Here is a 72,089-nt window from a genome sequence, read left to right on the forward strand (position 1 = left end):
CCTGATCTCTACACGTCGATGTCTTTCAAGATCATGAATTAATAGTAAACTATCATTGGTTTGGGTCTGACCAACATTTATATTGATGCAACACTACTTCATCTATGCCTAGCTCGTCCTAAACGGTGGTCTTGTCGGCTCTAGTTAGTCACAGCAGAACACTCTAGTACAGTAGGACTCCACTTATCCGAACCCAACGGGACCGAAGGTCGTTCGTATCTCTGAAATGTCCGGATGACTGAAACTTATGTTAAAATGCACCAAATTCAATAAGTGGTATACTTGTTCCATATAGACTCATAATAGACCGATAAATAACCTTAATTACTTGTGAAAATGCATCAAAATTGCAATCAAATAGCCAACTAAACTCATATAGCCTAGCCTAGACCTACAGTAGCCTATAATAAAATAACCGAATTTCCAATTGAGTGCGTGCTTTGATCAAATACAGTACTTTATTCTCAAATGAGGCGTAGGCTACGCTGCATCGATAGGCTACTGTATTTGTAGAACAAAATGGTATAGCCTAAAAACAACCCAACATTAGAACAATTACAGCAAATTATAATCAATAAATAAATAAATGAAATGACAGACAAGTTGTCGTGTCTTAGGCTATTGTAGCCTAAAAGAAAGTCTCTAAAACAACCGATGTAGGCTAATGTGGCCTAGGCTGTAGGCTATTATTTAACAAATACAGTAGGTTTAGTAGGCTAATCTACATGCTCACAACACGTCTGTGTTCCTGAAGTCCATTAACTGGGAACGAATAATGACTTGATGCTCATCTGCTTCAGGTTGCTGACGCGCTTTCTGGCTACCAAGGAATGCAGCTCTCGCGCAGCAGACTCGTTTGCGTCGGTCTACTATATGTAGACCCAGTGGCGATTTTAGCATGGCATTTCTGGAGGGGCAGTTTTATATTATGTCACCATCACAAGAACTAAAGGTAGCCAATTAGTCTACGGTAGGTAGCCTACATCAGAGCAGAGGCTACAACACACAAAGTTAACGACACATTAACACACGCAGAGTAGGCTAATTAGACCCATAAGAGAGCGCATGCCCGGTCCAGGGTTCTGAAAGCAACAAGTGACAAGTGTGCACCCATCAGACCTGGGCACTACGCATAACCTATTAGTACTCCACTTATATCACAGCCAAATAGTCTACTACAGTGAAGGCGCACTGTCCACATTAGTCCCCCTCACACATCGTCTCAAAAATGCACCGAAAAATGCCTGGGTTCAGTGAGTTCGCTAACTCGTCGTGACCACGCAAACCCATTTCACACTTCCCACAGAGTTTAATAAAAGTGATCAGCCTCCCCAGAACATACCGATTCTCCTCGGTCTGTTTGTTGTGCTCCGCGATGGAACGGCGAAACGCATCATCTAGCTGTGCCTGGACGTTGAGCTGCCCCAGTAAACCCAGCTTCATGGCACAGTTCAGATGGGACGTTGAGCTGCCCCAGTAAACCCAGCTTCATGGCACAGTTCAGATGGGACGTTGAGCTGCCCCAGTAAACCCAGCTTCATGGCACAGTTCAGATGGGACGTTGAGCTGCCCCAGTAAACCCAGCTTCATGGCACAGTTCAGATGGGACGTTGAGCTGCCCCAGTAAACCCAGCTTCATGGCACAGTTCAGATGGGACGTTGAGCTGCCCCAGTAAACCCAGCTTCATGGCACAGTTCAGATGGGACGTTGAGCTGCCCCAGTAAACCCAGCTTCATGGCACAGTTCAGATGGGACGTTGAGCTGCCCCAGTAAACCCAGCTTCATGGCACAGTTCAGATGGGACGTTGAGCTGCCCCAGTAAACCCAGCTTCATGGCACAGTTCAGATGGGACGTTGAGCTGCCCCAGTAAACCCAGCTTCATGGCACAGTTCAGATGGGACGTTGAGCTGCCCCAGTAAACCCAGCTTCATGGCACAGTTCAGATGGGACGTTGAGCTGCCCCAGTAAACCCAGCTTCATGGCACAGTTCAGATGGGACGTTGAGCTGCCCCAGTAAACCCAGCTTCATGGCACAGTTCAGATGGGACGCAGAGCTTTCATGCTTCGCTGTTCTTTCTGACAGATTTTTAATGTCTTTGAATCCAGACGATGCCCAAACAGTCTCCACCAAAAAGAATACAAGGGAAACAGAACAGCGCACTTTTCGAGGTGCTAGCAGTTAGCCACTTCTTTTTCTCAAACCATTCCTGTTTGAAGGTACGGGTTACCTTATCTCCAGCCTGAAGCAGCACCAATTCTTCTGGTCGTGTGGCCCTAAACGTTTTATTTCCAGTTTCTCTTCAAGTTTCAATGTAGGCCTACTAAACCGCACATTCAACAAATAATCTACACTATTCATTGTTGCACCTGAAAACACTTTTAATTTCTACAAAACTTTAGCTAGCAGCATTGGCTAACGTAGATCGACATCGACAATGACCCAGTAGTTCAACTTTGATCAACGTTGTTTTATTATTCCCTGGCTAAACCTGTTGCCAGGTAGATTTCGTAGGGGAAGAGACTTTTCTGCCCCTCCACCCAATTAAATCTGCGTGATATTTTTTCACATTACTCCCGACCACGCTCACATTGTCGCTATAGCAACAGTAGGGGAGAACGCTTCGGTGCCCCTCTGCCGAGTCAGAGCAGTCTGTGACACACTCATACAAAGGGATTTACTGCAAAACAGCACTATACATAGTGTCAGTCAGGTTTATTATATTTATACATGCTATTTTCATTTTCACCACTGAATCACTATTTTGTATTAATTATAAAATAGATTTTTCCGAAACACAGTTGTAGGCTAAGATGCATCTTGCACAACAGCGCCACCTGGTGGGGCACTGCCCCACCTGCCCCTAATGTAAAATCGCCACTGTGTAGACCTACATATGTAGGTCTACATATAGTTCTGTTTTTATTCACAGTAGGATACAGTAGGCCTACTGTAATGAAAATCCCACCAGTAACCAGATAGCAGGCAAAAAAAATAAAATAATAATTTAAGCCTGTCCGGTAGACCGGGAGGTTCGGATCTCTGAAGTTCGGATGAGTGGGGTCCTACTGTATAAGTAAAGGGCTTCAGATGTAATACCCTGCAATCACCTCTAGGTGACACTCCTGCTAAGGGCATTGGAGAGAGTCTCCAGACCGGAGGGGTTGAGTGTCACTGGCAGGAGGGGAATGACAGAAACATGTGGCCGGCCGGCTGCGGAGACTTTTAGCCCCGTTTCCAGCACCGACAACGGGGCCTGCCGTGTCTTGTGGTTGCGGTTCGGTCCAGCGGTCACCGTGTTAGCGCGTTAAAGAGGCTGAGGTCTCTGTGAAGGTTGCGTCTAGGGTTTCGGACAGCTCTGGTGGGCCAGTACCGGAACACTTTCAGATGTCGGTAGGACTCTTGATTGCTTGTGTATCGCCTGATCCTGGAGGAAAAAACTTTGGTTTCTCTTTTTCTTCTCAGTTTGAAAGCATCATCATGGCGTGACGGCCCACGGGCTGAAATGGGTGGTGCATGTTGTTTGTGTGAGTGTGTTTTTATGATAGTTTAGTGTGGAGGGGGGGGGGGGGGTTAAGAACATTTTGGGGAGACAGTCTAATCCAAACGTTGTGTGTGTGTGTGTGTGTGTGTGTGTGTGTTTGACTACTAAGGATGGACTGTTCCCATGTGAACAGGGAGAGCAACCAGTTGGTGGTCTTGACATTCCCCCACATAGTGCCCTAGCCTCCGTGTAGATCCGTGTGTGTGTGTACACTGTACATGTGTGTATGTACGTGTGTGTGTACATGTGTGTATTTATGTGCGTGTGTGTAATGTACCGCATGTGTTAACGGGCAGGTCTCAACATTCCAGGCTACCAGGGTGAGCCCAGCAGAAATACGAGCTATTGCCACACCGGACAGTGGTGTGTGTGCGTGTGTGTGTGTGTAGGCATGTGTGTGTGTGTGTGGGGGGGGGTACCAAGACAAGGGTGATTCACTACTGAACCTCGACCCCGTGTGACCCTCTGCTCTGAAGCCCCTCCTGACTCCTCCCCCTCTGTTTTTCGCGCTGACGTCACAGAGGCCGACCCAGCCCTGTGACCGGAGCGGGTCGGCCGGGTCACAGGAAGGGCCCTCCTTAGGACCGGTGACAACGGAAGGACAGGGGGAGTGGCCTCGATGCTCTGGCCTGCGCTTTTCCTTTTTGGAACGCCAAGTCTTTTGTTGTAAGTCTGCATCGTACGACCACGCAGCTGCATTCTTCTAAGATTCATGACCTCATGCCCTGCTTGGAGTGGACGGGTGTGTGTGTGTGTGTGTGTGTGTGTGTCAGTGTGTGTACAGTCATGATTTTAGGAGAAACAGATGGTCAGATGGCGGAAGGAGAATGTTCCTGAGCAGGAAACGGCGACAGGATGTGTGGCCTGGCCTGGTAGAGAGAAACACACACACACACACACAGAAAAATAACATCATCGTCATGTTATTTTTACAAATCTACTGTACTGTACCTCTCCAACTACACGCTCTGACATCTTTGCCTGCTCAGCATTGCGGCAGAAACATATGTAAACATATGAATGTTTTGGGTTCTCCCCCGCGGAACAGTTCTGTGGTGAGGTGTGGCCTCAGAGGAACGTGTCGAGCAGAACCGCGCCGGCCCGCTGCTGACGCTGCCCTGCTGAGTAGGGCTGCACACGCAAATCTGTCCGTCTAGATGTTGATCTACAGTTCTACACACGCTTTATGTGTGAGGGGAACTCGGCTTGTATTCCCAATGAGGTCAGTATGGTGTGGGCATGGGGGGTGGGGGGTATGTGTGTGTGTGTGTGTGTATGTCTGTGTGTGTGTGTGTGCGTGCACACACATGCTATCGTAGTTGTTGCCCCTGATCATAGCAAACAGAATGGCATCATGAATAAGCCGTACCAGGTTCAAGAGGTTGGTTGGCAGAGCTCACCAGGCCTCATGTGAGGAAGTGTGTTTCTCTGAAGACTCTGAGGGTTTCATCTGTTTATATTCACAACAGTGCCAGTGCCAAACCATAACATAGCCAATGCTGTGTGTGTGTGTGTGTGTGCGTGCGTGGGAGAAGGGGGATATGTGTGTATGAGTCTGCCGCTGCCCACAGCCTGTGACGGCATCTTTGTCACCGTGTGTGTATGCGCACGTGTTTGCGTGTGTACAGTATGTGTGGGTGTGTGCATATGTACATGCCTGTGTGCATTGTTGTGCAAATGTGTGTGCGTGAGTGAGTACTGTGTGTGTGTACACACCTGGCCAGACAGCCGGGAGGTGTCGTTAGGTCCCCCAGAATCTCCCACGGGACTGATCCCAGAACAGCTCCATCCCCAGAACCCATCTCTGTGTGACCCTCACGCAACCCAGACTGATACCCACGGAGGAGGACAACATGTCTCCCAGCCAGCCTAGCAGCTAGACTCTCCTACAGCTCCTCGCTCAACCCTGCGGTCTGCGGTTTGGAACGCCACCCGCTGAAATTCAATCTGAATGTTTCTGGTGAGATATAAAGCCATAACAAACCATGCGTCTCTGGGACGGAGATGAACTGTGACGGTAATGGAGGACGAGCGTTCCTTACAGTCCGCTGCACGGAGGGAAAGAGAGAGACAGACGGACTCTGGTTACACACAAGACTTTATAACACACACACACACATACATACATACAGTTCATACATACATACAAACACCAACTCTTGTATTGAGAGATTTAATTTATAGAGGGTTTTCACGGCCGGCCATGTTGGAGGTTTAAGCTTAGGTTTAGCAGGTGTAAGCTCAGGTTTAGGCTAACGACTAGATAGATAGGTAGATAGATAGGTCTATCTACCTGTCTATTGATCTATCTAGCTAGCTAGCTATCTACATTCAGTAGCTACATTCAGGCAGCGCTAGTTCGAAAAGGTTTTCATCTCAAAAATGTAAAAATAAACAGAGGAACACAGGGGAGCAACGCACTAACAAAGACAATGAACAGACAGAGCGCAAAGCAAACAGGAGGGCATATATACTCTGGGAGAACAATCAAAGAACAACGTACAGGTGTGCAACAAGACATAACGAGACACAGGTGCATACAATCACTCAGACAAGGACATGGAGAGATTCCAAACAAGACACCAACACAAGGACAGAGGGATCTAGGACACAAGGGAAGGGAACAGGGAACGAGACTGGGACTGGAAAAAGGACTGGGCTAGAAACTAAAGTGGGAACAGAACTAGGGGCTAGGAACTAGAGGGGTTTAAAGTGGGGGCTAGAACAGAGGGGTCTAAGCTAGAGGGACAGGACTGGAGAGGGTCTAGAGTGACGTGGGACTAGTGAGGAACTGGTGTCTAGAGCTGGGGCTGGGAGGACACACACCAACATAGAAGACAAGACAACAAACACAAGACCAAACACACAAGGAGGCAGAACTAAACCTGGTGACAACGTGCCTCAACATCTCTGGGGGGAGTGCAGGGGCAGTCGCTGGAAGTGGAGGTGCTCAGGGTAGGGTTGCAAATTTACCATGGGAAGTTATGCTCGGGAATTTGGTAAATTCTCTGCATATGAACAAACACTCAGCTACAGTAGCTGTTACTAAGTGGATAATATGTGAGATTGAGGCTCACCACCTCTGGTATGCCGTCAATCAGCAGATTGATCACAGGTTAGGTCCTCACTGTGCCCAGACACGATTGACAGTGATCATGTATATATATATATATATATATAGAGAGAGAGAGAGAGAGAGAGAAGGCGGGGAGAAAGAGAGAGAAAAAGACGGTGGGAGGGAGAGAGAGGAGAAAGAGAGAGGGAAAGAGAGAGAGGGGGGTGGAGGGAGAGAGAAAAAGAGAGAGGGGGAGGTAGATAGAGAGAGAGACTGTGCATGTCATGTGCAACAGATGTAAAGTGATTAGCTGATTGAGTTGCGGTGTGATTGTGTTACCCAGTGGTTATGTGCGATCTGGGCTTCGTCTCTGAACTGACAGTAACCACGGTGATATGGGACTGACGTCAATGATGTACAGATCTAACGTCTAAGGGTGAAACACTTATGTCCCTCAGTAAGTACACATTAACACTCACACACAGATACAAATACACACGCACATGCACACGCAATCACATACACCCGCTGTGCGCACACAGTACAAACACGTATGCACACACACGCAGACAACACAGACGCCATTGACACTGAGGCTGCAGCTCCGCACTCGTCCAGCAAGGCCTGGACCTTCTCTCACGGTGTTACAACTCATTCTGACCCCCCGTGAGAACTGCCATCTAGATGGTGCTCTGCCTTCTCACCATCCAGCTATGCAGCTCCAGAGATGGGAACTCTGAATCAATTTTCGCCTGAAATCACTTTTGTACTACAGTTCTTAATAACCATCTTATGTGCCTCACTATTAGCAGTGTGTCCTCCGCTAAGATCCCCTTAAAACATGCTCTCATTACATTACATTACAGTCATTTAGCAGACGCTTTTATCCCAAGCGACTAAATAGATGGATACTTTAATGAATAATGGGAAATTGTATGTTTCAGCAGTGGGAAAGAATTACAGCAGTTGGAAAAAGATACAGAGTAGTAAGTTTAAAAAAGAGGAAGAACAGAATCTATGCATACATATGTACATATGTACAGTATAGAATAGAATCAAAATAAAATATATGTACATACCTGTACATACATCCAGTCTGTATAAATAGATATGTCTAGGAGTACATATATATATATATATATATATATATATATATATATATACAGTACATGCACACCTCCACAACACTTGGAACGCACAGATGCCAGAACTAACAAGTGCATCTCCTTTCTAAACAAGTGACTTAGAGCATAATCTAGTCCTGAAGCCAAAGTAACACAGTAACAAAATAACAAAATATATATTTTTTTTAAATAGGTGACTCAAATACCCAGAAACTTGCTAGGCAACCCCTACAACCTCTTGCAATTTATATTTAACTTTACCAAATGAGTTAATGTGTGTTTAATTGACAGTTGTGAGAGCTTTATTTTCAAAGTTTTTAAGGTGTTGACCTCCTCTCCACCCTTCTTCTCCCCAATTGGCTGCTGAAGAGGGAGAGGCAGGAAGTGGTTGCGGGTGGGCTTCCCCTGCGGTGGGAAAGACAAACACCGGGATGGGAGGAGAAGCGACGGCTAGGAAGGAGGAATGCTAACGATTATTCCCTCTGGGGCCCGGTGCAACTCATTAACCAGCACCCGTTAGGGTTAGACACGGCCGACGCTGCTCTTTAACCCCTGAGGGGGTCTGCAGTTCCCCGGGAGTGTTCCGCTTTGAGCTGAGAGCTGAGAGACCGATCAGTTCCCTGAATAATTACATGTATAGTTCTTTGAAAGCACCCTGGTACTCTTTGACCTGTCCTGCAGTGATATTGCGCTAACGGCTTGTGTGTAATGTTGCGGGGGTGTGTGTGTATTTATGTCTGCGTATGTGTGTTTAAAAGTGTAACCTCTCCAGGAATGAGCAGGGGCCTTATCTCTCTCCCCGTGAGATTTCCAACCAAGACCGCCTGTCTGTGAGATAATCTCTCTCCTCTCTCCGTGCTGCTCCCAGCTCCCCTGGGACCGACTCATCCACATGCTACAGTCGGCTGCGTCACACCATCGGCGGTTTGGCTCTCCTCTATCTCAGGGCTGAGGTTATCTTTCCCCCTGCTTTGAAAAACATTCACTTTCATCAAACCCATGCCTTTTTCTTTAGCTAACTTCTCCTGTGCAGTATAATCTAGGGAATTTGTTTGGCCTTTCTGGTACTTTGTGGAGAATGAGATCAACAAAAACTCGGGCGAGCCAAGTTGAAAGAATGTGTTTTTTATAGAGTATAAAAGAGGGAAGGAAAACTCTTAAAGATCAAATGAAGTCCTCTGACTTCTGGCTGAACAAAGAGCGCGAGAGAAAGAAAGCAAGAGCCAACTGTTTCCTTAGCGATCCCCAGATTAAAACCGTATAAATGGCTGCTGTAAAACCTTGGAAACTGTGTGTGTGTGTGTGTGTGTGTGTGTGTGTGTGTGTGTGTGTGTGTGTGTGTGTGCGTGTGTGTGTGTGCATGTGTTTGTATGTGTGTTTGTGCATGTGTTTGTGTGTGTGTGTGTGTGTGTGGGTGGGTGTGTGTGTGAGCATTAACTACCGTGGCAGCGGCATTAATCAATACCACGCTGTCTGTGCCATTCTCAAGTGACTTTCATTAAGTTACATGCTGCTCTGGCATCAGAAGCCAATCGCTCAGCAAAATACCTGGGTCCTGTTTCCAATACAAACCCACGAGCCCACCCACTACTGTAAATCACATCGGACAAAAATAACGTACATTATTACATCATCTTTGACCTTAATCTAACCTCACAGAGAACCTACACTAACTTGACTCTGATGTTCTGGGACCTGGTTTTACTAGTGGGGATGTCGTAGTGTTAGGGAGTGGTTTTAGTGCAACATTGTTATTGTGAAGGTAGTGGGGTTAAAGTCTGTGTCGTTGCCGTAACCGTGGTTACTGTTTAACAGCTTCTCTGGTCTCTGTCAGTGTGAGAGGACAGGCAAGGACTTTCCGAACAATCACATATCAATATTCCCGATATCTCTTTCATTTTGAAGTGAATATGGAGTGAATGATATGTGAGACATTGACCAACCTTGTAGAGAGAGCAGAACACTGTGTATTTCTCACTTGTTTTTCTCAAGTGATTTCAAAGCGGGGAATCAGGACAGGAAAGTCAAGCTAATATTCATTAACTGTCCTTGTCTCCTCATATCCCTATCACTCAGTTAGCAACCGCTACCAAGCCCAAAGGTTGAATCTTTGGGACTGTCACAGGCGCTGGCCAAACCATCAACCTTCTGCTTGGGACCCCTGAACAACCAGACCCAGACCAGAGAGGGGCTGATGATCCTCTGTGTGTTCTGAGAGTCCCAGCTAGGGCTACTCGTCACAAGAGCTGCTCCCAAACAAACCTTTGCAACAGAACCATAACAGAGACGGAGTGTCTGTCCTATCTCGATCCTCGATTTCCAATGTTTACTTCCTGTCACTGAATAAACAACCACTTCCACAAACAATCACTTTCCCTTATCAGAAGCATCCATGCCTGCCCCCCCCCCCCCCTTCCTCTAATCAGTGAGTCATTGTGGTGTGTGTACCTGGATAGGAGGTAGTCGCACTGTTTAAACATCCAGGTGACTTAATGGATAATACTGCTTGATGTTTATGTTGTGATAAAGAGAAGATTCTAGCTGTGGTGTGTGTGTGTGTGTCTGTGTGTGTGTGTGTGTGTGTGTGTGTATGTGTGTTTTTATGTGTGTGTTTGTGTGTGTGTACGATGTGTGTGTGTGTGTGTGCGAATTCTCTCCCTCAGGGCTTAGACAGAAACAGCAGAGGCCCCTGGAGGCCCTCCAGCTGCTAAGGCCCCTATCTACCTACGTAGGTTCCTTGGACACAAACAAAGGCCCCACAGAGACAGGGGGCCAGTCTTTCTTTAGGGGCCTTCTAGACAATAAAGGCACTCAGGTAAGCAGCTTAAAGTCAATAACAGTGCAGGTCCATTCTGCACTCTTTCCAGCGCCAGGCGTGTCTAGACCTGCCCGTGACGACAACTCCCTTCAGCCGAGGCGTGTACAGTAAGCAGGCCCCAGCTGGCGCAGCTCTCTGAGTAGTGCTCCTTTCATGGTGTGACGGAAGTACAGTAGGATGCTGGTCTAAGATCAGTTTGCCATCGGTGAGGCTGTCGAAATAAATCAAGGCTGATCCACGAGAGATGATCTCAGAGCTGTTCATAAGAGCAGCTTCAAAGGAGAGACCTGATAAGGGGAGGTTCAAAGGGGGTGCGCTGTGATCTGGATCAGGGCGGGGGGGCGGGGGGGCATGCACTTTGTGTGTACTGTATGTGTGTGTTTATGTTCATGAGGTTTTTGTGCCCTATCAACCCAGACCATCTCCCCCGCCCTCAGAAACAGCTCCGTTGAGATAAGTTCCCCCGTGTGAATGACACACATTCATCTTTCAGAGAGAGTTCAGGAGTGGAACATGCTCCGGAAAGCAAACAAGGTGCCCAGAACTGAATAGACGCTGACAGAGCTAAGACTGAAGCTAGGCTTGGCAGGAGGCTGGGAGCTGCTGAAATGAATAGTGTTGATTTACGACTATTTTGTCAACAAAACTATGAGAGTTACAGTCAGTCAGTGTAAGATGCCAAAAGTCGGTGTAGGATGTTCTGAAGTTCTGAAGTACACAGATAGGTGATTATGATCATTTAAAAAAAAATTGTGGTAAAAGAGTTACATTAAGAGGTCACAGTTGAGGTGTAGACTGAGAAAATACTTTCTTTTTTTGGGGAGGGGGGGCAAAGAGGCACTGCAATCCACCAAAGTATTACTATCTTCTTTGATCTTGAGCAAAAAGGGCTGTCGGAGTGAGTTACTGTTCCTTAGAAGGATAGGTGATGATTACACACACACACACACACACACTGTGGACCAGCAGAACATTAGACCCAACGCCTCTGGGGGAAGAGAGACAGGTGATTAGGGCAGAGTTACTCTCTGAGGGCTATGAGGCAGAGTAACAGGTATCCCCCGCCATTGTGCATTAGATGATTACAGTGTGTGAGTGTGCGTGTGTGTGTGTGTGTGTGTGTGTGTGCGTGCGTGTGTGTGATATCTAACCTCAGCCCCCCCCCAGGTGTGAAGAGGATCCTCAGGGGAGTGTGTGTAACCCATAGCCCCCTGGAGAAGGAAGTGATACTGGGCTCAGCTACTCATCACTCTGCTGAGTGTCCATCCTCAACCATGGCTGAACTGTGTAGTTCACGTCGATGGCCAGATCCATTACTGTGTGAGCGTGGGGGGGGGGGGGGGGGGGTTGTTGTTGTGTTTTTGATTATATGTTACTGAAAATTATAAGGTAAGGCCGAATACAAGCTGACCTACTGTAGGTACACACACACACACACACACACACACACACACACACACACTCCTGTGCATTCTCACACTTATCTCCTTATTGCCGCCCTCTGCCCTCCAATTAAACACACCACACCCACCCAGACGAGACAACGACAGCTTTGCTCTGCATGTGTGTGTGTGTGTGTGTGTGTTTGTGTGTGTTTGTGAGAGCGTCTATTTTACTCCTCACCTCTGTCAAACTGGTCTTTGTTAGGGTGAACAGTAGGTAGTCCTGCTCGGCCCTCTGAGACATTCCACACCGCCTCACACCCACCCCCTCCCCCTCCTCTCCTGACCCGTTTAAACGGGCTGTGTACTCCGAGCGTTAGGGCGTCCCACTGCAATGGAATGTGGGTAATGTGTAGAGAGGGCTGTGGCTCGCAGCCAGGGTGACTCTGCTCTCCGGGCCGGGCGCTGCCCTCGGCGGCGGCTCACCTCTCTGGCCTGGCTGACCGCTCGCTGGCGTGTGTGTGTGTGTTTGTTTAGGGTAGGGGCCCCACTCAGGCCAGCGATTGTCTCAGGCCACTTCGGAGAGGAGAGGGTGGAGGAGGTGGGAGGTGTGCAGCCATGCAGACAGCGGGTTTTCCATGTGTGTGAGAGGTTCAGTCGAGACATTCTCCAGGCTGTTTTCACACGCTCCCCTTCACCTACTGTCCAGTCCTGTAGGAGCCGACCTGCTCCCCCCGCTGTCTTGACCTCAACCCCGACCCCCACAGAACACCGTACAACCAGGCCACGGTAACCCCTGGCAATCGTCCGAGCCATTCTTCCTCATACTCTAACTGACCCAAACCTGCTGATTCGGTTGTGTGTGTGTGTGTGTGTGTGTGTGTGTGTGTGTGTGTGCGTGCATGTGCGTGCGTGCGTGTGTGTTCTTAAGGAGTGGGCGCAGCAATGTACCTTCCTATTCCAGACAGGAGAAGAGCAGAGAGGGTCACAGACAAGTGGGAGAACAACAGCACAGAGATTGCCAGGACCAGGATTCGAACCGTCGTCTCCATGGGCATGCAATGTCCAGTACGTAGATTAGAGAGCCAGAGGCCTTATGGCTCAAACTACAATGGTGCAGTTCATTTATGTCTTTCCACCGAATGTCAGCGTGTGCTTTCTCAGCGTAGAACAGGACTGGCTGTCCTCCTCCGGACAGTAGAGAGGTTGAAGCTGCTGATCTCGGCTGTGGTGCGGTGGGGTTTTGCTCCTCCCCTTGCCCTGGCGGTCTATATTTAGACCCCCTTTCTCCGCTGCTGCGTCCCGGGTTTAAATTAAGCCTCGTTCCCTCCACAAACCTCCACTAAGCCTGCTGTTTGTGGGGTGTGGTGCAGGCTAGGCCTGATTTGGTGCACATGCAGCGCATGCGCTTGACCCTGCGGCTGGAACGGGTGGCTGGCACTGGATCGGCATTCTCGCGACTGGGTGGGCGAGGAGTGAGTGACCGTAGAATGACGATCAGCAGAAAACGGTGATCCACAAGGGACCAACCATGTGTATAATTCAATAAGGAAAAACCTCAAGGCAGCTGAAATCACAGTAAAGAAGTGAAGTACTGCTACATGCGCTTTTGATTGTGTCTGCTAAAGTTATTATTGCATTGCTCTCCCAGAGAGGCGGTAATGGATTCCATTTGTTGGCTGATATTGCAGACCTTAAAAATAACACCACATAGTAAAAACATGTAAAAAACAAAAACACAACAAAAACAACTATGACACATTTAATACCCATTAAAAGCCCTGGAGCCAGCCTCGCCCCCCACAACCAAACGTCTACAGTACAGTATTGTGCCTTTGTAACGCCCATACAAACCACGTGAACCCGCGTGAGTTACAGTGTGTCAAGCGAGATTATGTTATAACGCAACAAGCCTGGAGGTTTGTAACATGTTCCAATTTAGAATCCAACAATTTGATAGTCATTATAGCCAAAACCTAATATATAATATATAAGAGACCAGTGCCAGGCGGGTGGTTTTCCCCTGGGACAGAACCAAACCCAGCCCCGCGTGGCAAACAGAAACCACGCCAGATGGAATAAGGTTTTTCATTTAGGCATCTGGGGCATTTCTGTTTTAAACCCCAGTATTCCCTCGTCCGTGCCAAACGTTTACATAACCCGACCTGTCCCTGTGAAGGCTGAACCACAGATGGATCTGGAAACCCAGCGGCCGCTCCGCAGTTCAACCTGACTGGTTTGCGAGTTGTCCCGGTGACTGATGATGTCACCCCTAGCTACCTGATACAGGTCTGTGCATGTCGAGCTGTGTGAGTCTTTCCCACTGTTTAGGAAAGGACGGAATAGGACTCCATGACATCGGTTCTGACAGTCTGACTAGTGAATGAGACTGATGTGGCGGTTCTTGACATGAATGGAGGTAGAACTGGTTGGGCTGCATCCCCCAAACTGGACAGCTTTGTGGAAGAACTGTCTTTTCTTATTGTAAAACACACACGCACGCACGCACGCACACACACACACACACACACACACACACACACACACACACACACACACACACACACACACACTCCACCACCACCACCACCATCACCACCACCACAAAGGCCCACTGGAAATGTTAAAAGGTTGTTCCAAGTGCCTGCTGTTGCTGTTCAACCCACCCAAAAAGGCGTTTGTCAGTCTGTAGTATAGGCTATACAGTACCTCTGCTCTGTATTTTTAGTTTAGTTGGTTCTGGCTGGAGCTGGGAAAGCATGCTGCACGGGAGGAAACTGAGAAAGCTAGCTGTAGTGTGCTGCATGTTCATCGAGGTGAGTGACATGTCTGTTCCGGTGCAGCGTTCTTCTCCTCAGCAGGGTGAATACAGCCGTAGGGGCTGTGTGCATTCATATGGCATGTCATCAGGTGACACCTGGGTGTCACACAAACTAGGAGGAGGAGGAGAGGAGGAATTGAAAGAAACAGAGAAAGAACATCTATGCCAATTGTGTGCAATAAGCGGTGCTGTTAATTTCTCATGAATGATTTTAGCTACATTTTCATCATGACCTTGCTGTAGCTTATCCAATGCGGTGTTTCCATTGGCACTATTGCATTTGTCGGTCGGAAAAAGTTTCCAATTCATTTAAAACGGGAAAGTTTTACGTGTGTTCTCCTCTCCCAATGGTATAGCCTACTAAAGGTCGTGATCTCAGTTTTGTGTAAACTGCTCCCAGATAAACTTGGGGCATGAAATATTATTAGTCAACGCGGATTGGATGAATGAGTTCTCAGGGCGAACGCGGATTGGATGAATGAGTTCTCAGGGCGAACGCGGATTGGATGAATGAGTTCTCAGGGCGTGCTGGAGGGCGTGGCTTCAGTGCCGCTCGCGCTGTCAGTCGGAAGAAGCTGCGGCTCATTTACTAGTGCCGTCAACGATAGTTCAGCATGGCGTTATGTTGTTTAAACCGTTTTCTTTTTGTCGAAATTGGGTTTAACAATTTAATAGAAGGTGTAGCGAATTTGTAAATCATTTAGGTGTTGTATTTTAACATTAGCCGACTGTCGGAGAACTTAATAGTGCGGTGGTTGTTGTCGGTTTGACAGACTCGGACGGACAGGAGCGGTTAATTGTTGATTTCATTGATATCGCTTGTCTGACATAATTCGGTTCAGAGGGCAAGTTGCTGACCGTTCTAATTTCTTTTTTTTCAATCCGTGTTTGCTGTGTTTGATAGTCTTTCCATTACGTTTTTGATGTGACCAAGAGAGAAGAGAGAAGTTTTCTCCTCTAATGACGTGGACTAGCACCATGAGTAGTGGCTACAGTAGTTTAGAGGAAGACTCCGAAGAATATTTTTTCACCGCCAGAACTTCGTTTTTCAAGAAGCCATCGGGAAAACCAACTGAGTGCAAGGTAGGCTAGTCAACCTTTTTCTGTTTTCATGGGACTCCACATAGCTAACTATCTATTTGTAGGCTACTGTGTGATTTTGATCATACAGGGCTGCTGTTTTATTTGCATACAAGAACAATGAGGATATGTTAGTCCCCTTTTGACAGTTAGGCTAAGCTACTCGTCTTTTTTGATATGCATGTTGAACCCAATCAGCCTAAAGGTTGCACGTGATAAACATTGCCAATGCATCATACCAACACAAGAAATTCATAGGCCTATTTCATCAGGTGGTCTTCATATGACCTCCTATCCAAGGTAGCTGGAGCCCATAGAGTAGGTCAATTCAAGACACCCCCCTCAATCATCAATGCTGGCCTGTTCTTCCAGTCTCAAACTCCACAATACTAACAGAATTATTCTCTTCCCTCTGTCTGCCCTGCCCCTGTCCGAGGCAACATCCCTTCATTTGTGTGTGTGTGTGTGTGTGTGTGTGTGTGTGTGTGTGTGTGTGTGTGTGAGAGAGAGAGAGACATTACTGTTGGTCGTGGATGCAAATTCTACTGTCTGACCTCTAATATTTCCATAAATGCCCTTGCTTCAGTCGTCAATGCCCTATGGCAGGCTGTGTGTGAGTGGACAGTGTCAGAGAGAGAGCGCTCTGCGGGGACTTGCCCAGTAAGCATAATGCTCTGCCCACCCCCACTCTGCTGTCAATGGCGTTACTGTAGGGGAAATGTCAGGCAGAGGCTCTCTTGCTTGGGAACCCCTCTGGTCGACGGTCATCTAAGACCTCTGTGTTAGGGTCCATTCATCAGGGTCACCATGCAGACCAGCGCCATTTAACAATTTATTCCCTTGGAGGGGGACTATAGCGTACTATAATGTGAAATGTCACCAACGCTTTCTGACGAGCCCATAGGCAGAACCGAGTCGGGAGTGATGTCATATGTTTTTTCGCCTGCTCTGTCCTTGACTGATCCGCATGTTTTCGTTGACTGTGGCCCAGACAAGCCCTGTGCGTCTCTGGCAGTAAGTCACTCACCTGGCCTAGTTTGTGTGTGTGTGTGTTTGTGTGTTGGTTTATGAGTTAGTGTTGACAGCCTGGTCTGTAACACGCCTGTTAACGTCCTGATGTCTCTGCTACTTGCTCTGTTTGTCAACATAGAGAGACGGGAGAAAAACTGAGCTGAGCTCCCAGGAAACAGCTGTACACTCTCTCACACACACACACACACACACATACACACACACACACATACACACACACATCCATGACACACACACAGAGTTTCTGAGTGACAGTTCCTGCCTCTATAGACTACAGTAACTCACTGCCCACTCCCTCTGTGGGAGGACAGGGTCCTAATGCATCATCCTAATGTGTGTGTGTGTGTGTGTGTGTGTGTGTGTGTGTGTGTGTGCGTGCGCGCGTGCGTGCATGCACGTGCGCAGCCATTAGCCTAATCGTTACAGTGGAGCCCCTGGCTCAGTTTGTTGGGTGTATTCTGTTTGTGTGATGAATATCGGTTCAGACAGTTCAGACATTGCTGTTTCCCAGTATATAATGCAGTGCTAGTAGTCTGTTGTGTAGCAGAGATAGACCAGTGACAGAGACAGACAAACTGTCAGTTTTCCTCAGCTTACATGGCAGCCAGGCAGGAGCGGACTCTGTATGTGTGTGTGTGTGTGTGCTCGGTGTGTGTGTGTTTTCTCCGCCGTTCCAAAGTCAACAGCAGCAGCGTCTGTCCATTGGCAAAGTTAGAGAAATCAGTCCAGGAAATCAGAACGCAGGTCCAGGAATCTCTCTGGGCTGCTTCAGTAGTCTCAGCCTGGCCTGGCAGGTGCTGTGAGTATCTGGTATACAGTGTCTGACTGTTGCCTGAATATATGTGAGTCTGTACAGTGCTGTTTGTCAGGTTGCTGTGTGTCTTTCTGGCTTGTTAAGAATTTATATTGTATGATTTGGGTGGTTTCTTGTCCTTTCCTGGAGTGTTCTGTCCCCAGAAGAGAGTGAGAGGGATACAAGCCAGGCCTTACTGACGGTTGGAGGAAGATGGAATTCTATCTGTTGACCCCGATTTCACGGAAATCATGCTACCTGGCAACGACCTGTGTGCTACAAATAGCAGACAGATAGAGCAGTGTCTGGGACAAGTCTTCTTCTATAGCTCCTCTCACCCGCTTTTTTGGTACTGTAACTTCCAAGGAATATTAGATTACTGGTACTTGTACATCAGAAACTCCACGGTAAGCTGTGTCTCAGTATACCAAGTATGGTTTATGACATCACACACAGTGATACCCTACACCTATTGGCAAGGTTGGATTAGACCTCGATACTGTATGACGATGACATCACCACCTGCTGCCGGCAAGGTGTGCCGACCACACACAGAACCCTGAGCCGACCTCGCATTAGCGCCTGCATCCCCTCCCCCCCCGTCCCCCACCCCCCTCCTCCCTCTCGCCAGGTTCTTCCATCGCTATTGTGTTTCAGTTCCTGGCTGTTCTCAGTTATACATCCTGTTCTGTCCCCTGCCAACCCTCTTTGTTTTAAGATTAACGTCACCAGACGCCCGACCCGCCACTTTATTCGAACCATTTGGCGGACGCTCTCAATCTCGTCGTCACACATTCGGTAGACCTATCAGTCCATAAGGCCCTTCAGCAGCATTGGTCTTGGTCCATTTTTCTTCTCGTCATTTATTAGTCTGGGTTAGAAATGGAAAGTTGGAAAGGAGAGTAGAGGAGATAGCCAATCGGCAGAGCCAGCCCACCTGTCCGGTCCGAGTTTACACTCCAGCAGCCAGGGCTCTGTGACTCCTACTCCACTCCACGCTCTGCCAGCAGGGAGTCTGCTGTCTGTCTGAACACCTCAGTGAAGAATCTCTGAGACCGCGTATAGAACAGGGCTGCACATTCTCCACCCTGAAGCTCAGCTAGCCTTGGTTTCTCTTCACTTAGTCGATAAACTAATATATACTGGTATCTGGGCTAACGTCTTCCAGCGTGTGCTTGTTTTACTGTAGTCTATGACAGCTGTGGAAACTGGTGCTAGGGAATAGGTTTGGCTCTGAAGCTAGCTCATCGTGTTGTTACTGGAGAATGTCATTTCTGGAGAAGTGTTGTCTGAGGCTAGGGGGGGAGAGGGAATCTAGACATGCCCAGAGAGAAGTTCTGAGGTTCCTCCCCAAGGCCCTCCCTGTTTTAACACATCAGCGTAGTTCTAAAGTGATACAGACCGTGCTTGACGCCGAGTTGTGGAGTTGCTTTGTTTAAACTGAGAGATGCCACTGCATTCGTCTGTTTAAAAGTTGTGTGTGTGTGTGTGTGTGTGTGCGCTCACATGCTATCGTAGTTGTTGCCCCTGATCATAGCAAACAGAATGGCATCATGAATAAGCCGTACCAGGTTCAAGAGGTTGGTTGGCAGAGCTCACCAGGCCTCATCGTGTGAGGAAGTGTGTTTCTTTGAAGACTCTGAGGGTTTCATTTGTTTATATTCACAACAGTGCCAGTGCCAAACCATAACACAGCCAATGCTGTGTGTGTGTGTTTGTGCTACTCTTGCACTTGCTTTAGCACTAGATTATGCTCAATTCTTTAGAAAAGATATGCACTTGTGAGTTCTGGTGAGTAGTAGTACACTAACACTGACTGCATTAAATGCAAATATATAAGTCGCTTTGGATAAAAGCATTTGCTAAATGACTGTAATGTTAATGTAATGTGTGTGTGTGTGTGTGTGTGTGTGTGTGTGTGTGTGTGTGTGTGTGTGTGTGTCAGCAGGTATACACGTCGTGTGAGGGGTTGCAGTGTTTGTTAGCCCTGTGCTCTGTGCCATGCTGGCCTACTTCCCTGTCTCTGTTGTGAGTCGTGAGTCCTGTTCCCCCAGTGTGGAGAGATTATCAGCCATCCCTCTGTTTCCATAGGTCACTTCATCAGAGCTCTCTCTCTCTCTCTCTCTCTCTCTCTCTCTCTCTCTCTCTCTCTCTGTGTGCATTGTCAGAAGATCCACACTGACTCAGTGGGCTGATGGAAATCTCTGAGATTGAACTTGATAAACTACAGAAACTCATTCCTCTGTTCCAGTTCTAGACATGGCTCGTGTGTGTGTGTGTGTGTGTGTGTGTGTGTGTGTGTGTGTGTGTGTGTGTGTGTGTGCGCGCGCGCGCGTGTGTGTGTCTGTAGGCCTATTCTAAGCAAAGCAGATGTGTTGTGTCTGTTACTGCCATGCGTGCAGGGGTAGGGCTGATTGACTGAGGCCGTGCTTACAGTTCAGGGGGGCCCGTCTCAGAATGCGGCCTCCACGTCTGGAAGTCTTTTATAAGCGAAAGGCTTTTCCAAAGGAAACTCAGTTGAATTGTTCCTGCTGCTGCCAGCACCCGTTATCTGTCTCTATCAGCAGCTTGGCAACGCTTCATGCCTGGGACACACACACACACACACCAATCGTCAGGCTCCTGGAGGATAATATGATTACCCCTCATAGCAGCCACCTTCGTCATGGAGCAGATGGGGTGTTTGTTTAGGCTACATACTTGGCCGTGTGTATGTGAATGTATATACTGTGTGTGTGTGTGTGTGTGTGTGCGCGCGTGTGTGTGTGTGCGCGCGCACAGCCACATACGTCACTCTACATTAGCACGCAATTCACATGCGAGTCGCGCCATCTGCACCACCTCTACTGCTGCTTAGCAGCCCACCCCTCAGCCCGTCAGCCCCTCATACCCTCAGCCCCCCCCTCAGCCTCTCAGCCTCCTAGACTAGCGACTGTAAGGACAAGACACAGGTGGTGGATAGAGCTCAGAACCCCAGTCTCTTCAGAGTTAAACCCCCTCCATCTGTTTGTTTGAAAGGTCTTGGTTGATGACCCGTAATAGAGCTACCTGCAGTTAGTCCTGATTCCCCCCCCCCCCCCACACACACACACACTCCTCCCTCCAGACACTGAGAGGGGCAGCAGAGACCACCTGGTCTGCAGGTGTAGCCTATCACAGTGCACAGGTGAGCAGCTAGCTGGTTACAGGAGCTAGGTGGCTTAGTCATTCTGACCCCCCCCCCCCCCACACACACACACAGCTGTCATTTACCTTCTGAGGGAGGTGACTTCCGGAGACCTGTGATCTCATCTCACTGGAGTCAAAGATCATCAGGGGAAGGCATCTGACACCTCAAAATACCCACTCCTTTACATGTGGATGGAGGGGAGGAGGCCAAGGAAGGAAGCCATTTTCTGAAGCAATTTTAGACACTGGGCAGTTACTGAGGTCATGTAGAGCTGCTCTGTGCCTGCTCTGCCCTGCTCAGCTCTGCCCTGCCCTGCTCAGCTCTGTGTATGAGAGGGGTAATGGTGTGCAGATCCCTGGCCCTAGCTGCCACATGCTGCATCTGGGAGCAGTTAGACACGCCAGGCTGGGATCACTGCACCACCTCCACCGGAACAGCACAGACCCGCAGCACTGGGCTTTGATGTCCCTGAGGGAGACAGAGAGAGAGAGAGGTACAGACAGAGAGATGGCCTTGATAGAGAGTGAAGACAGGGGTCCAGGGTAAGAGAGCAAGGGGGTTCAGGGTAGTACTGTAATTAGCAGAGAGACAGAGAGGAAGAAAGAGAGAGAGAGAGAAAGAGAGGTCGAAAGAGAGAAAGTAAGTAGGCTTAGGCTAGGGGTGTAACAATATATCGTGCCACAATATATCGCGATACAGAAACGTCACAATACGTATCGTCAAGGTGAAAACAATATTGTGATATGTTTATTGTATATCAGTGAACGCTGGCTACACAACGCTGGTAACAAACACGTCTTTTGTCTCTAGGCCTATCCATGATATTACAACAGTTAATATCTGCCCTAGCCATGTAACAGGGTATCCTGGACGGATAGCAGCTCCAGTCAACACAAAGGCTACATGCCCGGGGCGTGGTTGGAGTCTATTCTGCAGGCCTGATGTGTTTACCCCAGCACTGCTGATAAGTCGCTCTCCTGCCTGTCAGCGCGCTGAATACCATTCGCCTAGACTGCGTGTTGTGATTGCGACATTGTTGTAACATTGTGACTCATCTGTTCCTGGTTCTGTCACATAAACCGCAGACTACAGAAGAAGAGAGAAGCGGTCAGTCAAAGTCACCCCGCCCCCATTCAGTGTCATCGCTGCAGGTGGTGTGATAGTGGGGGGTGCCTTTGTCTTCAGTGGCTAATCTAACTGGACACTCATTCGCCCGAGGCACCGTGTTCACCGGGGGTGGAGCGTTAGCCCCGACCAAGGAATGCTTTGGGGAAATAAGCACAATGAGTTGGCGCCCTGCTCGACACTGCGCGGCCAGAGTGCCAGAGTTCTATAGCTCCCATAGGCAGTCACGAGCCGCGCTCGTGATATCTAGTATCTGACGGCGCCTCCGCCTACGCACAGTACCGTCCTTGTGTTCCCCTCACCTGGTCTGAGCCTGCAGCCCTGAAGCAGGAAGCCACCCAGGACAGGAGCGACGCCTCTTAATCTCCGCGCTGACCGTACAAGGCCTTCATTGTAGCCTGCTACTGTACCTCTTATCTCGGTGCTGCTGACTTGTGCTTAACACTCAGTGATACAAACCTAAACAAAAATGACCTCAGAATGGCTTTCACACGCACACATACAGCACCATGACCTTGACACATGCTCAACCTGAGCAATGCACACGGGAAACTACAGTCATAGTTGTTCTTACTTGTTTTAATGGCTGGTTGAAATTAAGCAACACATTGAGCAACAGTTTTACTTGGTTTAGTGTAATAAATTAGCTCTCTTTCTGTGAGGAGGACAGTTGTAGAGATAGTACAGCCTGTCCCTGAACTACAGTACGGACACACAAACACACACAAGAGGACTCGCGCACACACACACACACACACACACACACACACACACACACACACACAGAAAGGCAAGGCTGGCCGGGTTAATCTTTGCCTCGGAGCTTGGCTAGGACTACTGTCAACAGTTCCTCTGTCTCCCTGACTCCACACCACTCTACCTGGCTACAGTTTCACCAGCAGTGCCCTTGCCCCGGCAGCTCCCCAAACTCAAGGTTGTTGTATTTGAAATGTGTTTAACAACACACAATTCACATAATTAGTGTGGTGACTTTGATCATCCACAGTGTTAAGAGTGTGTTGACCGGTAAGACTTTCCCATGCAGTGAAGTGTTTGATCTTGAGGGGGTGAGAAGGTCTCTTAAAGGGAGTTTCCACTGTAGCCTTGTTGAGGGAGTGGGTTTCATTACCATGACATCATCATTAGACTGTTCTGATGGACCTTGACCTGGGAGGAGCTCTCCTCGCTTCCCCCCCCCCCTCCTCTTCCCTCCTCCACCCCTCTCCTCTCTCTTTGTTGTGAGGATGATACTGTAGGAGTAGAGATCTACTGTAACAGTGATTCAGTCAGCTTTACTTCCTCTTGGAGTGAATCACTTAATGCTTGTGGTTTACAGTCACCCTACGGTCCCATTGATATGGGTGTGTGTGTGTGTGTGTTTTGTGTTTTTTTTGTGTGTGTGTGTGCTTACTCACAGGTATTGTGTTTCTATATCTGGCCCCAGACACACCTGCTTTTCATCTCTTCATTCACCTTTCTCATCCTTCATTATAGTGTTCTATAGAAACGGTTTCATTGTGTCTTCTAGTGTCATCATCAGTACGGTTTGAGGTCAAGCCTGTCTCTCCCATTGTGAACTGTAGGGAGTATCCAATAATGGTTTAGATTCAAGGCCCAAAGGCAAAAATGGTCTCCTTGGCCATCACTTCTCAGTGCTGTCTCATACAGAGGTATATAAAGCATTACCCAACATGGTGGTTGGTCACACTTTCTAGGTTTTAGGCTATATTTGCACAAGAGGGCATTAACAAACACAAAAGTATGTCTGTGTTCTTTAGTTTAGAAGAAGTAGGCGTGTTAAATTGATCATCATTCGATTTTCAACCGGTTGAGAATGTTCTCCTCGTAGTGCGTGACACAACGATAACCACTACCCTATCCACGCGTATCATTTCGCTAGCTGGCTAATGTTATCTAGTTTACTTGTGCAATAATAATATGACAACTTCATTTGTATAACACATTTCATACAAATAAATGCAGTTCAAAGTGCTCTACAACATATATTATCAATAAGTTTGGCTAGCTAGTTTGCGCTCATAAGGACATACTAGTTAACAAACTGCACTGTGCGGAAAGTGCGGGCACGGCCTGCCAATCATAGCTAATGACAATTCTTTATTACCACACCCAGTTTGGGTGAACTTATATCCTAGTGGGGAATTAAGACAAATTGCTTTAAAATTAGTTTTAAAATACATTTCAATTACTGAATAATTTAAAAGTACATTTCAATTACTGAATGTTGCCTAAAGACAGCTGGCAAGTGTCACGTTCAACCAGCGTGTTAATGCTTGAACTGTGTGAGTGAGTGGAGCCCCTCTGCCTGGCCTGGCCCAGAGACATCACTCTCTGGGCTCATTTCAACCTCACACTCAGCCCTGCCTCAACATGAGGGGGAGGAGAACGGGAACCGTCCTGTTCCTCCTCAGGCAGTATTGTTGCTCCACTCACCTAGAGAGGAAGTCGCGCGCGCGCGCACACACACACACACACACACACACACACACACACACACACACGCATCATTAGGTAATCATGGTAAAAGGCAGGGGCCACTGCTGGCTGTGTGAGGAAATGTGATGCAACGTGTTTCGGGCCTCTGGCCAGCCTACATGCAGCAGTAATGAATGTCTTTGTGTCTGAACACTGTGATTAGCCTCAATCTTACAGGTCCAGGCATAGCATGGTGTTGCTGCAATAGTTAGCCTACTGATGCCATGGCTTTATAGAGTGAAAATAACTTTGTTTTTGACAGTTGTGTGATCGTGTGTGTGGTTGTGTGATCGTGTGTGTGTTTCAGTTCTGTCACAAGCGCATACAGTACACACACACACACGCACCAAACTGTCCACCCCCCCCGGACCTCACTAAGCAGGAAGTTTACTCCAGTGGAACAATTTGAGGATTGGATTACTTTGGTTTCTGACAGGCATGATTGAGACCACAGCTGTAGCTTGCTGTGTGTGTGTGTGTATTGTGTGCACATCGGGCTGGCTCGGTAAATAGGCCTGGCCACTGGAATGTGTCCAGTCGTAGATGAATGCTTTCTGCTGTTTGTGCTCGAGGGGTCAAGAGCTGGGCTGTGGTACAGTGAATCCATATAGGATCAAATCCAGCACTTGGAGAGAGAGAGGGCAGTACATGTGTGTCTGCATGAGAGTGTGTGTCTGTCTGGACAAGAGTGTGTGTGTGTGTGTGTGTGTGTGCGTGTGTGTGTGTGTGTGTTGTGTGTGCGTGTTGTGTGTGATTTTTGCAGTATGTCCATTAGTGCAGGAATGTCCGTTGGGGAGGAAAGGTGTGGTTGTGGTAGACTTCCTCTGAGAGCTGAAGAGGAAGTCACACAGAGAAGGAGAGAGAGAGAGAGAGAGAAGAGAGAGAGAGAAGGGCTGACTGTGGTCAGGGATACTGAGAAGTCTTGACTGTCCTTCAGTACTGAAAAGGATCAACTCTTCTCATATCACACCTGTCTGGACACACACTGCACCTGCACTAGCTCCCCTACAGCCATACTGTACTGTACACTACTGTAGTTAAGCTTGTCTAGAGTTTTTCGTCTGCCTGCATTCCTTTTTAGCTTTGTTTAACTGAGAGTTGCGCCTGTCTGAAAGAACAACTGAGGGTGTGTGCGTGCATGTGTGTGTGTGTTTGTGCACGGGTGAAAATTAACTTTTTGGCTCACGGTGAGTCACCTGCCAAGGGGTATATATTTTGTGTGTGTGTGTGCATGTGTGTTTATCTCCGTTTCAGTCAGGGAAGATTTTTCTGACTGATTAAGGCCCCTGGATAGACCAGTCTGACCATACAACACTAGAATTCTACCGAAGCCCATGTCTTTGTAAGATCCACACACAAACACACACACACACCACTTCTCGTTAACTCGCCCCCACAGTCGGCGAAGCTCCAACCAGACTCCTTCTCCCTCCGTCTCTGTCTTTATCATAGAACTAGACTCCTCCTTCCCTAACTCCCTGCCTAGTACAGGCTGACTGGTGAACCACACCATACATCTGTCTCCCCAGCTGTCCCTTCCTGGGTCCAAGCTCATCTGGGCCGTAATCGGACTGGCACTTATTAACCTTGAAACCTCAGTGGCTTTATTGGGGGTGAGAGGGGGGTTTGGGAGAGAAGACCAGATGGGAGTTCAACTTGATACAAGAGAACACCCCCCCCCCCCCCCTCTCTCTCTCTCTCTCTCTCTCTCTCTCACTCACTCACTCACACACACACACACACACACACACACACACTCTCCTTCTCTCCAGGCCTCTCTCTTTCCCTCACTCTCTGGAACACTAGACACCTACGCACTAGGGCTGGATTTAAAAAAAAGTAGATTAATCGATTCTGAATCATTTCTGAATCAAATGATTCAGAATCGATTCATGAATCCCAAAATCGATCTTTTATTTAATGAATGAATGAATAAATGAAGGAATGAATAGTTCATTAATTCATTCAATGATTCATTCATTCATTCACTTTTGGAAATCAGTATTGATACCCAGCCCTAGTATCGATGTGTTGCATAACTTGGCAGTCATTAAGTCAATTAAGGTTACAGCAAAAAAAAGGTTTTAGTAACACTAACCGAATCGATATTGAATCGAATCGAATTGAATCGTGATAATTGATTCTGAACCTTGTGAATCGGAATCGAATCGATTCTTGAAATTCGAATCGATACCCAGCCCTACTACGCACGCGGTTCTCTCTCTCTGTCCTTGTCTGGGTGTCTCTCTACCTCAAGGACTGGTTATCCCAGACCAGAGGGAGGCCTGTTGGATCAGTGGGAGGCGGAGGCCTGGGCCGCTCTGCTTGTGGACCATTACCTCATCAGCCCTGCTGCTCAGTTTGTTTTGCCTCCGTTACGCTCTGCCTGGCTTTTCATCTTAACCCTCTCCTGTCCGCTCGGCCCGCACTTGACACGCACACACACACGCACACTAGCGCACACACACACACACACACACACACACACACACTCGCGCACACACACACACACGCCTGGCTTTCCATCTTAACCCTCTGCTGTCCACTTGGCCCGCAGTAGACACAGACACACACACACACACACACACACACACACACACACTACTGTCTTTCCCCTCATCTTCTACACACACAGACATAGGCTATTCAGACACTAGCCAACCAAACCTGCAGGCTCATCCAGTAGATCTGGTTAGAGAGGGGGGTTGGATCCCCAGCCATGACCCAGTGCCACTGACATTTTTGACTGATAGCCAGGTCTGTTTGATCTTCCTTTAACACACAAACACACCATCGCCATACAGACAGGCACACACGCCACACTCAACAGTAATCCCCCTCCATCTCACTGAGAGGCCTAGCTGTAATCAGCTGACCCGGGTGACCAGGGTTTAAGTGCTGGGAGGCTAACGCACCCCTCTGTGGAGGTATTAATAGACTGGCCTTGTCTTCTGGGCTCTGTTTAGTTTTATCTGGGAGCGTGACGTTCTTAAGTTTCTTTTTTGGAGGCGTGCACGAGTGCTCACGAGTTTGTGTTTGTGTGTGTGTGTGTGTGTGTGTGTGTGTGTGTGTGTGTGTGTGTGTGTGTGCGTGCGTGCCTGTGTGTGTGCATGTGTATGTGTCTGTGTGTGCACGCGTTCAACCCCAGAATAGCCTGTAATCCTGGTACTGTATGAGTCACCTTGGGGCCAGGCCAGATTTGAACCCAGGGCAAACACAGGTCATTTTTACTCCGCCGGCCCCTCCTCCTGCAGCACCAGCCCGGGTCCAGTCTGGCCCAGTCACTGCCACCAACCCACCAGCCCGGGTCCAGTCTGGCCCAGTCACTGCCACCAACCCACCAGCCCGGGTCCAGTCTGGCCCAGTCACTGCCACCAACCCACCAGCCCGGGTCCAGTCTGGCCCAGTCACTGCCACCAACCCACCAGCCCAGGTCCAGTCTGGCTCAGTCACTGCCACCAACCCACCAGCCCGGGTCCAGTCTGGCCCAGTCACTGCCACCAACCCACCAGCCCGGGTCCAGTCTGGCTCAGTCACTGCCACCAACCCACCAGCGAGTCCCTGTCTGACCCCTCAGCCCATCGCCCACTGTGGCATCAACCAGGGCCCCTTTTATATGCAGGGGGGTTGGGCTTGGGGGGTCCAGGGTTTCCATCAGTGTATTGCAAGCCCACTGGCCCTAAGCCTTTGGGAAAATGTGTTTTTTAAATGTATTTTTAACTCGCCACCGAGTCTTATGGCCAGATTTCTGGGGGAAACCCTGGGGTCCATTCACCAGGACCTCTTTTACAGTGGAGCCCTGCCTACAGCTAGCTAAGGCAGTCCCAGGCCAGAGAGCAGGCCTGCTCCCGTCTCTGGTGCTACGGTGAGCAGGCTGAGAAGGGTTAGCATGCCTTCAATGATGAGTCACGGTCCTCCAGGGTGTGTTGACATTAAAGAGAAACATTAGCTCTGTATTCCCCCGTAGAGGCTTGTCTCAGAGGTAAAGCTGGCTGTAGTGTGTGTGTTTGTGTGTGTGTGTGTGTGTGTGCGCGCGCACGTGCACTTGTGTCATTAAATACGTTGGCACGCAATCTCACACAGGCAGTGTGTCCAACGGTCCATATATGGGTGTGTGTATGTGTGTGTATGCGTGTGCGTGTGTGTGTGCGTGTGTGTGTGTGTGTGTGTGTGTGTGTGTATGTGTGTGTGTGTGTGTGTGTGCCTGCGCCTGCTAGCCCTGGAGTCTGAGCACAGAGTACCATAGGCTAGGTTTGTTTTTAGTAGGAGCCATGGAGAGCTGCAGTCCCATGCCCATGTAAGAACACGCACAGCACTCTTTGGGCCTGAGGCCTGCAGAGACACACACACACACACACACACACACACACACACACACAGGCCTAGCTGAGGATGACTTTGCCCTTGTCATCAGTACATAAAAATGTCATCTAGATGTAGTTTGCGGTGTGTGTGTGGGGGGGGGGGTGGAAGGGGGGGAGAGGCTCGGTTACAGTAAGTCACTGAAGATGAAACCAGCTACTCTATGAAGGGTCCGCCCCTCAGGCATTTCAGAGTTACTCATCTCTCCAGGCTTAGAGGAGGTATTTGATGTCATGCATATTTTCTCCATGGTGTCATCTACTACTCTGTGTCTGTCCACCAGTACACTCTACAGCACCTCACCCCCCGTGGGCCATGGGATGGGGTGTATTTGAGGAGGGAGACACATTCGCGTGTGCGTGTGCGTGTGTGTGTGTGTGTGTGTGTGTGTGTGTGTGTGTGTGTGTGTGTGTGTGTGTGTGTGTGTGTGTGTGTGTGTGTGTGTAGACTAGATGGCAAGTGTGCAGACGAACCACTCCAGGGCAACAAGGTAGTGTGAATGGGATCCCTATCGCTGTGCTGTCAGATGATGGTGACCAGTTAGCCCCACGGACAATTAGCATTCCCTATTTCGAATGCGCCCGTTCGTTAAATAAGAGAAAATAGCACAGAGCTTCTAAGCCGGATATTGGTGTGTCACTCTCTGTTATTGCCATTTACTAACTGCTTATCACTTTCTCTCTCAGGATGTGGAGAAGGACAGGGAAGTGCGGACGCACCTCAGCAGGGAGGAGATCAAGCTCAAGGTCGACCAGTACAACGCTTCCACCAAAAACCACCTCAAAATGACCCTGGTGCGTCAGTGTTGGAACCTCATCGCTTAACCCAACCTCTAACTCTGAAACACAAACCCTCCCCTGACCCACAGCCTCGAAACACAACCCTAACCTAAACATAACCCAACCTCTACCCCCCCAACTCCTAGATAACTGTACACAGTCCCTCACCCCTAAACATAACCCAACCTCTACCCCCCCAACTCCTAGATAACTGTACACAGTCCCTCACCCCTAAACATAACCCAACCTCTACCCCCCCAACTCCTAGATAACTGTACACAGTCCCTCACCCCTAAACATAACCCAACCTCTACCCCCCAACTCCTGACCTACACAGTGCCCCCCCCCCCCCCCCAGCACACTGACCACCACACTCTCACTCTCTCTGCCGGTTGGTGTGTACTTTACTTTACGTGTGTACACACTGTAGGTGTGTATTGTATGCCCTAAGGTTGGTTACACACCAAATAGCGGCAACCGCCAACTGCCACCCGGCGTGTTTTTAGGAAATGTCTACAACTCAGACGCGCACACACACACACACACGCCCCTATCTGTCCTTCCTTTCTCAGACTCTACCCTGTTAGCCTGTGTCTTCAGCAGTGATACAATCAGTCATTTTAAACTGGAGCTCATGCGTTTCTGTCTTTTCTATTGTTCCCTAGCCGGTTTCTGTCCCTCCCTCCGCCCACGCTTTCCCAGTCTCTCCGTTCTTTGTCCCCCTTATCGTTTAGTCTGCCGCTACGCAACGCCACACAAGTCACCCTGTGTTCTTCATTTGCGCGTGTGTGTCGTGAGTGTGCACGGTCACAGATAAAGGCGGTGGGGTCATATTCTCTGCGTGTGGGTGTGTATGTGTGTGTGTGTGCCTGCGCGCGTAAGTCCGTGCCGCCAGTCCGTTATGGCTGTCAGCTCAGTGTCCAGTTTCAGCTCTAGCAACAATCACCCGGTTCGACCCTAATCACACACACACACACACACACACACACACACACTGTCCCTCTCCACCACACACCAGGTGCTGTGGCTGGGGAAGGGGAGTGGGGGGTTGGCTGGCATATGGAGTAATGAGCTTAGAGAGACAGACAGACCAACAGACGGGCCCTCAAATCTGGGCTCCGTCTGGTACTGCAGCTCCAGACCCCCCCCCCCCCCCGCTCCCAGAGGGGCTTACTGTACCACTCGACATGTCTGAAGACTACTGACAAGGAGGGGTTGGTCTGTAGCTCGCTGCCTTCCATCTCTCTCCTTATAGACCCTTATAGAGTCTGCGCTCGCCCCTCTCTCCTGATAGACCCCTATAGATTCTGCGCTCGCCCCTCTCTCCTGATAGACCCCTATAGAGTCTGCGCTCGCCCCTCTCTCCTGATAGACCCCTATAGAGTCTGCGCTCGCCCCTCTCTCCTGATAGACCCCTATAGAGTCTGCGCTCGCCCCTCTCTCCTTATAGACCCCTATAGAGTCTGCGCTCGCCCCTCTGTCCCTACTCCCCCCTGCTCCTCTGTGGTGTTGACGTGAAGGCCCATGTGTAGACTAGTCCTGCAGTATCCTAATATGTAGCCTCTCTCTCTGTCTGTCTCTGTCTCTCTCTCTGTCTCTCTCTCTCCCTCTCTCTCTCTCTCTCTCTCTCACTCTCTCTCTCTCTCTCTCCAGAGCTCCAGTGGTGTGTATACAGGCTTCATCCAGGTGCAGCTGGAGCTGCGTCGGCCAGTCACGGTGCGAGGTGGTGGAGGGGGCGGGGCTGTGGGCGAGGAGGCCTTCTACCTGCCCCGGGGCGCAACAAACACACTCCACATCAGCTCCAACAACACTGTACGACAGGTGGGTCTCTCTCTCTCTCTCACACACACACTCCACATCACATCAGCTCCAACAACACCATACGATGGGTGGGTCTCTCTCTCTCACACACACACACACACACACACACACACACACACACACACACACACACACACACACCACATCAGCCCCAACTAGGGTTGCAAAATTCCAGGAATATTCACAAACGTCTCAAAATTCCCAACGGGAATAAACTGGAAATTTATGGTAAAATAACGGGAATAATAATAATTCCTGGATTGTCTAACCATACTGTAGCTCTAACAACACCCTACGACAGGTGGGTCACACACACACACACACACACACTTCACATCAGCTCCAACAACACCGTACGACAGGTGGGTCTCGCGCGCACACACACTTCACATCAGCTCCAACAACACCGTACGACAGGTGGGTCACACACACACACACACACACACACACTTCACATCAGCTCCAACAACACCGTACGACAGGTGGGTCTCGCGCGCACACACACTTCACATCAGCTCCAACAACACCGTACGACAGGTGGGTCTCGCGCGCACACACACACGCACACACACACACAGTGTTACAGAGCCTTGTGACTCGGTGTAATATCAGTGTTTATATCAGAGTGTTTCTTACTTCCTCAGGTGATTCAAGCCTTACTCAACAAGTTCACAGTAGCCGACAACCCTGCCAAATATGCCCTGTACAAACGCTGTACCAGAGAGGAGCAGGGTAAGTTAGAACGTGTGTACAGTATGTGTGTGTGCGTGCGTGGGTGCGTGCGTGTGAGCGAGAGAGACTGGAGTTGAGACGATGGAGACAGCTTGTCATGCCATACATGCCAGTGTGTACGCTTGGTGGGGTGTGTGTGTGTGTGTGTGTGTGTGTGTGTGTGTGTGTGTGTGTGTGTGTGTGTGTGTGTGTGTGTGTGTGTGTGTGTGTGTGTGTGTGTGTGTGTGTGTGTGTGTGTGTGTGTGTGTGTGTGTGTGTGTGTGTGTGTCGGGGCGGGGCGGGCGGTTGGTATTTCTGGACACTTGTCGACGCTGAATGCCACTGGGCTAGCAGGCTCTCCCGACTCTTAACACTGTGCCAGGAATACCCCATACCAGGGCCCGCATACTCTCTCTCTCTCTCACACACACACACACACACACACACACACACACACGGTGCCATGCAGCAGCTGCTGTCCAGGCCCTGCCGTGCTGTAGAGAGACGGCCCAGACGGGCTACGGTGTCCCTGTGGGTCCTCCTGAGAGGACCTGTTAGCATCAGGGCAGATCCGCCGCTGGTTCCAAACAGGGAGTTGGGGCTGTTTCACCCTCATTAGTTAATGGGGAGGCTGGTTCAGCGCCGGGGGGGGCAGGGGGGGGGGGGGGGGGGGTTAGTAATGAAAATGTTCTGTCTAGACGGCGTCAGTGGATCTGTGGGCATATTAAAAACACAGCTCCACTTAAATACTTCTCTCACACACACACACACACACACACACACCACCGAGGCAGCTGAGCGCACTGTAAAACAGTCACTGTTCGCCCTTTATTACTACACAGGTCTATATTTTCATTCTTCTGATGGGTGAGATAAAAGATTACGCTGGGTTATCTGCTGTTGTTTACAAGAGGAACCTCGTAAACCCATCTTGACCTTTAAACGATGACGTGTGTGTGTGCGTTTGATAGGCAGTGGTGGGTGCGTGTACAGTACTCTAGATGAGGGGCTAGCCTAGAACGCTGCCGCTCTGTGCATTAAACCAGCAGGAAGCAGAGCCCCCCCCCCCCCTCCCCCCGCAGCTGTGTTGCCATGGTAACGCGATAGACAGGTGCGCCGGCCGGACGGAGGCTCCTGAACTTTAGAACTCCCCCGGTCGTTAAAGTCGTTCATAGAAGCACCCCTCCCCCCACACGGAGACACTCTGGAGACAGAACCCGCCAGCAGGGATGTGCCACTGGAGGCATCATGGCCGTGCGCGTGTGCGAGAGTGTTTCATACGTAGTTAGGGGCAGGGCGTGTGTGTGTGGAGGGGTTTAGGGCTGGTGGTTGTTGGGAGAGTGTTTCATACGTAGTTAGGGGCAGGGCGTGTGTGTGTGGAGGGGTTTAGGGCTGGTGGTTGTTGGGAGAGTGTTTCATACGTAGTTAGGGGCAGGGCGTGTGTGTGTGGAGGGGTTTAGGGCTGGTGGTTGTTGGGAGAGTGTTTCATACGTAGTTAGGGGCAGGGCGTGTGTGTGTGGAGGGGTTTAGGGCTGGTGGTTGTTGGGAGAGTGTTTCATACGTAGTTAGGGGCAGGGCGTGTGTGTGTGGAGGGGTTTAGGGCTGGTGGTTGTTGGAGATCACAGGGACAGAGTCAGCAGGTCTTTCATCCGGGGCGCAGTTGACTGTGCGGCTGGCTGGTTGTTTACCACACCCTGGGCCCCGGGCACGGAGCCAGACACGGCTTTCATCTGACTGGAGTGAATTCTCCGTGACCCTACCCACAAACACATGTTGTACACACAGGCACACACACTCACACGCACGCTATGTGCGTCTGGTGGGAAACTGGGAGAAGTACAGTAATGCTTTTTACAGCACATCCACCTCCACAAAACAAGCCTAAAGAATGTGTGCTGGATGATTACTCTGCCACATGCAAATTAAACTGCAACTCAGGGTGGCTGTGGCTCAGGAGGTAGAGCGGGTCGTCCAATTACTGCAGGGGCGGCGGTTCGATTCCCGGCTCCTCCTGTCCTGTCCACATGACGAAGTGTCCTTGAGCAACACACTGAACCCCACATTTCTCCCAATGAGCAGGCTAGCGCCTTGCATGGTAGCTGCTGCCACTGGGGTGTGAATGGGTGAATGAGAGGCCATTGTAAAGCGCTTTGTCCGTTAGAGGTAGAAAGGTGCTATATAAGTGCAGTCCATTTACCACTCTGTGTGTGTGTGTGTGTGTGTGTGTGTGTGTGTGTGTGTGTGTGTGTGTGTGTGTGTGTGTGTGTGTGTGTGTGTGTCAGTAGGCTATGTACAGTATCTTGTGTGTGTCCCTGTGTGTACAGTAGCTTGCATCATCTGTGTGTCCATTTTGCTACAGTCTGCATGCTATTAGGCTACATTGCTAATGTGTGTGTGTGTGTGTGTGTGTGTGTGTGTGTGTGTGTGTGTGTGTGTGTGTGTGTTGTCCTGTTCTGTCCTGTAGTGTACGTGTGTAGGCTGGCGGAGGGGGAGCACCCGTTGTTTCTGCGTCTGGTGGCCGGACCCAACACAGACACGCTGGGCTTCGTACTCCGAGAACAGCAGACTGGAGAGGTCATGGTAAGACACACACACATACACACACACCATCTACACACCATCTCTCTCCTTCTCTCTTTTATCCTATCTCTCTCTCTCTCTCCTTCTCTCACACTCACACAGCACACACACAGGCTCAGGCACACGCCAAACGCGCTCTCTGGCTTCTGTCCTCAGTGGGATGCGTTCTCCATCCCGGAGCTGCGGAACTTCCTGCGGATCCTGGAGAAGGAGGAGCAGGAGCAGGTGCTGTCCATCACGCGTCGCTACGACAACTACAGACTCCGCCTGCAGGAGGCCCTGAAGGCCACGGGGGGTCCGGGGTAACAACCCTCCCGCCCCCCGGGGGAGAGGAGGGGAAAGAGGGGAGTAGAGACTGGAAAAATACTGCCCCCCGGTGGAGAGGAGGAGAGAGGGGGCAGGGGACTGCAAGTGTGAGACTCGGAGACGGAGTTGGATCGTGGAGGTGTGAGATGAACCCCGGACCTTGCCGTACCTGGTGGGGTGTTGTTCCCCAGGTGGACACTAGAGGGCGACAGTGTGCCGTCCTCCGCTCAGCCCCGGACAGCTCTGGACACTGGCAAAGCCAACCTGGCAGAAGACTGCGCGCCCTTACACCAAAGAAACTCGCTGTGTGCCATATCCGCTCACTCTGCCCTCTCTCTCCATCTTTCTCTCAACCTCTTGCTCATTAAGTCAATCTGTATTTTTTTTCATTTTTTTTTTCCATTTTTTTTCTTGTACCTTTTAAGTATGTGAATGGTCCAAGGCAATATGTTCTATCAGATTATTTGACTTTTATTTAATTTGTGGTTGCGATGGTCTGTAAATATTTTTGTTTTAATTTATGTGGGGGATTTTTTTGTTTTTCCTTTTCCTTTTTGAAATAATTTTAACATTTTTATTGGAGGCTCAGCAGCAGTCCCAACTCATGTAGAGGCGTGGCTGCGTCCAGCTATGGGGCTGGGGCATTCTGGGCTATGCTGGGTCCAGCTATGGGGCTGGGGTGTCCTGGGTCAGAAAGTACAACTAGGTTCTAATAAGGTGTTGGTTGAAAGGTGGCGATGTTGCCTTGAGAAAGTCTTAGGCTGGTATTTCAAAGCTGAAGGTTATTGGATGGATGGTTATGAGGAGGGATGTGAGAGGTGATGGGTGGAGTCTGGGGCTCTCTGCAGGCCATGTATTGTTGGGTGTCAGAGAGAGGGGTCATTGTGTAGCTAGCAGAATGACAGTGGGGTTGTGGTGACTTATAAGACACACTGACATTGGGTTGAGGGGGGTCTGTGTTGTGTAGAGTGTAGACTGGTTTCAGGAAGTAAACTAACTGGTGTAGAGGAAGTAGAAAGTGAACCTTGTAGAAGGAACAGGAACACACGTTTTTAGTTTGGGACATCCGCCTCTAAATACACTGATCATATGCCAAGAGGAGTCTGTTCGGTTTTCCACAGTAAACCTCCTTTCAGTGAGACAGCCCTGTTAACACGGAGTCACAATGGCCACAATGTTAGGACTCCTCTGCTGGTATTCAGCTGTAAACATGTACTGTGTACGGTTCAGACAATGGGGAGGGGGGGGGGGGCGTACCAAAGAGATATGTTCAGTGTTGCAGCTGTGAGGTGAAATGACCATGCATTATTCACTCTGACTGAACTAGGGGTGACTAAGCATTTCTTCTGCGCCATTGTCTGTTTCTCTTTGGAGGCTATCTAGTCCCACAATCAGCTTGGGTTGTATTCATGTCAATGCTGTTGTCATTGAGCGTTGAGAATTAAATTATTGGGATTGAGCGGACAATCAGTGGGAATTGAATGGACAATAGGTTGAAGCATTTTAAGCTTCTTACAGTATCAGTAAATTGTGTAAACAGGCCATTTGAGAGTAATTTGGTATTAAGCCTTGTATTTCTGTGTGTACTATATGACGTTTTTTCTGATGGTACTGCAACATTGCCATGTGTTTCTCTGTATGTAGAGGACTAATGACACAGGTGTGTAGCGACATCTAGTGGACAACTACTGCAACTATGCGCTCTCTTGTCTTACTTCAGCTGTCAAACTGTTGATTTTGAAGCCTGTTGGTTACTTTTTGTTCTATAACACAATTTTTTTTTTATATATTAGAATATTCTAGATGTTGCCTGGTGCAAGCTATTAGAAGCCTCATCACACAGAGGGAAAATTATAGCTAGAGTTTTATTTAAAGGGGTTATTGACCCAAACTTAATTTACTTTCAAACACTGGGTATTAGTATAATTTAAGTTTATATATCATTAGTTTGTCCTGTGCAGACACATTTTATATCCTTAAGAAGCCATCTTTTGATTAGCGTAACAGCTAAACAATAGCTATGAAGCACAGGAGAGTATTACTAGGCACCACTATCCCTGTGTTAGATAGTGTGTTAGCTAGTTAGCTAGAGATCTGGACAGCGTTGGGGCCTTGAATCAGACCAGTTATCTAGACAAGCGTTTGGGCACTTTACCTTCTCATTCAGGGATTAGTCTTTTTCCTCCACTCCCGTTTTATTAGATGCCTACGTGTAAATCTTCCATGACTTTGCTTGAATGCAATGTTTTTATAACACTTATTGTTAATGGGCCACAGTATGAATGGCTTAAATTGTGGAAGATTTTCTTTTGTTTCTTAAAAAAACTGGGTGGACTATGGCTACAAGCTCATATATGATTTGTTGTTTAAAGTTGGACTGTGAAAGCTGGTTATATAAAGCATGTTTGATTGACAGTGCTATCTGGTTAGTTTCATTATAGGCCTTGATCTGGGTGGTGTGCATACTGTATACTGCCATATAGCCTAGCCCCATACTATAAAAGCATGCATTCATTCATGCTTGAAAAGCGCTATACAAATAAAGTTGTTGTTATTATTATTATGATTATTATTATGATACACTATACACGTAATGCATAATTAGGCCTGTTATGTGGCTGTGTTTGGAATTATATAGGCCAGTACTGTTTGAAAATGTATGGACAGTTCCTTATAGTGCTAAATACACCAGATATGTAACTGTTGTTTGCCAAAGATGTCTGGCTCTCCTACAGCTGTGCTACTGTGTCCTATGCAGAGATTCTAGAGTAGTACTGTTCCCTCACTCAACTCCCAACGATGGACGATGTACTGTACATCTGTTAGAGTGGCTTAGAGGAGACAGGACATAACCAAAAATTGTTTTAATAAAAACGTTGCTATATTCTATTTATATCATTGATGCAAGTTTATTTTTGTAGGTAACATGTTCTTTTTGAATTGTTACCAAATGTGGCCTTTTTCCTCTTGGGCCTAAAGGATTCATCTAATAAAGTTGAAATTGAAAAGCAATGTTTTTGTTTTGGGGTGTTTACTTCCTACTTAAGTCCATGAGGAATCTTATTTCACCAAGTGATCAAGGTACACAGGCATGAAAATGGGTCCTTGGGGATGTCAAACATGTTTTGCAAGTAAACTCGGAATAACATTGTTGAAATGTAAGTATTCAGATGAAGTGTATTCAGAGGTCCTGTAGCACCCGATAATGTAATAACTAACTGATAATGTAATAACGCCTGATAATGTAATAAAAGTTTGACTTAACTCAATCGAAAATGTAATAAAACCTGATAATGTAATAACTTAACCAATAATGTAATAACATTTCTTGACTGATAATGTAATACAATTTTTCTGATAATTTAATACCTTATTACATTATTAGTCAAGTTATTACATTATCAGGTGGGTCTTTTTTTTAAAAACTGGCAATGTAATACTTGACTGATAATGTAATAATCTAAAAAAGCGAATTTATAATACTGTTAGGGTACTTTGTGGTATACTTTGGGGTGCTTTGAGGTACTTTGTGGTATACTTTGGGGTACTCTGTGGTATACTTTGCAGTACTTTGTGGTATACTTTGGGGTACACAGCAAATACTTTGCAGTACTCAGCAGTATACTTTGGGGTACTTTGAGGTACTTTGATACTATATTTTGCGGTAGTTTGCAGTAAACGTTGGGGTACTTTGCAGTACTTTGCGGAAAACTTTGAGGTACTTTGGTGTGCTTTGGAGTACTTTGTGGTATACTTTGGGGTACTTTGTGGTACTCTGCAGTACTTTGCAGTATACTTTGCGTTATACTTTGGGATACTTTGTAGTACTTTGTGGTATACATTGAGGTACTTACCCATATTTTGCAATAATGTGTGGTAATTTGTGGTACTTTGTGGTATACGGAGGTACTTTGCAGTATGCTTTTGGGTACTTTGCGGTACTTTGTGTTATACATTGAGCAGTACTTTGGGGTACACAGCAATACTTTGCAGTACTCTGCAGTATACTTTGGGGTACTGTGAGGTACTTTGATATTGAGTTTGCAGTAAACGTTGGGTACTTTGCAGTACTTTGCGATACCGTGTGGAATACTTTGAGGTACTTTGTGGTGTGCTTTGGAGTACTTTGCGGTACTAAGTGATATACATTGGGGTACTTTGTGGTACTTTGCGGTACTTTGTGTTATACATTGAGCAGTACTTTGGGGTACACAGCAATACTTTGCAGTACTCTGCAGTATACTTTGGGGTACTGTGAGGTACTTTGATATTGAGTTTGCAGTAAACGTTGGGTACTTTGCAGTACTTTGCGATACTGTGTGGAATACTTTGAGGTACTTTGTGGTGTGCTTTGGAGTACTTTGCGGTACTTAGTGATATACATTGGGGTACTTTGTGGTACTTTGCAGTATACTTGGGGTACTTTGCATTATACTTTGGGGTATTTTGTAGTACTCTGTCATATACATTGAGGTACTTACCCATACTTTGCAGTAATGTGTGGTAATTTGTGGTACTTTGTGGTATATGGAGGTACTTTGCAGTATGCTTTGGGGCACTTTGTGGTATACTTTGTGCAGTACTTTGTGGTATACTTTGGGGTACACAGCAATACTTTGCAGTACTCTGCAGTATACTTTGGGGTACTTTGAGGTACTTTGATATTTTGCGGGAGTTTGCAGTAAACGTTGGGGTACTTTGCAGTACTTTGCAGAATACTTTGAGGTACTTTGCATTATACTTTGGGGTTCTTTGTAGTACTTTGTGCCCCAAAGTATACTGCAGAGTATTGCAAAGTATTGCTGTGTACCCCAAAGTATACCACAAAGTACTGCAAAGTATACCAGAGTACCCCAAAGTATACCACAAAGTACCTAAAAGCACCCCAAACTATACTGCAAAGTATCATAAGACACACCAAAGTATACCACAAGTACCAGAAAGTACGACAAAGAATACCACAAAGTACCCTAACAGTATTATTCATTTGCCTTTTTAGATTATTACATTAACAGTCAAGTATTACATTACCAGTTTTGAAAAAAGACCCACCTGATAATGTAATAACTTGACCAATAATGTAATAAGGTATTACATTAACAGTCAGGACATTGTATTACATTATTGGTTAAGTTATTACATTATCAGTTTTTATTACATTTTCGATTGAGTTAAGTCAAACTTGTATTACATTATCAGCCGTTATTACATTATCGGGTGCTACAGGTCCTAAATATATGTGTTATTCTCATGGATGTTTGATCACTTTGCCATTGCGGTGAAACTTCTTTTCTAGTCTTGTACCCCCATTTCTCCCTTCCCAGCCATCTGTGTGCCTCTGTCCCCTGGATAACCCCATTTAAATATCCTCCCAGAAAGCTCACAGTCCGCACACCACCTCTCTCTCCGCCCCCTCCCCAAAGCACACGCTCACATACAGTCCCCGGTTCCCAGGCGTTCTCAACAGGTCTGGATACACGGTCCGGTGCTCTTCCACGGCTTCATTTAATCATCAGTTTAATCATCGAGAAGAGTAGGCTACACTGCACAAACAAGACGAGCGAGTATACATTGTCGGAGAAAGAACCATGTAAGTTTGTTTGGTAGACGGCTGGCGTCTGTACATTACGAACAATGGGTGAAGCGACTGCAGGGTAGCCTCAAACCAGTCTTTTGGTTGTGTGGTCCGATAGTGATAGTGAAGAAACTTACACCAAATGGCCTACGTAACCTTCCCAGTGCAATAAACAATCAGTTAATGTTTAGAAAGGTGAAACTGTATTTGAGTTGTTCGATTCATTGTATTATCGTCGCGCACTCGACTCGAGTCTGAAGGTCTTGGAACAAATTGTGCCTGATGAAGATGATTGATGGCTACATTGTTACAGAGAAGCTCATCGCTTGGGAAATGCATGGCAATTAAAACACATTTGAGTTTTCCTGAAGGTCCTTTCTCTGGACTTTGAGAGATCATTAAACGCTAAGTTTTACAAACTCATAACGACAGCTACGGCTCTCTAAACACGCAACATGGTTGATTTATTAACCTTATGTGGATGGAATTTCAATAATGGTCTATATTTCAATTTATATATATAGGCCTATATATATAATAATTAATTGTCAAACCCACTGTATATATATATATATGTGCAGGGGGTTTGACAGTGCTTCCTTGTGCTTTGTGAGTTGCAGTATCATGTGATTCTTATCTTCACTGTTACATCCTGTGATTTGTCAGGTCGGGAAGGAGAACTTTATCAGTGGTCTTCATTGCGATAGCTGTGGGCGTTTACCTCATACCCTCTCCTATTGACCCCAAACCACACATGTGAGTAGCCTATTGCATTGTACAAACACATGAAACACACGCACACATTTGTTATAGTTCATTATGGTTTTGTCTGTCTCAGACTAGAAGGGCCCCCTCCGGCCTTGGAAGGCCCCTTGGCTGTCAACACCCGACTACAGAAGGGCCGCAGACTGTTCACTGGAGAACTACTGGGACCAGAATCCTTCACTGCCGACCAGGAAGGTCAGCAGCGTGTTTGTGTACACAGCAGATGTGTCAGATATACATTAATTCATTGAAAGTCTATGAAGGTAATCGAGGTGCGTATGCATTGTCTCACAGTTGGTATATCGTGGGTCTGATTGCTTTCATTGTGCTGGCTAGATAAATCAATTGCACCCCAAGCATTTGACCCCCATAACATGTGAGAGATTCTATATTCAATGATTCTATCCTCATCAATGTGTGTGTGTGTGTGTGTGTGTGTGTGTGTGTGTGTGTGTGTGTGTGTGTGTGTGTGTGTGTCTGTCTGTGTCTGTCTGTCTGTCTGAGGATCAAAGCTCTACAAACTCATAAAGATGACATGGTTCCCTGTGGGGGCTGGACACATGGAGACGTGGCCCAGGAGGCGTTGCCCCGTGGAAAAGCATACAGTATGGGGAACGTTTGACACCTTTTCAACTCGATGTCCCCTTTTCTTTCCGTTCCCTAGGTAACGTGTACACAGGCACGGTGGACGGGAAGTTGTGGCGGATCGGCGGGGATGACAGCCTCACCCTGATCACACAGATGGGCCAGGACCTCCCTGAGTGCGGTCAGTGGAGTTCACCACAGTATATTACATGTACATTAGTCATTTCTGTAGAGCGCTGGAGATCACCGACTGCCATCATGACACCCCTACGGCCCCCCAGGCCATGGCATGAGGGAGTGAGTGACAGTCATTTCACAGACGCTTTCATCCAAAGCGACTCACAATAATTGCATTTAACATAGGAAGTCAGTGTACTACTGCTCGCCAGAACTCACAAGTGCATCTCCCCTCCAGACAAGTGACGAAGAGCATCATTTAGTGCGAAAGCCAAAGTGCAAGAGTAGCAAAATATTAATACTAGGTGCAATAATAGGTGCAGCACTGAAGCAGCCTGACTACAGCTACTAGAAACTTATTACAGTAAGAATATCCTGTCTAGATGAGTGAGTAGATCCAAGTCACTTCCAGAAGAAATGTACTTGACGGTTCCAGTGTCTACTTCTGTTCGTTTGTGTTTGAGGACGGGGAAACCATCTGTGGAAACCCTGAGACCCATGGGATTGTGTTCCTGCAACCTAAACTGTGTGTATGTATGTGTGTGTTTGTGCGTGCGCGCGTGCCAGGGCGCATTAGACACGGTACGGCACGACTCTATAACTCCTGCCGTGCTTTTGAACAGGGTTGACATTTCAAAGGCGTCTTGGCAGCAGATCAGCTCAGTCCCACAGAACAGAACCCAGAGCTCTCTGTTCCGCTCTCAATACCCCCCCCCCCATCTCTCCTGCTGTCCCCCCGCCCCCACCAGGCAGAAGTATGGACTATGAGCCGTTGTGTGGACGTCCCCACGGTGTGAGGATGGACCAACACGGTCAGCTCATCGTGGCCGACTCCTACCTGGGCCTGCACAGTGTGGATCCCCGGACTGGACACAAGACTCTGCTGCTGCCCAACGATCAAGGTCCGGCGTCGTGTCCGACCTGCACCGCCGACACGAGAACTAAAAATAGCTTTAAATTTAAAATAGATTTTTTCATATGTTGTCCATAAACGAATGTCCATCCACCACGTCCATGGCGGATGGATGGAAGACATCAAAGTGCAGATTTTGCGTTTACTGCCCCTGGTTCTCCTTGGCGCCCGAGGAGTGTGTGTTCTAACGGGCTTCTTCTCTGCGCCCCCCCCTCCCCCAGGGGCGGAGGGGGTCCCGTTTGCGTTCCTCAACGGCCTGGAGATCTCCTCCCAGACCGGAACCATCTACTTCACTGACTCCTCCAGTCGCTGGGGACGCAGACACGTCAAACTAGAGGTGAGGGAGGGAGGGAGGGAGGGAGGGAGGGAGGGAGGGAGAGAGAGAGAGAGAGAGAGAGAGAGAGAGAGAGAGAGAGAGAGAGAGAGAGAGAGAGAGAGAGAGAGAGAGAGAGAGAGAGAGAGAGAGAGAGAGAGAGAGAGAGAGAGGGAGAGGGAGAGGGAGAGATTCAGATTCAAATTCAAATTCAGTCTACTTTATTGGTCCCAGAAGGGCAATTAATTTGCAGCCCATAACCCATCCACAGATAAAAACAGTAAAAACATTCACAAAAGCAAAAAAACAAGTTATATGTTAGAGACATCAGATCAACATCATGCAAGATGGGGGTGGTGCAGCAGCGATAATATAATATAACTACAATATACGTGTAGCATAGTATTATAGTAGTACTGTACATAAATTGCAGTTTCACAACAACTTAGTGGCTGCTGTAAGCATTTAGAGAGAGAGAGAGAGAGAGAGGGAGACAGAGAGACGAGAGGGACACCGACGAGAGAGAGAGAGAGAAATAGAAAAGGAGACAGGGAGAGGACAGGGAGTATGGAAAGATGGAAAGGTGAAGAGAGAGAGAGAGAGAGGTTGAGACTACCTAGAGACAGAGACGGTGCTTCCTCAGTGTTGCCATCTAGACCAGAACTTCCTCCAAGTTCAGCAGCTCACGTTCAGTGGGAAGCTGCCAGAACCTACCATCCAGAACCAGTTTAGTTGGCCTTTGACGATGCTGTTGTCTGTGGTTGACCCCTGACCCTGCAGGTGATAGAGCTGAACCGACTGGGTCGTCTGCTGGCCTTCGAGCCTGACTCTGGGAGTGTGCGCGTTTTGCTGGACTCTCTCTACATGCCCAACGGTATCGCCCTGTCTCCTGACGAGGACTTCCTGCTAGTGGCCGAGACCAGTCTGGGACGCATCCTCAGGTACAAACGCACACACGCACACACACGGACGGAGGCACACACACACACACACACATGCTAGAGGACAGGGAGGCAGGTGCGCGCGCGCGAGCGCACACACACACACACACACACACACACACACCTGTCCTCTGCTGGTCTACATCCCTGGTTCTGTTAGAGTAAAGATATCATTGGTAGAGCAGAGCTGAATGACTCACACAGGAAAGACTGTCCATGTGGCCACACATCTACAGTTTGTAACACACTGCTGTTAAACACCGTTGACATGTCATGGTTCTCATCCTCCTCATTTGTATAGATGTGAATCAGTATTTTAAATAGATATTTTCTCTCAGGTACTGGCTGAAGGGTCCCAAGGCTGGCACCAAGGAGGTTGTCATGAGCAACATGATTGGTTACCCTGACAACATCCGCCTCAGCGACCACGGAACCTTCCTGGTCGGCATCACGACCATCAGGTTTCCACGACTCCTACCTCCATTCCTGGATATGATTGGTCCGTACCCGGCTGTCAAGCGCTTCCTGGCAAAGGTCAGTGTCAACGTCGTCTTCATCATCATCAACTCTTCATCACCACCAGTGTTGTTTAGTAGCGGGATTGACTGAGAGAACCATTCTGAGCCTCACTAGTGATTGAATAAAATTCTTCACAGGCACTCTTTCGTTTGACTGCATTCAGTTGAGGTGTGTGTGCGTGTGTGCGTGTCCCGGACAGGCAACAAGTCCTGACATCTTGAACATTCCCACTCAACTCCATTCAGGTTTTCATGAGAACATCATAATCTGAACCGGTCACCCTGCCTGCCATAATCCTCAAACCCATTCTAACTGCCAGATCATATGGAACCCCTCTGCTGTGCCCCCTGCGTTTACATGTCTTCCCTCATATCAGAACCCATGTCCCTTCTTCTGCCCGTGTACCAGGTGGTCCCTCTGAGCTGGTATAACGTGCTGCTGCCGCGCTACGGCCTGGTTCTGGAGCTGGGTCTGGACGGCCGGACGGTGGGGACCCTCCACGACCCGGACGGCAGCCTCACCTGGGCCGTCAGCGACCCCTTCCAGCACGGCAGGAGGCTCTACCTGGGTAGCACCGATCTGCCCTTCCTGCCCGTCCTGGAGGAGTGGAGCTAGCCCTAGCCTAGTCTAGCCTAGCATCTCAGGGAGGAGCGGAGCTAGCCCTAGCCTAGCCTAGCAGCTCGGGGAGGAGCCACCCTTGACTTCTGGATCAGATGCTAGTCCTGGCTCTGATAGGTTAAAGCGGCATGAGATAACTTGCCACTTTGGCGGCCCCTCTTGTCGTGATAAAAATTGCAGTATGCTAGCAGTACACTAGCAGTATACTAGCACTACAGTGTACTAGTTAGTACACTGAAATTCTAAAATAAAATAATTAACTATTAGCAGAAAACCTATAAAAAAACTATAAAAAGTGATCTTGTGCAGATTAAAGATTAGGATTGAGGAGGGAGAGACATACAGGATGTTGCAACTTCAGGGGACCGGAGAGGACAGCGAATGCCCTTCGCCGTTTGGGGATGGTGACATATGACTCATACTGTATTATGGCATGCCAGGGGACAACAGCTTCGCCGGAGGATCCACGCTGAGATGGAGGACACACTATGGATGTTGGGAGATTTAATCCATCGGTGATCCAGTCGTCTGGGATTTCAATTTCTCAAGAACTGATGAGTTGCCTCAGTCAAAACTGTTTTGAATAGGAGGACTTCAGTCCATTCCAGATCTTTCGTAGACAACTGTAGTTCATTATTATGGTGGTCAGATTATCCTCATAAGGAGATTCAAGCAATAGGAGCCCTATGCTGTATATATTTTCATAACATTTTATGTTCTGTCATCTTTATGGAAGTCTGTTTGGTATAACTTCAATTGGATTTTAATAAAATAAAAAACACATGTTTGAATTGAATGTGTTTGATATCATGTCAACACCTCGAACACTCTTGCGCCACCAGCATGTCAAAGTCGGAGGTGCCTTTGTGCACGCAACTTTTGACCCGTAGCCCAATTTTCAAAAATAAGGTAGCCTACTGTTGGATTCCTTGACTCAAGCCGAGTTCTATGATGTAATCTTCCGCTATATTGGATTGTCTGGCATGGCATGCTCTACAACTTACTGACTGGACATGAAATCAGCAGATTCAATTTTGATGTTGATATGCGTTTTTGTGCAAAGCCACCCCTATCGCCCTTTCATCGTATTTTCATTGACATTCTCATTGACCACATAGCTCAAATGCGGCAATGGCATGTTTCCCTGCTTCCCTTTGATGCGTTCGTTGTGCTTGATGCTTGGCCCCCATTATTGCTGCTCGCAGCTATATTTTTGTTTGTTAATTACCTCTGCCCCAGTGACAGCTGAGCAAGAGGTAATGTTTTCAGTGGCGTGTTTATTGTTGGTTGGTTGGTAGGTTTGTTAGCAGGATTACGCAAAGGTTTCATGAAACGCGGTGGAGTGATGTAGCATCAAGTTTCATCCTCCTGGATGCCACTTTCTTACTCAGCTTTGGTAGCCCCCCATACAGATGCTTGTTGGTAACATGCTCGTTCTGGTTGACATTTAGCACCACACGCAGCATTCTGGTGTAGCACCCATGCAGAGACTTCTGCAGGGTAGGCTTCAGGGTCCAAGTTTCACAGTCGTATAGGAGGACAGACTCCACGGTCGCATGGAAGAAGCTCAGTTTGATGTGTCGAAGGAGATTGGAGTTCCACACACTATTCATGCCATTGAGTGCCCTCCGTGCCAGCACTTTTCTTACCTTAAGGTCCTGTTCTGATGAGTTGACCCAGGAACCCAGATATTTGAAGTCGCTAGTATTTGAAGAACATCTGCTAGAGCATTGCCCCCTGCTGTCTTGAGAGGTGGGTGGTCCAGGGGGGGTTGTAAGTGATTGCCTCAGTCTTCTTTGCATTCAACCTGAGGCTAACCCTGGCACATTCTGCCTCTACTCTGTTCAAGAGCTCCTGTGCCTGCTCTACACGGTTGGACATCAGACAGATGTCATCTGCATAGTCCAGGTCACATGGTCCAGATCCACAGTCGGTGGCTCCACCTCTGGTGATGTTACCGGTGGCGATGGCACTGGCAGGGCAACTTAGCCAGCAGCAGTGCTTTCTGGGGTGGATGGTGGCCACAGCTCATCATCTAAGCCAAAAATGTGAAAAAAGCTAGGTGTTCATTGGTACTTCTATGTGGCCTAGTTCTTGGTAACGTTAATTTAGTGCTAGCTAAATTAGAGAGTTTAGTGCTAGCTAGCAATCTAACGGTACCTAGTCTAGCTAGCTAACTAGCTAACGTTAGCAACACTAACCAGCCTCTGCTTGGCAATTTATCAAGTCATTATAGTACTAACACTTTACACCCATTACACTACACAAATCCTCATTTTCTTTACATAGCCTATATATAGCTAATTTACAATACAAATTACAATATAAATTAAGATCTGGCAGCTGTGGGTCCGAGGGTGTTGCTGAACCTTCTCCTGTTTCCTGCTGCTGAGGTGGGGTAGGATCGCTGGCTTTTGTGAAATACCCCATTAATTTGGGGATCTTTGTAAGAAGTGCAGCTTCTCTAGCTTCCTTTTCTTCGACTTCTTGACGTTTTTGACTGCCACTTAGTGACGATTGTATAGATACAGAGAGAGTAGAGATATTGCCTTCAACTGTGCACAAACTCATCAACCACATTGACAGAATACAGCTCAGGACTATGTAAGTATGTAATCGGCCAGCCTAAAATTTAATTGGCAGAAACAAATCAAGCCAAAACAATTTCAATATTTTGTATTGGACAACCCCCCCCCCCCGCACACACACACACACACACATTAATCAAGCCTTGCTGGGACCGCGAGGTACCCAGTTACCATGTGTGGCCACGGGGAGGCACTGTAGGAGTCTTGGCGGTGGAGTGGCTTTTTACCAGCAGAACGAGGCTTACGCACTCGGCTCCGCTTTTCACCCTCAGGGGGGCTAGCCAGCGGCAGTAGCTGAAAGCAGAGTAGCAAGCAGAAGCGGCATGCAGCATGCACTATACACTATATACTATACACTTAAGAAATGATTCTTAGTAAGATGCTATCAGGGCAACATAGGCTAATGTACAGTAGGCTATATCAAATTTGAATCACAGGCACGCAATCAGAATAGGCTATAGCACGTTATCATCAGCTGACACTTAAGAGAATAATATCTTACTCTAAAAAGTAGAATGTTTGAAGTATCCACAGTAGTAATATCTATGCTTAAGGCATATTCGGCGGTATTCGGCCTTACATCGTAAGGTAGGCTACATCGTTAGTGGAGCTGTCCCTTATTGTCTACTGTCTTACCAGTTATAATATATTATATCAAAGACAAAAAAGCAAATTGTACAAGTGTTCTTTTTTTTTTGTTCATTTATTTGATTATCCCTCCTCCTCCACCACCTCCTCCTCCTCCTCCAAGCCATAGAGCCAGAGTTCTAAACTCACTATAAAACACTTTAGCTACAGGTCTGACAGTGTAGTAGTGGGTATTTTGTCAGTCTAGCAGCATTCCGTTCAAACGCAGGTGCCGTCATGAGTCTCCTGAATTTGGCGTTAATAGGCCTATAATAATAATATTATCTCGTTCATAGAAAAGTAACTGCCCAAACGTTAAAAAGCCATTGTGTTATTCTGATAGACATTCAGGTAGGAAATGACTATCAGAATGCCCTACTATCCATTACTGTGCTATACCATGGATCTGTCGACATCCCTATCTGACAGGATGCGTTACACACAATAAAATGGGTCATAGAAAATATGATAGACATTACTCTAGGATGCGCTATCTATGAATTAAGCACAATATAATGGGTTGCAGGTCATCCTGCGGAGGTAGGCCAACTTTTCAGAACGCCTGTATTTGGAGAGGATGGCGCTGTCCAAGAGGACCTCCAGTGGACTGAAGTTGGTCCTGATGAAATGACTAACACGAACATAACGGCTACGCGGACGGCGTCGCCATTGGTTCCTTTGGTTCAATACAAGGATGCGTTGTAATGCAGCCACGATGTAAACACGAAGCACGAGTTGGCTGTGACACATTAAATTGAAGGGGACCTTAATTAATTAGGCTACCTGTGTCAACCCTACTATAGGTCTACAGTAGGTTGGATTTATATTATGGATAGTCCATATATTTTATTTGGTTCAATAAAATTGTAAAATACAACATTCCCGTGATGTTTTATGTAGGATACAAAAACATTGTTTTCATCATTAATTTTTCATAAAGTTTATTGTACTAATAATGTAATTTGCGCAGGCAGGGTAGATAGATGTGCACTATATTGCAACTCTCCTTTTTAAAAGTATAATCTTGCTCTAGTTGGGCTAAAACTATAACGCGATGAACGGAGCGCATCGCTAAGGGACAGCTTACTATGGGTTCAGACTGCCCTTAGGAAAGTAGGCTATCCTTTAAATAATGTATGCCTTAGCTAAGGAGGCACCTTAGCTAACCCTTGAAATATTGATATCACAGTAAGCGTTCTTTTCGGGCAGGGCGGTCGTTTTTCGGTACAACACCTGTTGTCTTCTTAAGCAATCAAATGAGACACATTTTTAATGACATTTTCAATATATAAAGAAAGGCAACAATAAGTGGACAACAGCCTAGGCTATATCAACATCTGACAGATGTTTAGGCCGCGCCCATTCATTTCCTGCTCCTGAACTTTCAAATGTTTATTAGGCTACCGTCAGAGCTCAGAAAAGAGGTGGAAAAAGACATTCAAAGTGCACGAAGAAGACTCGGCCCGCTTTGTCAGCCCTAGGCTACATTGGGCTATTGTTATTCAGTTTCAGGGCATTTTTGGTTTTGATATGTTTTTATCAAAAATAATTAGCTTATTATCAATAATGATGATAATGATCAATAATAATAATAATAATTAACTGAACACACAGAGGGAGAGTTTTGACATAGCCTATTTGCACTTGTGTAGCAAATTGATGACTGAATTGATTTGATAGAAGCCATTTTTAATTAGAAAATAGTCCATTCTGTCCTCCATAAATATGTTAAATCGAACGTCATCATATCTCAAAGGTGGAGGAAGAAATTTAAATCAATCCAACTGGGTCAGCTGAGGTAGCCATTGGGATATGAGTGGTACTGTAGGTTACAGTATAGCTTGTGGGCTCTGTGACCTACCATTGCCTTGATCAACCCTTTGATGATGAGAGGACATCTCATCAACAAACCATTTATCAGATTTGCCCAATGGCTACTGAACTTAATTGCTGTAGGCCTACTTTCATTTTGATATCCGAGATATTCGGATAATATGAACTAGATAGACTAGGCACAGCAGATTTTAGCTCGCACAGGAATTAAAAGGAAATGTGTAATGCCATGGCGGCTATAGCCTATGTTTGATGTTATCAAAACCAGTTAGCACTTTTGTCGGTAAAATAATTGTATTTTCGCTGTTCGAGAGCCATCGATAAGCTAACATGACGCGCTCCAGAGTGAACAACGTGAGCATTTTGCTTTTCATTATGACGTAATAAATGTACCCAGGCGCTAAAACATCTTAACAGTTCCAAAGGTTTAGTTCGTGAAAACTATTCAACATGGTGAGACGTTTCTTTATGTTTTTAGTAGCGTAGGCTACTACTGCTGATTAATACTGCATTTACTCATTTTGGCAGTGAGTTATGAAATAAAGTGATGAATTCAGTTATCAGTGTCTGTATAGGTCTACTTAAGCATTGTTTTCTTTTATTTTTTATTTGTGTAACCTCTATAAAGAATTGAGCTGAACCTTGTCTATGCCTCTGTTCTTACAGGTGAACAAGGAGACTGAGCATCTGAGCCAGGAGCTAAAAGACACATGGAAGATATGCTCTGGAGGAGGCTCTAGCCACAGAAATGGCTGAGTCTGAAAAGCAAGCCGAGCAAATGCAGAGTTGGAACCGGCAGCTGCATGAGAAGACGCTCGCCCTGGAGAAGAGCCTGATTGGTCAGCCCGCCACCAGTTCCTCTCTGGACAGGGAGAGGGAGCGCTCTACTATGCTGGCTGCAGAACTGTTTACAGTGCGGTCACAGAGCCAGGCTACCATCAGAGAGCGAGAGGAGTGGATCTTCCGGCTGACGAGCACTCTCGACCAGGAGGTGAGGGCAAGAGCTACCCTTCAGGCCTCACTGGACCAGGAGCAGCTTATCAGCATTAAGCTCCGGATGAGGGCCAACAAGGTGGCCTCTGACCTGAAGAGGGACCTCACCACTGCCCTTTGCCAGCAGAACACGGCAGCATGGCAGCACAGCCAGCAGCTCGAGGAGGGCCTCCAGAGCCAGAAGAGGGAGAAGGAGTACCTCAGTGTCCAACTGGAGCTTCTGTGGAGAGAACATGCAGAGGTTCTCCAGAAGGTCAGAGAGCAGACTCTCTCCCTGGAGAGAAGCCAGGCAGCCAGGCTGAACGAATGTCTCCTCGCCCAGGCTGCTGAGGATAAAACCCTCAGTTTCCCGACGGGCTGCCATCAAGAGGAGACCACGGTGAAAGAATCACTTCTGGCCTCCCTGACCCAAAGCGCTGAACAGCTTAACTTGAAGCTGACAGAGGAGCAGGACAAGAGCATCACGCTCCAAAGAGAAGTACAAGCTGCTTTGTCTGACAAGAAGAAGATGATGGAAGAGCGTGACGCTCTAGCTCAGGAGAGCCAACAGCAGAAGGAAAGCCTCCAGAGACAGACAGCAGAGAACAAGAGACTCAGCTCCCAAATGGAGCTCCTTCTGGAGGAAACCTCAACAAAGGAAACTCCTCTGGCCTTGCTGGACTCAGAGGCGGAGAGGGTGACCTCTGAACTCATAGAGCACCAGAAGAAGAACGTCAGGCTCCAAGGTGAACTACAGGCAGCTGTGTCTGAGAATGAAAACAATAAAAATGAGCTGGCGGAGGCAGAGACTACAGCAAGGGCTGCATCAGAGCAGCTAAAGGCGTTGAATGAGCAGCTCAGCGAGAAGGCACTGGCCCTGGAGAAAAGCCAGGCAGCCCAACGTGACCTCAGTTCTGCCCTCAGCACCATCAGCAAGATAACTCAGAAGAGCTGGAAGGAACGCGTAGAGAAGCTCCAGCTGAGGAGCACAGAGACGCGCAGCCAGACCGTCATAACGCAGGCCCTGAGCTCAGGGGGCCAGGCACACAGCCTGGAGGCCCCAGTCATGTTGGATAGGAACCAGAAACTGGAGAAGCAGAATGCCGAACTCCTTACAAACCACGACTCCTGGATGAGCAAGCACCAGAGAGTGCTTCTCTCGAAACACAATCTCCTCCTGACAGACCACAGTTCCAGCCTCCAAAAAGACCACGACACCCTGCGAGAGGACTACAGACTCCTACAAGCAGAGCTCGACGTAGCTCTAGCCGACATCGCGTACATTGAATCGAGCAACCAGACTCTGAAAATGAACTGCCACAATCTGGAGGCTCATCAGCACACCCTGCAGGAAACAAGCAACACCTTGCTGGCAAAAAATCAGTGCCTGCAAGAAGACAACCAGTCTCTCAGGTTAGAAAAGCTGTCCCTTCTGAAGCACCACCATACCATGAAGGACCATTGGACTATTCAGAGCCTCTCTATACTGAAAGACATGATTGCTCTAAAAAATCAGTGCTGAGATCATAAGCTTACAATCTCTACAGTTCTTGAATACGCTTTCCTTTAAGTTTATTTTTGGGAGAGGTTAATTAGTCAAATTCAAATAGTTCTTTCAATAGACCCCAAAAATGTCTTGCACTTGTCCAAGAAAATTTGCAGGTTCTTTGAGGATCTCACTGGTTCATACTAACCCAGCCCTTTACTGTAACATTGCATTGCTCTGCAAGATGCAACATTGTATATAATTATTTTGATTGTCATTTTGAGGAAACCGTGTTCTGATGAATTTGTTGAATGAAAAATAAAATCGGAATAACCTTGTACAATAGTTTTCTTTACATTTCAGATCTAAAGAGTCATACACATACAATATTCTACCACGTTTTATTTAATGTCCTATTCAGTTGCCTCCTTGTTGCCAACTAGCTTCAACCCTGTGGGGGGTTGTTGCTAGGTTGGTGTGGAGTTTTATAACTTCATAGGTGGATATACAGTAGGCTATGTAGCCTACAGTATATCCCATTGGTCCTAACAGAGTGGATTGCCAGGCTGGGTGAGCAGAGTGACTTACCTCTGTGCACACTCACACACGCGCGCGCACTCACAAACACACACACACACACACACGCACACACACGCGTTAACATACGCAGGCACAACCACAAGTACAAACACAGACACATACATACACAGGAGGACCAGATAGGAAACTTGAGTCAGGATTTCTCAGAGCTCTGGTCTAGAGTCATGTTCACTAATGATCGCACGCAGGCATTGAGACTGCATTAACATCCCAGAGCTCCACAAGCTTATAGTTCTCAGGCAGCAGGGCTGTTTTCGCATATTGCCTGCAGGGATTGAGAGCGGATCAGAGAACGACATGTTTTCTATGTCAAACAAACATCAACGACATGTTTTATATGTAAAACAAACATCAGTGTAATCTATTAAACTATTAAACGGTTCTGATCATAGTGTGCAGGCAGTGACTAACATAATTATTTTCTGTCTTCCCATATCCTATAATGTGGGACCTGGCTAATAATATAGGCCTACAATATAACTATATACGCCTAATAATTGGTTTGGTCTGTCTTTTTCGAATATTGGAAAAGTTATTGATCTAAGCAGATTTAAATGTATTTGCGATTGATTTATTGAATTTCAATACATTGCAGGGGGAAAAAAACTTTGATGGTAGACTAGGATAATTTACCATTGACAGATTTTAAACAGTCAATGTTATTAGAACAAAAGATATAGACCGACGCGCATGTGCAAAACGGATCGGGCAGACGGATCGGATACTGACAGGTCCAAATTTGAGGCCAGCTATAAACTGTTTGTGTCGGTGTTGCAGACCTCCCAATGTTGGATTTGCGCAAAGTTTCGAAAAAGCAGGGCGCATTTTTTTTCAAGGAGTATAAACTGGATCCTATACCTACATATATTGAAACAAAAGTTGACTATTTTCAACTTGATGAAGCAGGTCAATGTGAACGCCGTTCATGAGACGGAGACGTTCAGACGAATAGCAGTATGGAACGCCAAATGGGTCATAATTCGCCTTGATTTTTCGCCGTCACCAGGCGTGTTTTCGTTGAAAAACGGCGTATTGGACGGCGCAAATCCTCGCAATGCGCCGTTTAGGTTATGGTTGAATACGCCTGTCGCCGTCAGGCGTTTATTAAACGGCGCCAGGCGTCTCATAAGCAAATTTTTGAAAGGTACCGCCCACTGGCCTCTACGGTGACTCAGGTAGTACAATTTATCTCTTTCCTCCAGGCTTGTGATGTCTCTGTTCCAATCAGGCCATTATGGTCGTGAGTGTCATGTGACGATATGCTACTGTACACGTATTGACCAAGAAAGATGGCACGAAATAACTTTCTGCTTCACTGCAAAAGAACATTAAACGACTGCACACGTCTTCTACTTTCGGACAATATCCAAGCTGACAAAATCACTGTTTATGAATTTGCATACATAAATCTAGGTACGTTGGTCAACTGATAGTAGTGGCTAGTTAGTATTATGACATATTATGACAGAATAGTTATGGCATTATTCATGTTTTTTTAATTACTGTATGGGGGACATTTTAATAACCATTTATGTAAGATTTTGGGGACCTATTTCGATCGACCAATAGGCCTATATCAAATAATGTTCCCACTACAAAGTAGGCTAATTGTATTTCACCATTAGGCTAGGCTACTGTAAGAATATGGGGAGCCTATATTTTACTCTAGACTCAAGATATGTTTATTGGCTGTCTATTAAGACTTCAGGGGTAGCATCTATCGGCCAATATCCTCTAACACTTTTTACCATCGATTTGATCGAGTAGAAGTACACTGATTACCTATGTTAAATGCAATTATAAGTCGTTTTGGATAAAAACATCTGCTAGATGATTGTTATGTAATATAATAAAAACAGCAAGGTCATTCCATTACTGATCTATAGCATGTTCTTAAATGTCAGCAGTACTTTTACAGCTCCTTTTGTGAGCAATACTCTCCATGGGCATTTCAAGTAATGGTCCTCTATATTGTCTTTAGTAAGCATACTTTTGTCTGTGATTTCAGAAAAGGAATCATATCCTCTAACACTGTTACAGTGTTAGTCTTCGCATCGGGGGCTTCAGCAGTACCGCGTCTGTGCTTCCCAGTGGAACCACACCTGGAGTTCCTGCATGTTCAGGGGGCGGAGCTAAAGCGCATCTTCCCAGAGGCCAACACCTGTATTATAACACTGAGACTGCCTATCCACACCTCGTATGAAGTGTGGAGAGAGTACATGGAGAGTGGCATCTTACAATCTCCTCTCTTTGGCACAACACAGTTTGCCTTTTCTACTCTTCTTTTACCTTCCAGCCTTCCTCCTCCTGGGCAGGGCTCTATTAGTGTGTAAACATGTTAAAGCTGAGGCGTAGGTTATGTGTAATGTACCTGACCACAAGTTATGATGAACTGAGCTATGTAATGCTTAAAAAAATACTACTAACAAGGTTTGTGTGTTCAAGTTGAGGTGAGGTTTATTTTATCAATTAATCTTAATAAAGCAGTGTCAAAGATTTGAACAATTTTGGGGGATTTAATCAGAAAAGGTCCTCCTGCAATCTCCCCTCAGGTAGAACTTGGTGGCGGACTGGATAAGGTTATCTCTTTCCTCCAGGCTGGTGGTGTCTCTGGTCCAATCTGGCCATTAGGACCCACCAGATCTCTTGACTCTATCATATCGTAGTAAATTAAACCATTAAGATGTTACAAGAAATCAGTCTCAGATCAACAGCTGTATTTATGGAATTACTGCTAGTACACAAAGTACTAAGTAACATATTATAAAAAAACAGAGTGAATAATTTTTCGAAAATATAGCATAAAACATAACATTAAAATATAGCTCTTCCTTGATGTGGACCACCTTGTCCCAGGCCCACTCCAGGACACAGCGCAGGGTCACTACACCCTGCCTGATCTAGAGGCATACACACACACACAACACATACAAAGCTCATTTTAGTGACAGTGACTGGTTGGCGGTGTGTCGGTGGTTTGTGTGCAGCCTCACCGTCAATAGTTTACGTAAGAAATAACACACGAGAGGGAGTGTGTGGTTATTGGCACGGCAGTGCTGCGGTCAGAAGCCCTCAAATGTGTTATTGCTTTTATGCAACAGCACTGCAGTCGTTACATTTTATTTGTTGAAAAAGATGGGTTTATAGTGTTTGACCATGCAGATCTCTAAAAGTGATGACAAGTACCTTAAACTGGGTCCTAAAACTGATGGGGAGCCAGTGTAAGGAGTCCAGGATTAGAGTAATGTGACAGGACGTTCTGGACCTAGTCAGTAGCCTTGCAGCAGGGTTTTGGACCATTTATGTGTGTGGAGGGGCATATATGTGCACATGCGTGTGTGAGAGTGTGCACAAAGTTGTATGTGGTGGGGCAGTATAACTGTTCAGGTGTGCAGGGCAGGTGTAGGCCAGTCCTCTGCTCAGGGTGCAGTCAGGGGGCCATCATCTCCACCACGCCGTCCAGGGACTCACCCGCTCTGGAATAAATCTCCCGCTCTGGAACATACAAGAAACACACACACACACACACACAAGAAACACACACACACACACACACACCACAATGGATAAATCTAAGGATAAATCTGAGACTGTCTTCAGACATCCTTGACAGTTTACTTTAATTTGTGTACTGCTATTATGCACTGGCTGTACATGTTTTTTATTCTCCAATAAAGTCTATTAATCAGTCAAACAACGCTGGCCTTCACTACTAGCCCTGTAGAGTAGCAGAGCAGTTATATACAGTACAGGAGATAGAACTGGTCCGTCCGTTTCAAATACCTGAGAGCCAGGCATCTGGGCGTGGTACCAGCGGTTGATGTCAAAGACCCCAATGTAGGTGGAGGGTTTTCTCTGGCCATAGGCCTTCACCTGCCAGCTGCAACACCCAATAAAAAACAACCAATAAACAAAATACCACAACATCTGATAAACAACCCCCTTCAACGCTCTAACTTCCTCCCTTTCCCTCATAATAGGCATCACAGCGTATTTTTAGACTGAGACAATATATTGCATTGTATGTTTTGCTTTCTGAAGTCTCTGCAAATAATGAGGTGGTGATGATTAATTGCAAACTACCAAGAGACACAGAAGCACCAACTGTAACTTAACTTTAATATGTTTGTAATTGTTAAATGTAGACTATTGCTAGCTAATGGCAATCTGCCGGTAGGTTAAGTTTAGGCAAACATTGTATTAGCTATAGGCCTACTGTCTGTAGCCATCATTAGCTGACTAGTGTTCTAAATCTGTAGCTAGCTAGCTGGCAATCAAAGCTGTCTTTGCTAAATGCTTTTATTGAATCTATTTTCTATTAATTATTTTATCTTTTTTTTATTAAATGCTTTCGGTACTTAATGAGTAAAATAGTTCAAAGCTGGTGTAATATAATAGCTAGATAACACTGTAATATGTTATTAAAAGTAGCCTAGTGCACTTACCGTGTTCTGAAGTGGACCCTCATTCGGACAATTGTACTACCCAAGTCACCGTAGAGGCCAGTGGGCGGTACCTTTCAAAAATTTGCTTATGAGACGCCTGGCGCCGTTTAATAAACGCCTGACGGCGACAGGCGTATTCAACCATAACCTAAACGGCGCATTGCGAGGATTTGCGCCGTCCAATACGCCGTTTTTCAACGAAAACACGCCTGGTGACGGCGAAAAATCAAGGCGAATTATGACCCATTTGGCGTTCCATATGGAGGTGCCTGGGCAGCGAGCATTGAGCAATTTCCCTGCACGCCCGCACGCCTCCAGGCGTGCGTGCCCGCGCAGGGGTATTGCGATATGCGGAGCGCGCCCACTAAGCTCCGTCCGAGTAGCTCCACTCCTGGGTCCAGTTTCGTAAATTTGCCTGATCCCTGTGTCCACGTTAGAACTAGCTATAAGAACAGTAGCTAATGCTAGCTAATAATAATGACAGTAAGAATGTGAGCTAGTTAATAATGACAGTAAGAATGTTTGCTAGTTGCTTGTAAAACGATGTTGTTGTTTACTAATTTCGCCAGCTAGTTTTGTCTCTAGTTTTGCACCCACTTGGTGTTGTCTCACCAAAGTTGTTTGTCCCAACCAACCCAGCCTCATAAGCGCTAGCAAATTTATACCTCTCTTCCATCACGTGTTCCAATGTGAACAACCAATCACAAAACTCTGACAACAACCTATCAAAAACTTAGGCCTATCCCACGTCGTCTACCGACGTTTATAACGAAGGTTACGTATTGTAACCCCAGTTCTATGAGTGGAGCGGAGCCCCATAGGGGGGCGCTAGCGCTCCTATTGGTAACCCATGTTGGCATGCCAACAACCAATCTGAAGATAAAAATGTACTCCTTATCGTCTTAACCAATCACAGACCCCCCACCTTACTATAAAGGTGGCTACACCTCAGCAATCTGCTCTCCCACACTAAGTCAGACGAGCTAGAAAGCTAGAGGCAGGGCCCGGAAAAAAACCCTATGGGGCTCCGCTCCACTCGTAGAACTGGGGTTACAATACGTAACCTTCGTTCTACATCGTGGAGCTACACCCCATAGAGGGGCGCTAGCGCTCCTATTGGTGACAGGCGGAGCTCCAGCGATGCCCACAATGTACGCGGGCCCGGCCGACATAAAAACATCAACCCACTGGAGGCAAGGGAGTACACAAGCACCACAGAGTAGTAAAGTGCAACTCCCTCCACCCAAACCCCAACGGAGGGCCGCTAAGGCAATAAGATGGGCGGACGAGGCAAAGGACCGCAAACGGAACGTAAGGGTCCCCTGGTGTCCACCAGGTGCTAAAAACCAGAGGCGGGCGGAACAATGGTCAAGCTGCATAAAACATGCATGTAAAATTGGTCGGGAAGTTACCATAAGCACAGTCCCGACCAACACAGCCACACCATCTCGCGTGCCCCCAGCAGCGACACTCAGGACAGAGTCTGCCAGGGAGACAGATGGCACATCTAGTAGATACAGTAGTAGCGGATAAAGGTGACGGCGACGCCCAGGACGCCGCAGCACAGATATCCTCCACACACACCCCCTGAAAGAGTGCAACCGAAGCAACAACTCCTCTAGTGGAGTGCGCGCGCATCCGGCCAGGCAAAGGGCAGCCTGCTGCGGTATACGCAGCAGAAATGCCCTCACAAAGCCAGCGAGAGAGGCGCTGCTTGGAAAGGAGGGAGCCCAGCTTGCCCGCGCCGTAGCATACGAGCAGCTGAGGCGTGGTCCTGAACGAGGCCGTGCGTCTAATGTAAACAGAGAGCGCACGGACCGGGCACAAGAGATGCAACCGCGCGGCCTCCACCGAGCAGTGCGGAGGAGGAGAAAAGGCGCGCAGCTCCAGAGGCCTAGCACTATAAGAGTGCCTTACCACCTTGGGCAGGAAAACCGGGTTAGGCCTCAGAACGGCCTTACTGCCGTCCCCAGTGATGGTGAGGCAGCCCGGCTGCGTCGACAGCGCACACAGATCACTCACTCGCTTACCTGAGGATAATGCGAGGAACAATGCCGTTTTGATAGACATCCATCAGATCAACCTGCTCCAAAGGCTCGAACGGCACCTTGCACAGTGCGTCCAAAACCAGTGACAGATCCCACTGGGGGGCCAAGACTCTGACAAGTGGTCTAAGCCGGACCACACCCGTCAAAAAACGCCTGACCAGAGGGTGAGCAAAGACAGTAGTCCTAGCAAACCCCTCATGGCATGCTGAAATAGCAGCCGCATACACCCTAATGGTGGAGGCAGCAAGCTCCAGGTCCAACAGATGTTGTAGGTAGGAGAGCACTGACTCAACTGAGCAGGTCTCCGGGTCTACATCTTCCTCATCACACCAACGCACGAAAGACTCCCACTTCCCAGCGTACAGCTTAGAAGTAGAGCCAGCACGCGCGCTCTGAATAGTGCTGATCACACCGCGGAGAGACCCCTCCGAGCTAACCTGCGCCGTTCAGTAACCAGCCCACCAAGCGCTGACCCAGAACCGGGGGGGCCTGTATCTCCCCGCCTGCCTGGGACAGGGCATCCCGCCTGTACGGAATGAGCCAAGGGCGAACCTGAACCAGAGCCATCAGTTCCGCGAACCATCGCGCACTGGGACGGTCTGGCGCAACTAGGATCACTGTCCAACGTTCGGACCGTATCCTGGTCAACAGCATAGGAATGATAGCCACTGGGGGGAAGGCATAGAGCAGGCCCTCCGGCCAAGGGGTGTGCGCAAAGGCGTCCACTCCCAGCGGGGGGCTGTCCGTCCGACTCAGAGAGAACCAAAGAGGACAGTGAGCATTCGCCCTTGTGGCGAACAGGTCCACTTTCGCATGACCGAAGCGCGCCCAAAGATGTGACACAATCTGAGGATGCAGCCTCCACTCGTCGTGGCGTGGCCCGCCTCTCGACATGAGGTCGGCGCCGACATTCAAGTGGCCCGGAATGTGCTGAGCCTGGAGGGAGCTTAGATTGGAGCTCGCCCACAGCCACAACTGCACCGCTGTGTGGTGAAGAGCCACTGAGCGGACGCCACCCTGACGGTTGATGTAAGCTACCTAGGCACGGTTGTCTGAGCGCACCAGCACAGGGCACCCCATTAGCGCAGGTGCAAAGTGCTGAAGAACCAGCAACACAGTCTCCAGCTCCAGGAGATTGATGTGCCGGTTCTCGCCAGGAGGCCAACGGCCCCCCACGGCTTGGGACAGGCACGTCACTCCCCAGCCGGAGAGGGACGCATCCGTGAAAATCGGTATGCGGAACGACACCCTGCCTAGAGGAACACCACGCACGATGACGCTGGACGGCAAAACGCAGAAACTTTCTGTGACCCTCTCTGATGGGAACATGAAAGTACGCGTCCTTTAGATCTATGCTTGTGAAGAAGTTGCCCTGGAGAACAGAGTCCAACAGGTGCCTCACTGTGAGCATACGAAAATGCCGTTTGGCTACACATATGTTCAGAAGGCGCAGGTTGAGGATGGGACGCATCCCCCCTGTTCGCTTCGGGACGAGGAAGTGACGAGAGTAAAATCCCGCCCCTGAGCGGCTCGGTGGAACCACCGCTATCGCCTCCTTGGATAGGAGCTTCACTATCTCCGACTGGAGAGCGCTCTCCTTCCGCGGACCCGTGACCACAGTCTCCACCACCCCGGTGAAGGACGGCGGGTGGGCGATGAACTGAATCGCATACCCAGATGTCAGGATGCGAAACAGCCAGCGAGGGAGGCATGGCAACTGCATCCACGCCACTCTGCATCGCGAGAGGGTGCCCGCCGCTGTGCGCGGGACGTTCGCCAGAAAGCGATTATATTCTAGAACGGCCCCGACCGCCACCCGTGGGGGCTGCAGCAGTCCAAGGGGGGCCGCATATGAAAGGGAGGCGAACCGCAGACACTGTCATCACACACCGACTTACTTGAAGTGGGGGCAACATCAATGTCAGAACGGTGTAAACGTCCTCCTGAGCATGGAGACGTAAGCTCGTAAGTAGCCCGAGAGCTGTTGTGAAAAGAAACTTTCATGTCTGTAGACAGTGGGGCCGCGTCAGTGTAAGCACATGAAGAGGCCTCCGACCCAACCTGTGTAGCGGTAGCCCTTGTATCGCTCACAATGCAAGGAAAAGGAGCATTGTCCTCATATGCAAATGAGGCAGACGACTGAGGTAGCGGAGCCCAGTCATAGTATGCAAATGAGGCCGCTGCAGACTCAGTCTGTGTGGAGGCAGACGCCTTTGAACTTGCCACGAAAAGTCGGGGAATCTTGCTCCCATATGCAAATGAGGCAGACGACCCATACCGATGCAGCGCAACGGGGGGAACCGATGACCTACGATCATTCAAATTTGAAGTATAGCAGAGCGAGCGCTCAACTTCAAACAAAGTTCGCTTAACAGTCCTAAAGACATCAACCGTCTCTCGGGCTGTGTGCGAGAGTAGCTTAGTCGAACGAGACACAGAGGCTTCATTTCCCAGTCGTTCACGATGGTGCGGTACACGAATACCGGCGCTCACCATAGAAGTAGCCGAGAACGCCTTCCTAGTATTACACACCAAGCAAGACATAGGATTAACTCTCTGGCAAGCATTTCCCTTGGAAACGGAAAGTTTAGCTGCCGAAAGCTGACCCGTGGAGGGGGAAGGCTGCCCGACAACTTTCCTTGATATCCCCGCCGGGGTAGGAAGAGTAGCCAGGCTAGCACTAGCTAACTGAGTGGATGAACTGTCCCGTAGCGTTCTTGAGACATGATAACGGGGCAGAACAGCGCTACCCTCCACAGACTTAATTCTCTCGGCAGAGAGCGGAGGGGCAGGCGCAACCAGCTCAGAACCAGAACCCAGAGACACATTAACCATAGCATCAGACTGTCAAGCATGGAAAGGACACAAGTGACCACCGGTGTACACAGGAATATGCTCTTTATTGCGGAAACCCCTAATACAGGGACCACAACCATCCTCTAATGTGAGGGGAGGGCCATAGGGAACAATGGCAGCCTGATCGGACGTTAATTGTCATGCATTAGTGCCCGGCTTCTTCCTCTTCCACTGCGGGGCAGGACCTTGGCGAGCGGTGGAAGGAGCGTGGGAAGCCTGGGCAGATCGCTGGTTCGCGGGAGGGGGACCGGGGGCAGCCCTCGGAGGGGCGGACCTCGCCTTCCTCCTTTTCACGGGGGCATGGGCGACAGCAGACTGGGTCCTCCTGACCCCGAGATGCCTGGCCACCAGCTTGGACTGCTCCTCGACTTTGCAGAGGCGTTCCAGGGTTTCACCGGCGGCAGAGCTGAACAGCCTGGACCGGTAGATGGGAGCGTTCAGCAGAGCCGTGCGAGCTGTGTCGTTCACAGAGGAGACGCCCAGCCACAGCAGGCGATGGTGCACCACAGCATTAGCCATGATGCGGCCAATGCAGATCGCAGCAGCCTGGCAGAGCTGCATGGCCGCTCCAGCTGCAGCTTGGAGGTCGGGAACCCGTTCGGGCGATGGCGAGGCGCCGCTGCTCAACTCCGATGCCAAGGTAGTGACCAGGATGGAGATGGAGGAAACAGCGGCCGTGGCCTGGGCAGCGAGGACGTACATGCGGTCGGAGAGGGTAGCCGCTTGTCGGTCTCGCGCCCCGGGAAGCTGGGGCTTCTTGGTATTGCTCCACGCAGCCGCGCCAAGAGCGAAGTGGGCGGCAAAGGAGGGCTCGAGCGCCAGGATGCCACCGGAGATGTCACGCTCATAGCCGGACACACGTGTGGCATCAGTCCAGGCGCGAACCGGGGCCTTAGCCTATTTCTATAGTGCTGCTCTTTAGCCTGGCTTGTCTGTTTGATCAAGCTACTCAAACAACTGTAACCGCAAACAGCTGTAACCTGACCTAATCTGACTGCTGACAGCTGCTTGCAGCTGTAACTGTCAGGGCTAAAGTACAGCAGAGCTCCTCTGAAAAAAAAAAACAAGAGGCAGAGCTCATGATGCTGTTCCTGACCATGTGACCCCATCCCCCAGAGATGTCGGTCTACCAGCGCAACCTTGAGTTGGACACTCATTTGTCCTTCTTTTGAGATCATCCCTACACAGTACTTGAGGTCTAACAAATTATTGGATGAAAGCGGTGTCAAATAGCTAAATGGTATTTCATTGGTTAAATAAACATAACCGAATTAGCCATGTGCTTCTTTACACCACGTCATGGGAAGCACAGACCTAGACCTGGTGCAGGGCGGTCTACTATTCAGGGCTATAACCCATTATACCGCCCTGCCAGGAACCATTCATTCCGTCAATATCTTGTCACTCTGTCAGCAGTAGCATATCTACTTCGTTAGTCACCGAAGGGAAGACTACACTTGCAGCCCTCACATTTTATACTGTATAAAACAAACTTTATTGCACTTCAATATATCCACAGATATACGAGCCGGCCCACCCTATAAGCAAAGTAAGCGGCAGCTTACAGCCCGGCCCCCTCCCCGTGGCCCCAGCTCGCTTGCTTTCACTTTCAGTCGTCCCAGAAGCGCAACGCGCACTGCTGCGCTTCACTTCAGCTCCCATGTTAACGAATGCTGCTGTTCTCAGCGGGCGGGCGTGCGGACAGGCCGTGGGCGTGAATCGATTTTTCCACTCCGGGCGGAATTTTCCGCACGTCCGCATGCGCAATCTCATAGAAATACATTGGGGATTTTTACAATATATTCATCATATCACTACATATAAAGTTTTGTAACCTACTATTATTATATAATCAAGGCGCCAATATCATCTCCACATGCTTGCATCCTACTATCCAATCCAACGTCACCAGACACTGTCAACAAATCCTCTCTCGCCTCCCAGACGTCAGTAGCTAACTACTCTCACCCAGAAGACATGAATGACATCAGACTGATAATTGAAGTTGAAAAACGAAGAGAGTTATATGATCTAACTACTGAGTTTTACAGAAACAACATGCAGCGATAAACCGCATCAGCTGTGCGCTCTGAACCAGCATCTGGTGGGTTCGGTTCCGCTCAAATCCGCCCGCGCAAACGGCGTCTGTTGCGCTTGTGCGACTGGTGAGTTTGAGGCGTTAGAGACCGCACTGTGAGCCAGGATGTCCAAATGGATTTATCTGAGCATACATACATACATAACTTCACAGGTGTATACACCGTTACCCCCTTACTCCCCATTTCTCAGTCCCATTGAGGAATTATTTTCAGCTTGGCGTTGGAAGGTCTATGAAGATGGGTCAGTCCAGGGTTGGATACTAAGGCTGGGTCATTCCAGGGTTGGATACTAAGGCAGGGTCAGTCCAGGGTTGGATACTAAGGCAGGGTCAGTCCAGGGTTGGATACTAAGGCAGGGTCAGTCCAGGGTTGGATACTGAGGTGGGGTCAGTCCAGGGTTGGATACTAAGGCATGGTCAGTCCAGGGTTGGATACTGAGGTGGGGTCAGTCCAGGGTTGGATACTGAGGTGGGGTCAGTCCAGGGTTGGATACTGAGGTGGGGTCAGTCCAGGGTTGGATACTGAGGCGGGGTCAGTCCAGGGTTGGATACTGAGGCATTCCCCGTTGTCTAGCCAGGGATGACATTGCTTGTGATGTGGATGAGGTGATGTCAGACTCTGACAGAAGGCAGGATCCAGAAACCATTCACCTCATCACTTACAATTCTATCTTTTGTTTACCACTGCACTCTTTGACTAAGTATTTGTGTTGCCGTGAGTTTACAGTAAGATTGTATTGATTACTGTAATTCTACTTTTCTTTATTGTAAAAACCTTCCAATGTCATAAAAAATAGCTGTATATTTTTTTTCTGAAGCCTTTATATTTTGCTGCTGATTGAAATATGAGTAGATGTACTAGAACAATCTTTAACAGAAGCCTATGTGAGAACATTAAAGGTATACTAAGTACTAAAGACGGCAGAACCTCAGTGTTGTTGCTGCTATCAAATAATAATTCAACTTGTTGCAAAAATGTCATTTGAAAAAAAGATTGTTAGGTTTTCATTGCAGTTTCATTTTGACATAGAAGTGAGACGTTTCCCAAGTGTTATCTTATGGCTTGTGTCGAGTTTTGACACAATGAGCCAAATTCCGCAACAACCCCCCATACACACAAATGAACACACTCTCTTGTACCTCTCCTAGTTTATACAAGGTTTTAAATTGAAAAAGGTTTATAAAACCAGGCCAGGTCCAGCCTGGCTTATGTGCGTGGCTGGCTTGTTTCTGTTCAGGACTGGTAGGACAGAAGCTAGTCATGCTACTGAAATAGCTGTGAATTGAAATGACAGGAAATAATGTCTGATAAATTAAGATTGGTCTTGTCGCCTGGACACATCAGTTCCAATGCTTCCAATGCTAATCCAGAACAATAAGAGCGGTATAGCCAGTTAGCTCATGGGCTCACAACAATTAGCAGCAGCTTCCATAACATTAATGGTAGGGGTCAGTGGCTAAAGCAGTTACACTAATGATTCCTGTAACGTTAGTTATTTTGCTGCAATTGGTTCAACTTCTGTTTCTGGACAAAGGTAAGGGATAAACCCAGAAAACACAAGGGTTGAGGCAAGGGTTGAGGACAAGGACTAGCTAGCTTGTAGTAGCTAACCTTAGCTGAAGCACTTTGGAAGAAAAGTGCAGAGTATGTCCTCGACTCCCCGGCCTTGAGTTAGCTAGCTAACACTAGCTAGCGTGCTAGCTAGCACTAGCTAACGTTAGCTAGCTATCATTAGGCTTCAATTCTTGAATTTAGCTTAGCGTGCAGGTTATGGGTTAATTCTCTGTTTACTTCAGATATTACTCTACATTTCAACCAGACATTCCAGTGAAACCAGATAGTCAAAATAACTTACCTGATATAAAATGGGCACCGCAAACGCAGGCATTTCTGATGATGTCCTCAGTCCAGTCCGTACGCTTAATGGCTTGTAGCCACAGGCGCCTCCAGTCCCTCTGAAAAAGCCGGTTTCCACTTGGAATCGAATAAAGTTTGAATCCACTAGAGCGCCGACACAGTTACAGTAATTCATCTGCAAAACAGACTGTACATTTCCTTAAAGATTAAAAAAAAAAAAATTTTTTGTTCCCATGGGATCTCTCCCGTCCGTCTGAAAAAACGAAAACATTTACCTGGTAAATACATGCAAAGTATAGCCTATAATTACTGAGACACATATACTGTAGGTATAATTTCAAAACAGGAGTATTTCAGATGTTCAATTACTGCACATAAATTCAGTAACTGACATAGCAGGTAACCACAGTTTTACATAGCTTCTATAACATCCAGTGACAAAATATTGTCCACACCGAGGCTTGAACCCGCAATGTTCGAACCCACAACTTTTGGCATGGAAGGCGGCCGCCCTATCCACTAGGCCACCATCCACTAGGCCACTGGGACTCTGGAACATCTGTGGTGTCAGTGTCTTTGTTTTGATGTTCTGGGACCACTGCCTCTTGTGGTAGCAACATAGAACTGCTGGTCAACAACCCGACGGAGGAAGGGAGGGAAGGAGGGAGGGAGGGGGGGAGTGACAACCAGACATTTGCTGTCTTTGGTGCGCTGGCTACAGCTACACACAAAAATGTAGTTTAATATCAGACTAGTTCACTAACAGTGAGTGTTTGTGTGTGTGTGTGTGCGTGTGTGTGTGTGTGTGTGTGTGTGTGTGTGTGTGTGTGTGTATGTGTGTGTGTGTGTGTGTGTGTGTGTGTGTGTGTGTGTGGGTGTCTGTGTGTGTTAGATCTGTGATTCTCAATCTGGGGGTTGCAAGACAGGTTGGGGGTTCCTTCCAAGATTAATGAATCACGCTCTTTCTTTCTCAAAACATTTTCCTATAGGTCTAATGTATCTAAACAATTATTTAGCTACTTCCGAAAATGAGAGTCAATAGACGAGCAGATTGGTTTTGGGCTAACAAAGCCTAATCAAAATGGACTTTCTCACAGGAATTATGCTAAAATCATTATTGTATATTGTATTTGTTCTGTTGTTATTTGTGTATTTGTGTGAACTCGTCAACACTGTAAATGAGGGAAACCTCAGTGCTTTACGAGTATAAATAAAGGTTTGAAAAATGTAATAGATGGTATAGATGGTATGGCGGACTAGTGGACAACCATAGATGGTAGATTACTGGACAGCCATACAGTAGATGGTAATGGATAACCATAGGTGTTAGACTAGTAAACAACAATGGATAGTAGACTAGTGGACAACTATGGATAGACTAGTGGACAACTATGGATAGTAGACTAGTGGACAACTATGGATACTACACTAGTGAACAACTATGGATAGAAGACTAGTGGACAACTATGGATATTAGACTAGTGGACAACTATGGATAGTAGACTAGTGGACAACTATGGATACTACACTAGTGAACAACTATGGATATAAGACTAGTGGACAACTATGGATAGTAGACTAGTGAACAACAGCTATGGATAGTACACTAGTGAACAGCTATGGATAGTTTGCTCTCTATTAATAATTTATAAGTTGGTGGTTCTTAACTGAATTTAAATGGAGCTCTTCTGGTGTGTTTGTTCTTCACAGTACGACGTCATAGAGGTGGAGGTAAGACAGTCACCAGTCCTTCACTTGATAGTGACAGGTACATTGGTCATCATCCATCTTTCATGTAAATCAACTCATCAGCCCAACCTCACTTCCCCCCAAGCTGCCCCTCAGATTTACCAGGGACATCAATCATTCATAGATGTCTTTCTATCACTAAACTTGAATTCTGACTGTCATTTTCATGTCTTTCACATCCTGTCACTTAAAAAGGATGTAAATTGCAACAGGATTGGACAGTGGATCAACACCACATCGAACGGCAAAATACTGCAGCTTTCTCACCCCTTGAACTCCGAGGCTCCTGAAGGACGTTATAAAGTTGTCGTGTTGACTGGTGGAAAGAAAATCCTTCACAGCTTCAAGGTAGAGAAGTATGGTGAGTTGTGTTACCTTCTGTTTACCTGGAAGGCAGTGTGCTGGAGCTCCCAAGCTGATGTAGTGGAGGTGGTTTGGAACCAAACTATCCTGATCTCAGATTGCCCTGAGATTGTCACCCTGAAACCATGAGGATGTCATTAAGGTAATGTCTAATATTTTAGTTGGCGTGCAGAAGACGAAGATCCAGTCCCCTCTTTGGTCTCTGAGACGCTTACACTGCCTGGTACTCTATGTGTTCAGTTGACATTGCCTGGTGGGCTACTCTATGTTCAGTTAACCCTGCCTGGTGGCCCCTGTGTTCAGTTAAACCTGCCTGGTTGCCACTGTGTTCAGTTAACCCTGCCTGGTTGCCCCTATGTTCAGTTAACCCTGCTTGGTTGCCACTGTGTTCAGTTAACCCTGCCTGGTTGCCCCTGTGTTTAGTTTACACTGACAGATGCACACTGTTTTCAGTTTTGCCAAAGTTTGACATCAAGCTGAAGATGGCAGAGAGCATCAGCATCGTTCAAGAAGAGTTCAGAGCTGAGGTCTGCGCCACGTAAGTGTTTCCTCTCACAGTTTAGCAATGCTTACCTCAAGAAAGGGGGGTGACCTTGAATCATAACAATTTACCTTAAGTGTACATTTATTACTCCATAGCAATACAAGTAACACCACTGTAGTTGCATAAGAGCTGCCATGTTACTATAAACTGTTAATCTGAACAATCTTAAAATGGAGTTTATACAGGTGTGAATGGGCCATCAGAATAGTTTGACCTCAGATGTTAAGGGTTGTTGTTAAGTGTGTTACTCCTGCCAGGTACACGTATGGCCAGCCGGTTCCTGGGACAGTGGAACTGGAGCTCTGCAGGCCGCTGAAACAAAACATCTGGAACCCCATATTCTTTAGACCTAATGATTCTACGCAACACACACAATTCACTGCCCCCTGTCACATAAAGTCCTCACAGGTATGTACAGTGTATGTAACAGAGTAGCTTTGCCTGCAACCAGAAAAGCACACATCCAGTATCACCCCTGGACTTCTGGAAATTCCTATTTTGACTAGCAGTCCGATATTTGGGTTGCCCTGCAGAATCTTGGAGGTGAAAGGGTTAGTTAACCCCACTGTTGTGTATTAGTATCCTCTCCTTAAACCTTCCTCAGCAGGACTGGCTGTAGCCAGCGCACAGTAGTACTACAGTATGTCTCTGTGACTGTATGATACATACTGTCAGATACAAGCCCAGTTTTGTTCTGTTCTCAGTTGGACAAGACTGGCTGTGGCTCTTATGTCTTCAAAATGTCAACCTTCACAAAGATGGAGGAGAATATTCTCAGCGACATGTTCACACTCAACGCCAAGGTAGAGGAGGAGGGGACAGGTGAGAACTGACATCTAGGACTTCTCACCCAACACTGTATTACTACACTGTATAATGTACAACACTGTATTGCTACATTGTATTATTACAATTTACACAATATATACTGTATTACTACACTTTATAATGTACAACACACTTTATTACTACATTGAGACACTCTAGGGTTTGTCCACTTTGTCCACTAGTGCTATTCTAATATGTCTCCCCCTGACAGGTATAACAAGACACCAGGCGAAGCATATTGAACTTTCCTATGTGAGGGGAACACACTCGTTTGTCGAAACCCCAAAGATTTTCGAGCAAGGATCGATAGTTAAGGGCAAGGTAAATCCAAATATGATTTTATTCAAATCATATGACTGATTTCTTCCACTGAGTGCATCGTATAAAGTGTCATTGTCATTCTTAAGGCTTGTTGTCGGAGGTACTGTATTCCACTATTCCCCTTCTTCCCCCGCTCAGGTTAAAGTGGTCCACTTCAACGACACCCCCATCACTGACCAGGTAGTCTACCTGAGTGAGAGGGCGCGGTGGTCCGCACAGCTTTTACAGAACCTGACCACTGACAGTAATGGCATCGCCACTTTCACCCTCAACACAACGGGCAAAGATGAAATTACCCTGATAGTAAGATCAACTCTTTCTAGCTATTTGAAAGACAGCCCTGCAAGGAGTGGAAGTAGTGTTTAAAAAATGTTGTTGTAATTTTCCTTTTACAGGCAAGTGCCACAATTGGGTATCATTCATATAGGTCTCCATATTTTAATATGGGAGAGCACACACTGTCTAGGATCCAGCCAACCTCAGCAGACAGTAAAACAATCAGCTTTCTGGCCATCCAGACGAAAGACAAACCTCTTCCTTGTGGGGGGAACGAGATGATCACCGTCAAATATACCCTGGTTGGTGAGACAGTCACCAGCGGCTCTATGGATTTAATATACCTGGTGAGTCAGACCAGGAAACACCTGGAGACCCTAATCCTCCCTGCCTTCCCCGCCAGAGTACCCTCACCCTCCCTGTCCATGCCCTTCCCCTCAGAAGTCTTCTCCAGGGTGTGTTGTGTGAACAGCTGCTCTCCTCTCTCCCTCTTCCAGGCCTTATCCAGGGGGGGCATCATGCAGCAGGGACACATGAAGGTGGAGCTTGGGGACAGTCCAGGTGAGTGAAGAGGAGTAGGATTGTTCCAGGTGAGGAGGAGGAAGTGGAGGAGGAAGAGGATAGTCCTGGTGAGGAGGAGGAGGAGGAGATGGAGGACGATAGTCCTGGTGAGGAGGATTGTTCCAGGTGAGGAGGAGGAGGAGGAGGAGGAGGAAGTGGAGGATGAAGAGGATAGTCCTGGTGAGGAGGAGGAGATGGATAACAATAGTCCTGGTGAGGAGGAGGAGGATTGTTCCAGGTGAGGAGGAGGAGGAAGAGTAGGAGGAAGAGGATAGTCCTGGTGAGGAAGAGGAGGAGGAGGAGAAGGATAGTCCTGGTGAAGAGGAGGAGGAGGATTGTTCCAGGTGAGGAGGAGGAGGAGGATTAGTCCTGGCTAGTGAGGAAGAGCAGTAGTGTAGTCCCGGTGTAGAGGAGCAGGCGCAGTACAGTCCTGCATAGTGATGAGGAGGTTCTGTTTTTGACTGTGAGGGTCTTGACCTACTCTGATGTTGCAGTGTTTGAGGGGGAGGTGACGTTCCAGCTGGCCGTGTCTCCAGACATGGCTCCCCTCGTCCAGGTGCTGGTCTACAGCGTCCTGCCTAGTGAGAGCGTCATTGCTCACAGCATGGACTTCCCCACCCAGAAATGCTTCA

General features: G+C 47.7%; 3 protein-coding genes across 3 annotated transcripts in view; all 3 read left to right on the forward strand.

Annotated features, from left to right (window-relative positions):
* Positions 1-15,351: 15,351 nt before the first annotated feature.
* On the forward strand, positions 15,352-36,217 carry rassf3 (Ras association domain family member 3). The gene is made up of 6 exons (XM_084448222.1): positions 15,352-15,827; positions 29,488-29,595; positions 31,234-31,401; positions 32,046-32,133; positions 34,577-34,692; positions 34,849-36,217. Exons 1-6 carry the CDS (start codon positions 15,705-15,707, stop codon positions 34,996-34,998), a joined length of 753 nt encoding a protein of 250 aa, XP_084304348.1. The 5' UTR covers positions 15,352-15,704; the 3' UTR covers positions 34,999-36,217.
* Positions 36,218-40,451: 4,234 nt separating this feature from the next.
* LOC311317186 (adipocyte plasma membrane-associated protein) lies at positions 40,452-45,401 on the forward strand (the record flags this gene model as incomplete). The annotated part of the gene is made up of 9 exons (XM_084448225.1): positions 40,452-40,588; positions 41,240-41,329; positions 41,412-41,533; positions 42,003-42,108; positions 42,854-43,002; positions 43,235-43,350; positions 44,107-44,267; positions 44,606-44,801; positions 45,195-45,401. Coding segments are annotated over exons 1-9 (1,149 nt in total). The 5' UTR covers positions 40,452-40,586.
* A 24,810-nt stretch (positions 45,402-70,211) lies between these two features.
* LOC311317018 (alpha-2-macroglobulin-like) overlaps positions 70,212-72,089 on the forward strand; it is a gene marked incomplete at both ends in the record, with an annotated part of 11,543 nt that continues 9,665 nt past the window's right edge. The window contains 4 exons of the mRNA XM_084448011.1: positions 70,212-70,274; positions 70,759-70,923; positions 71,394-71,457; positions 71,952-72,089. The exon at positions 71,952-72,089 is cut by the window's right edge and continues 8 nt beyond it. Of these exons, the coding sequence (XP_084304137.1) occupies positions 70,212-70,274; positions 70,759-70,923; positions 71,394-71,457; positions 71,952-72,089 (430 nt within the window). The remainder of the gene's footprint in view (positions 70,275-70,758; positions 70,924-71,393; positions 71,458-71,951) is intronic.

Source organism: Borostomias antarcticus (assembly GCF_949987555.1).
Source record: "Borostomias antarcticus genome assembly, chromosome: 13".
In the NCBI taxonomy this organism is placed as follows: Eukaryota; Metazoa; Chordata; class Actinopteri; order Stomiiformes; family Stomiidae; genus Borostomias; species Borostomias antarcticus.

What these genes read in the sequence shown, in the direction of transcription:
- rassf3 (XM_084448222.1), top strand. Translation starts at nt 15,705, where the DNA reads ATGACGTGGACTAGCACCATGAGTAGTGGCTACAGTAGTTTAGAGGAA. An exon ending in GAAAACCAACTGAGTGCAAG is followed by an intron (nt 15,828 to 29,487) that starts GTAGGCTAGTCA and finishes TTTCTCTCTCAG; the next exon opens with GATGTGGAGAAGGACAGGGA. An exon ending in AGCAGACTGGAGAGGTCATG is followed by an intron (nt 34,693 to 34,848) that starts GTAAGACACACA and finishes TTCTGTCCTCAG; the next exon opens with TGGGATGCGTTCTCCATCCC.